At 37.6% G+C, this 72,089-nt stretch overlaps 3 protein-coding genes across 4 annotated transcripts in view; 2 read left to right on the plus strand and 1 right to left on the minus strand.

The window, feature by feature from the left end:
• The window catches only part of LOC111798142 (PPR containing protein), a 2,547-nt gene extending 762 nt beyond the window's left edge, over nt 1-1,785 (minus strand). Inside the window, exons 1-2 of one of the 2 annotated variants that reach the window (XM_023681127.2) lie at nt 1,533-1,776; nt 1,343-1,446 (exon numbers count right to left, since the gene is read on the minus strand). In XM_023681127.2, the coding sequence (XP_023536895.2) occupies nt 1,343-1,446; nt 1,533-1,690 (262 nt within the window). In that variant the 5' untranslated portion in view covers nt 1,691-1,776. Of the gene's footprint in view, nt 1-1,342; nt 1,447-1,532 lie in introns of both variants that reach the window. The other variant, XM_087125258.1, reaches the window with a different exon arrangement.
• Nucleotides 1,786-24,550: 22,765 nt separating this feature from the next.
• Nucleotides 24,551-33,053, plus strand: NAT12 (nucleobase-ascorbate transporter 12). Its single transcript, XM_087125652.1, has 10 exons — nt 24,551-25,187; nt 25,276-25,373; nt 25,469-25,639; nt 26,892-26,992; nt 27,067-27,202; nt 27,315-27,365; nt 27,451-27,738; nt 30,038-30,272; nt 31,521-31,807; nt 32,433-33,053. Exons 1-10 carry the CDS (start codon nt 24,710-24,712, stop codon nt 32,652-32,654), a joined length of 2,067 nt encoding a protein of 688 aa, XP_086981778.1. The 5' UTR covers nt 24,551-24,709; the 3' UTR covers nt 32,655-33,053.
• A 34,141-nt stretch (nt 33,054-67,194) lies between these two features.
• LOC111798003 (arogenate dehydratase/prephenate dehydratase 6, chloroplastic-like) lies at nt 67,195-68,944 on the plus strand. The gene has a single exon (XM_023680935.2). It carries the CDS (start codon nt 67,674-67,676, stop codon nt 68,832-68,834), a length of 1,161 nt encoding a protein of 386 aa, XP_023536703.2. The 5' UTR covers nt 67,195-67,673; the 3' UTR covers nt 68,835-68,944.
• Nucleotides 68,945-72,089: the final 3,145 nt, after the last annotated feature.

The raw sequence follows: 72,089 nt of genomic DNA on the forward strand, positions 1-72,089 counted from the left end.
TCACTAGCTTCCTGAATCTAATATTTAAGCATATAAAAGTATCATTGTAACAAATTAGTTTTTAAGCAAGCTTGTGTTTTTGCACCCGACTCCAGTGATCAATAACTTTTTTTTAATAAGTGATCGAAACTTCAATCCTAATGAAATTGGCTCATTTCCTTGGTCGGCTAATTACAAAGATGAACACGAACAAGCATACTCAACGAAGCTGCTTCTTCGTTTCCAACCTTAATGGTTGGTTCTTAACAAGGAAGGGGACAGAAGGGAATGATTTCTCTGGAATTGCATTTTCACTTGTTTCCAGTTATATAACTTCACCCAAAACTTGCAGCCTTTATCAGGCATCTCATCCAAATTCTGAGGTTGTTTGGAAGGAGACTTCTTTCAAGTTCAGTTCAAATGAAAGAAGGAACAGCAAGTAATTTTTGTGAAATTTGATTTGGAGTCAAATTTGCTAGAAATGAGTTAATATGAACATTGACTGACGGAAGAAACTATTTTATTGCATCAATTATCTAAAGGATTTACTCCCAAGAGAGCCATCAGAAAAAGTCTGAGTTCAGAACTCAACATAATCGTGCAGCCAGGACGCTTCAAGTGGTCAAAGAGATGAAGAACACGAAGAACATGGAAGTCATTAATTTTCATCATTTTAGAAAAGCCACACATAAGTAATCTATTTGGACCAACTTGCAGAGTTATTTTACAAGTCATAAAACAGGGAAACATTAAGATCTCATGAAAATTGACCATTGTACACTCTAAAGAACACCCTCTGATTTTATTCCTGACAATCATTCACCAGGATTGACCACTTTCCTCAGGTTTGGTCCACATTCAGTAGATGATAAACATTACGCAGGGCATAATTTCTATCACATCCAGGATGCTGAACATGATCATGGTTACATTGTAGACAGTACACCCTAATCCAGATAGCTCCTCACTTCCGATCACAAAACTCACAAAATGAACAGCGCATCTTTTGTACTTTCTATAATCGAGATCGTCGACCATTTTGATAGGAAGCAGTAAAATAGAAATTGAAAATACTTTTGTGCGATTGTAGCTTTTCTTATCATTCTGTATCCTAAAATATACTCAATACCAAATAATGAAATTCAGCGTTTCAGCTAACTGAACGGTGGTATGGTAGCATGGAAGTCGATTTTAATTGGCTAGCAATCTAGGCCTAAATTTTTTTGGCTGCATTAACATACATTCCGAGGAACTATTTCTACAACTTAATATAGTTAACTAGTAATAAAATTCAATGCGACTGAAATCAACTGGAAAAATAAAACAGCAATGATTAGGAAGCAAGAAACAGAAGAGGACTAACCTTGTACGGAGGCGCTAGCTTCGGCGGGCAGCTCAGAAACAAGGCAAGCGGAGGCAATTGCGCTATGAATAGGTCGAAGAGAGCTCAATTCTCGTCGCAACAACCTAAAAAATCGCTTCAGAATGAAATTAAGAGAAAACAAAAAGTAACATCGAAACAAGAAGATGAATCTAAAGAAGCAAGCAGCAACCTTAGAGAGTGAGGGGAGATTGAAATTCTTCGAGATACGAAACTTGTGCGCACCGAAGGAAGCACCGATGAAACGGAAACATTTCTAGCGGCGGAACCGGTGGATATTCTAGAAATTGCTCGAAGACACGACGATCTGAGAGCAACTGAAGCTGCCATTTCCGATTGAATTCTGTGAATTACGAACCCTAAAACCTCCCCAAAATCCCCCGTCACTGGGAAAGAAGTTGAAACAAAATTGGGGGTTTCGGGTATTGGATTTTCAGAAGGAAAGCCCATGGATTGAAATTGGGCCTCCACTAGTAGAATGAGATTTAGAATATAATTCTTTTTTTTTTTTTTTTTTTTTTTTTTTCTTTTCCATATATTTTAATTTCATTAAATTTTAACAAAATTCAACAAAAATTAATTTGGAGTTGATCGAACACTAAATAAATCAAAACCAAGCTCGTTTCATTTCATGGAGTTGAGAAAGATCGTTTTCCTGTAGTACTAAGTTGGTTTCCACGTGCTTAAACTCGAGTTAAACACTCAACTATGTTCACTTACAGAAGGATCATGGTTTTAGTTTAGATTTTCTTTCATTAATAGAGGGTTTGACATTCTTAGAGTTTACCTTATATTCTACTACGGGACTAGTTTTTCTTAGGCAAACTATGCTTCTGGATAAGAGGAATGTGGTCGGCCTATCATATTAACATGGTTGTCAAAAGGGAATCCGACCCTTTTTCTAAAAATTGCTTTTTTTTTTTTTTTTTTTTTTTTTGTCGAGTTGGTTGTTGTTAACTGTGTTGCTCGACCATATTCTCTATAAAATCAATCTATCATTTTTAAAACTATATTACTTTCCACCCATAGGGTTGTTCTTGGTTTGCGGCGTGCTAAAAAGGTAGAGATAGTCTTTTTGTTGTTGTATACATATTTAATAAAATGACTCATTCTATTGCATGCAACATAACCTATGATGCAAAACATATTGTTGACCGTAAGGAAATAGTAAGGAGAGTATTGTGAGGTAAATTGGGTACCAAATTGTTGTTTTCAACTGCCCATGACATCCTATAAGATGGGCAAACTGAGGTTGTTAATAGAACATTAACCGCCTTAAAGTTATTATTTTTAAGAATATTAAGCCTTGAGATGAATGTTTGTCATTTGTAGAGTTTGCTGGAACTCATTTCTCAACTCGATGACTGGGTTTGGATACATTTTCGCAAGGAGCGATTCTCATCTCAAAAGAAGACAAAGTTACATCCACGAGACGATGACCCTTACCAAGTTCTTGAAAGAATTAATAACAATGCCTATAAAATTGATCTTATAGAAGATTTTTTGGTACATCTTTTTTTCAATGTTGCTGACATGAGTCCTTTTAATGTAGGTGATGATTTTCCTGATTCGAGTATGAATCCTTTTGAACAGGGGGAAGATGATAAGGATCATGGTGTTCCAAATGTTTCAACATGGCTTATTACACGATCCAAGCATTCATTCTTCACCTATAAAATTGGATAGACTCAGTTCAACCTGCATTTCATGTATTACAAATTGATTCGATTAATGAAGGACCATTTTGAGCTTGGGAAGTAAATATTTGCATGGTTGAAGTGTGGAGGATGATGTGAGATATATTATTTTTAAAATATATCTTAAATATTATATCTTAATATTCTTTCCATTTGATTTATATAGTATATTTTATTTTATTCTTAATATTTAATGGATTTATATTTTCTTGTTGGTAGGTATTAGTTGCTGGCTTGTATCCTATTTAAAGGATATCAATATCAATGAGAATACACAAATTCGATTCCAATTCTATTTCTCTTTCTCATTCTTAACATGGTATCAGAGCACCGATCGTGGTATTCCTAATACCCCTTGGACTCAGAGTCCAAGGAGAGTATTAAACCTAAAGTCAAACCAGTCTTTACAGCCGCAGTTCATCAACTAACTCAATCAGTGAAGCCTTTACCAGCCACCGATCATCCAATATCAAGGATACGTTATAAGCATCTTCAAATTTCTCACCTCAAAGGTGGCATATTCAAGATATTCATATTTTCTTTCACAACCTCTCAAGTGATCTAGAGCACCGATCTTAGTGTTATTATCCAACTTCAAAACTTTAGATGTTTATTTAACACATCCTTATTATGTTCATCATTCTGATCATCTAGGATATTCACTTGTTCCAATCAAATTAAATGGAACAAATTACAAATCTTGGAGTAAATCATTTATGCATGGACCAAGAAGTATGGAGGATTGGTAACTTGTCCCATTTAATTTGATTTGGAACAAGGGAATATCCTCCCTGATCACTTTTTGGTCCATGCATAAATGATTTACTCTAGGATTTCTAATTTGTTCCATTTATTTGATTGGAACAAGTGAATATCCTGGCTCATTAGAGTGATAAATATAATAAGAATGTGTTATATAAACATCTAAAGCTTTGAAGTTGGATAATAACACCAAGATCGGTTCTCTAGATCACTTGAGAGGTTGTGAAAGAAAATACGAACATCTTGAATATGTCACCTTTGAGCTTGGCGAGAAATTTGAAGATGCTTATAACGTATTCTTGATATTGGATGATCAGCAACTATAAAGGCTTCACTGATTGAGTTTGTTGATGAATTGCGGCTGTAAAGACTTACTTCCTTAATTGAGTTAGGGTTTGGCTTTGGCTCGGATACCAAGCCCTAACTCAAAAGGAAATTTTGCTATTTAAGAATACCAAGATTAGTGCTCTAATATTAGGAATACCAAGATCGGTGCTCTCATACCATGTTAAGAATGTGAAATAGAAATAGAAATAGAATTGGGAAGGTATGTATTCTCATTAATATTGATATCTTTTAGATCAGATACAAGATAGCAACTAATACCTACAAACAAGTAAAATATAAACTAATTAAATATTGAGAATAAAATAAAATATACTATAAATCAAATTATAAATAAAAGAATATTAAGATATAATATCTAAGATATATTCCATAAATAATATATCTCAACATTATGTCCTATAAATAGGCCTTATTAAAATCTTAAGTCATTTGGAGGATGTTTGCCTTTTGAAATATTTTCAAATAACTTTCATCGGGTCATTTTACCCCTAATTTTTGGTTTAGAATCTAAACGTGTTTCAATTACTTTGAAACTTTACCTAATTCTTGATCATCATGAAATAATGTCGGTCATAATATTTCATGGCATTTGGAGGTCATTTGAATCTTAAATTTAAAATTTTATGGCAACGGTGTTTAACAGGTTATATTAACGTTACTTAAATTTCAAGTAATTTGCTCGGTTCAAAGCCTTAACTCATGGTTAAGAGCCTTCTCATGGTCTATAACCTAAGTTATAAGTTGTTGACTGTCGTCGAAAAACATAACGGTCGCCAGAGTTGAAAAAAAAATATTGGTTGGGATGTTCTCGGCATATTCAACTCCTGATTTCTTCATAGAACTTCTTTATCTTCATAGAACTTCCTTATCTCTATGTTGAGTTTGCATGAATGTTTAGATTATCTTTTGTGCTTTAAATAATCAATAAGAATATCTCTCTAATAAAGCATACATTGACCTAGGTTAGTACATTTCCACTGAATACCCTAGGATCGTAAGTGGATATCAAAGGACTAGACCTAAGTGCACCTAGAGATTAGATTAGCCTCGAGAAACTGCATAGACGGGGAGATAACATCAATCAATCACCCAGAGCATAGATCACAATAGTCCATTCTCCTTTTTAACGCAACATAAAACATTAAAAATAGAATTCATCTCAAAATTTAGCCCAAGGTGTATTTTGGTAATTTCATACATCTTATATAGCTTACTAAGTATTTTTATACTTGCCCCTTTTCCCACTTTTTCTTTCAAATGTTCGCTAATTGCTGGTCGAGGTGGGAAAGCGTATGATAATTACATAGTCACAGAGGGGGTCGTCCCGAGGGTCAATATGTCTATGTATTTTAGATCTTTTATTTTTAACTGTGATGTTGTTGACTTTAAACTGCGCAAAGTTTTACCATACTTTTATTTTATTTATTTTTGTATTTGACTTTTTAGTCACGGTTCGAGATTCGAACCCTTGAAAATCATGTCACGACACTCGTATTGTCATAAGGTTTTATGTAGGATATTGTGAACTTCGATTCGATGATGCCTAAAACTTATGCCCAAAGGTCTCGTAACATAGAAGGATCATATTCAAGAAATAACCTTAAGAGTTTATAGAATATGTATAAGGTTGGATGACTCGTACTTGCAACATTATTGATTGACCTACTGTATAGTTATTACAAATGGTTTAATCCAAATTGTTCGAGTGGATATCTCATTCATATGACCTACTGTATAGTTATTACAAATGGTTTAATCCAAATTGTTCGAGTGGAACCCATTGAATGGGATATCTAGTTTGTATAAGATTGATTCACAAAATATTTAATCTCTCAAATTTATTTATATCTTAGATATATTAAATATAAAAGGAGAAATTTTTATTTAATTAGTATTAAATTAATAGATTATATATTGTATATAAGAATGAGACGTAGATTAATGGACTATATATTAGAATATTTTATAATATTTAAATATGATTTAAATAATAATAAAAAATGATATATTAGGTATTAAAATATATTGTTTCGAATTTTAAAAAGATTATCTCAAAATTTTTATTAAAAACGGTAAAAATTAAGAGATAAAATATAAATCAAATCAAGTTAAATAGATAATAAAATAAAAACAAAAATAACGTTCGTAGATTAGTATGATTTGTATGTCTTGTGTGACAATCGTACTCTATTAGAACTCGTTACATGATTGTGTGGCACTTACTTTCGTCTTCGAGTAAATCAACCAATTAGAATTTAGGTTGTCATTGACATAGGTGACGTATAATCAAACCTCCAGTCCTATTCTTAGGAAAAAGTTATAGAAAACGAGAAGAGAGAGTTTTAAAAAAACATTGGAAATCGATTTTAAGAAAGTAACGTTACAAGCTAGCAAAAAGAATAAGTATCATCTACGACCCTAAATTTTTCCTATTTAACCTAAGGTCATTAATATACATTTAACATATTATTTAATGCGGAAATACCCTAATGGACTCTTCTTATAAATGCAAAACTAACCTCGTGCCTCATTTACTACTTCGAAAAAAACAATAACAACCAAAGAAATGTCTTCTACTAACCTTTATTTTATTAAATATAATTACAACTAACCTATACTAATATATACTATTAAATGCGAATACAATTTAATCTATACTAACCTATATTATTAATGCAAATACAATTCAACCTATACTAACCTACACTATTTATACAAATACAATTCAACATATACTATTAAATTTGAAATGCAAATCTATCCTATGCATATGTCACAGTCACGGAATTTTCAATGCTTTCGTCGACTTCACAGGGGCGCCTTGTCTTTATCTAAAAATGTAGTAGTATGAGGCTTGAATATTTTAAGAATATTTAGTAAGCGACCCCTATCAAGATTATGCAACAAAAACATGTGAATGCAATGACAAGACCTACCATATCAAAATTGCATTCGGATCTTTAGGAAATAGGAGAAAATCATAATTGATGGATGCATAGACAGTTTTATAAAGGAAAATTAGAATAGATTGAAAATGACTTCTTTGATTGGATAGTCATTTGGGGAAGAGAAGAAAACATAATAGATTGAAAATGGCTTCTCTGTAAATGGTGAGAAGAAAACATAATAGATTGAAAATGGCTTCTAGTTCGTTTTTAGGAAAGAGAAGAAAACATAATAGATTGAAAATGATGAATTGGATAGTAAAATAGAAGAACAGAATTGATTTAAAGTTGTTTTATAATTGCATAGTCATTTGTAGGAAAAAAAAAAAAAAACAGAGAGAAGGAAAATGGAAGATGTGAGAAATTATTATTATTTGTACCCAAAGAATATAATATTGTAACAAATCATCTTGGATTGAATGATTCAAGCCAAGGAAAATGGAAGATGTGAGAAATTATTATTATTTGTGCCCAAAAATATAATATTGTAACAAACCATAGTTGGATTGAATGATTCAACCCTCATGAAATGATATTGACATATTTTCAATTTAAGTTTTACTACCCAACAAAAATTTAGAAACAATAAAAACGTGGAATTCGATTTTTACTGAGATTGTTTTAGAGATGTATTTCACCTTGTTAGTTGGATTATTAATTAAAATGTGAACTAACGAAATGTGACGAACGGTGGGATATGAAGCGAACTTCAGCAACCTTTGGAGTAGCTCTCGAGTAACGGGAGGTTACGTTAATTAAATTAGGGAATACTTGGGCTAAGGCCAACCAGGTAAGTGGCCTTACTGTAGGATAGGCTAAAGATTGTTTGAATTATGATGATGTATGAGTATGACGTTGTGTTGTGATGTCTGTTAAATGTACGCTATTTATGTTTCGATGCATGACGTACATGTTATATTTGATGCAACTTAATGGCTTCTATGATGAGTATGATGTATGCATGACGATGTTATTAACATGATGATATTTTCCATGTTGAACATGCCTTATGATGTTGTTTGTCATATTGCATCATATTGTTAGATCGACATAGGACACAACCCTAAGAGTATGAAAACAATATTAATGTAAATATCCACGAGCACGTGCTACATAGTGTAACCAAGAGATGAGACTAGAGGGTTGTGTCAGAAGAGATGTATAATTGGACTTAGAGGGACCTCATGCATGTTGTATGTTCATAAGCATAGGGCTACTTCCCCTAGAGATGATAAGTGCGGAATGATGAGCGCGTATGCGCACAGGTGCGAATGCACACAGATGAGGGTGTTCATGAGGTGTAACGACCCTAAATTTCCACATATCTAGAGTCGCCACTAACGTCTCATGCTCATCTATAAAGCGAAAATATAACTCTTACATGAACATCATTTATAACGTAAACTTCAAAAACGTTTAAAACAACTTATTCTCTGGAAAACACAGTCATGGTCTTACGTGTTTAAATACAAAATACTAAAGTTTAGAGAAAATAAAAACAAATACAAAATAATTTAAAACAATGGACTGCAACACAACCTATTCTAACTTAAAACTAAGAATTTAAATATGAATCTATCCTATGCACGTGCCACAATCTCTGCTCGCGATGCCGTCGTCCTCCGTACAAGTGCGCCTTGCCCTTTTCCTGAAAAACGATGTGGCACACGGCCTGAGTATTTCAAAGAATACTCAGTAAGTGGCCCCACTATAGGGGCCATGCAAATGCAAACACATGCAATCATGATTTAGGGACCTATCTCTAATCATCTTAGGGGTGGCCTCCAGTCTCGGACAAATTGGATGTGTAGTACTTCCCTACACACGACTCACACATGCGAGTGTGAATCCCCAGGGCACTCGCACACCCCCTGGACCCTCTGGTCAAGCTAATTTGTAGCGACGTCCGGAGGTCAGCGGAACCCCATAGTGTCATGCACCTCATGAACACCCTCATCTGTGTGCTTTCGCACCTGTGCGCATTCGCGCTCATCGTACGGTGCGCGTCCGCACTCATCATCTCTAGGGGAAGTAGCTCTATGCTTATGAACATACAATATGCATGTGGTCCCTCTAAATCCATCATAATGTCTCTTCTGACACAACCCTCTAGTCTCATCTCTTTATTACTCTAGGTAACACATACTCGTGGATATTTATATTAATATCATTTTCACGCTCTTAGGGTTGTGTCCTATGTCGATCTAACGACATGATGCAATATGACACTCATCATCATATAGCATGCTCAATATGGAAAACGTCATCATATTAAGGTAAACATCACACAATCATCATACTCATCATATTGCCATAAAGTGCATCAAACATATCAAGTACGACATTCATCAAAATATATATATACTGAGCACATCATGAAGTATCATAACCCACACATCATCATAACTCATACATCATCAAAGTCATACATCATACATCATCATAACTCATATACCGCATCGTACGACATATCATACATCATCGTAACTCATACAATTTTTTAGCCTATCTTATAGTAAGGCCACTTACCTGGTTGGCCTTAGCCGAAGTATTCCCTAATTTATTTAACGTAAGCTCCCGTTCCTCGAGAACTACACCAAATGTTGCCAAAGTTTGATTCCTATCGCATCGTTCGTCACCTTTTGTTAGTATTTCACATTTTAATTAATAATCCAACTAACAGTGTGAAATACGGCTCTAAACGGCCTCAATAAAAATCGAGTTCCATGTTTTCATTGTTTCTAAATTATATAGAATAATAAAACTTAAAACTTAAATTAAAGATATGTCAATATTATTAATATTTCAAGCGGCTCGGATAGTTCAACATTTAATGTTATATCCTATAGATACAAATATAATAATTTCTCATATCTTCCATTTTCATTTTCTCACTCTATGTTATATTTCAATTCTGTTTACAGTACACCGTTTTGAACAGTACTTGTCATTTTCAAACAATTCTAATTTTTTTTTTTCTTTCTTAAAATTTCTCTTTTGTTTTTTTTTTCTTTTTTTTTCTTTTCTTTCTTTTTAACTCTAATTCTTTTAATCAATTCAATTCTACCTCCCTATCTCATTATTTTAAGCAATTTAAATCTAACTCTTTTAATCAGTTTCTTAAATGAGTTTAATTCTAGAATTGTTTAGGAGTTTAATTCTACTTCCATATCTAAATCTAACTCTTTTAATCCGTTTTTTTGATGAGTTTAATTCTATAATTCTTTTAATAGTTTCTTACAAAGAGTTTAATTCTACTCCCATATCTAAATCTAAATCGTTTAATTCTCTTTAATTATGCTTACCAGTTTATTTTATTCCCATATTTTTTTTGGCTTTTATATTTCCAAATCTAATATTCTCCTCTTTACATGTATTGTTTTTATCTTCTTCTCTACATGTATTGTTTTTATTATTATTATTATTATTATTATTTGATCTGTTTTCCCAATCTTCCCCTCTCTCTCTTTCTTATCTGTTTTCCAAATTTTTTTTATGTTTGAATATGTTTTCCAGATCTTCCTTTTCCCTATCTTCCTCTCTTTCTTATCTATCTATTCTTTTTTTTCTGACCAGACTCTTGATAGGATAGATAATTTCTAATTCAGAAACTGATAGTTTATAAAGTTTTAACTCAGATCTAAATAATATTATGTTAATATCCTTCATAAAAGGAAAAGGTAAATCTACTCACCTTTCCAAATGAATCTTTCTTCCTTTATCTGCCTATCATCTCTCCATTATCTGCCTTCATCTCTCCATTATTGTCTAACAATCTCTCGGTCGTTATTGTCTAACCATCTCTCCATCATAAGCATTTTTTTCCTCCCGAAAATATTTTCTTTCCGTTTCTATTTTGTTGGATGAATTATTGATACTGGATGAGAGAGGTATTGTAGGGGAGGGGATGAGAGATTGAAGGAGAGGTGGTCAATTTCTTTTTTTATTTTTTTTTATTTTTTCTTCCTTATTTTGTTATTTTTATTTTAATATATATATTAAACCATCTTCTTTATTTTGTTATTTTTATTCTAATACATATATATATATTAAATCTAACGGGGCATTACATTATCTACCCCTAAAAAGAACTTTCTCCAACTCTTATACTAGTTCGGAGAGTTTTCCACTTATTTCGACCTCACTCTCCCACGTGGCCTCTTTGGTGTGGTGATTTCGCCACAACACCTTAATGAACGCAATGTTTCTGTTGCGTAATGCTTTTACTTCTCTTGTTAAGATTCTTATTGGTTTTTTTCCTCGTAACTCAGATCTTCATTAAGTTGGAGTGGTTCATAGTCTATTACGTGGATAGGGTCCGTAATGTACTTCCTCAGCATCGACACGTGAAATACATCATGAACTCCTGAGAGGGCGGGAGGTAGGGCTAACTTATATGCTACTAGACCGACCTGCTCGAGAATCTCGAATGGTCCAATGAATTTAGGACTTAACTTGCCCGTACGTCCGAACCTTAAGACACCTTTCATAGGTGCCACCTTGAGGAATACTAGGTCCCCTGTCTCAAACTCTAAGCTTCTACGCCTTACATCGACGTAGCTTTTCTGTCGAATTTTAGCGGCACGCATCCTCGCTCGAATTTTTCTGAATAGCCTCATTGGTGAATCGAGCCAGCTCGGGTCCTACTAACTCTATTTCGGCTACTTCGTCCCAACATAGTGGGGACCTACACTGTTTCCCATACAGGGCCTCAAACGATGTCATACCAATAGTAGCTTGAAAGTTGTTATTATACGAGAATTCCATGAGGTAGAGTTTGGAATCCCAACTTCCCTTAAAATCTATTATGCAAGCGCGTAACATGTCCTCTAGAATTTGGTTTAAATGCTCAGTTTGTCCACTTGTTTGGGGGTGGAAAGCAGTACTAAAGTTGAGGCGGGTACCCAGCGCTTTTTGAAGTCTGAGCTAGAACGCTGATGTAAAGTGTGGGTCCCAATCTGACACTATAGATACTGGGACTCCATGTAGTCTTACTATTTCTTTCACATACAGCTTTGCCCAATTGTCAACTGTATATGTAGCTTTCCCAGGTAGGAAGTGTGCCGACTTGGTCAACCTATCGACAACTACCCGATCATTGTATAGCCTTTAAGCGTTTTGGGTAATCCTACTATGAAGTCCATTGCTATGCTTTCCCACTTCCACTCTAATATGCTTAGGGGCTGCAACAACCCCGCCGTCTTTTATCTAGGAGCTTTCACTTGTTGACAAACTAAGCACTTGCTCACAAACTCGGCCACGTCCCTCTTCATGCTCTTCCACCAAAAGTGTTGTTTTAAATTCATCTTTGTATCTCCTGGGTGCATGGCAAATGGCGAGTTGTGAGCTTCGTTAGTATTTCTTTCCTTAGCTCCTCTATTGTCGAGACATATAGGCGTCCCTGATACAATATCCCTTCATCTGAGGTCTTTGAGAATCCATTACTAGACTCTCAGCTAGCTGGCTTAAGACTTTCTGTAGGTTTGGATCCTCTCGTTGGGAGGTAACATTTCTTTGCCTAAGTATAGGTTGCACTGTAAGTCGGACCAGTTGTGCCATGACTGTCTCGGTCGCTACAACTATGTTGGCTCCCTCGAATTTTCTTTGTACCCTTACTCCCTCGTAATGAGGGCCGAAGAGTGGGCCGCCTTTCTACTCAAAGCGTGTGCGACCACATTTGCTTTTCCAGGGTGGTACTGGATATCTACATCGTAGTCCTTCACCAATTCTAACCACCTTCTCTGTCTCATATTTAACTCTTTCTGGGTGAAGAAATATTTAAAATCTTGTGGTCGGTTAAACTTTAAATTTTCTCTCCATACAGGTAGTGTCACAAATTTTCAGCGCGAACACTACAGCAGCCAACTCCAGGTCATGGGTAGGGTAATTATCTTCGTATTCTTTTAATTGACGGGACGCGTATGCAACAACTTTAACGTGTTGCATTAACACACATCCTAGTCCATTCTTTGAAGGCATCACTATAGATTACGTACTCTTCTAAGATCTTGGGAACCGTGAATACTGGGACAGTTACCAATCTCTCTTTTAGGTTTTGGAAGCTTGCCTCACAAGCATCATTTCATATAAATGATACCCCTTTTCTCGTTAGCTGTGTCAAAGGCGAGGCTATTCTAGCGAAGTCCTACACGAATCTTTGATAGTATCTCGCTAGTCCCAAGAAACTCTGTACTGATGTTACCGAAGTTGGGCGTTCCTACTTCGTGACCGCTTTGACCTTAGTAGGATCTACGGATACTCCACCCTTTGTCGCCACGTATCCTAGGAAAGAGACTTATCGTAACCAAAATTCACACTTTGAGAACTTGACATACAACTTGTTCTCTCTTAGGGTGGCTAGGACTTTTCAGAGGTGTTCCTGGTGTTCCAAGTCTGTTTTCGAGTACACTGGGATGTCATCAGTGAGCACGATCACAAAAGTGTCTAGACAGTCCTTGAACACTCGGTTCATTAACTCCATTAACATAGCTGGAGCATTAGTGAGGCCAAATAACATCACCACGAACTTGTAGCAATCATACCTTGTCCTAAATGTTGTCTTTGGTATGTCTTTTCTTTACTCGTTATTTAATGGTAACCTGACCGCAGATCTATCTTAGAAAATATTGTTGCCTCTCTGAGTTGATCGAATAAGTCTTCTATTCTAGGCAGAGGGTATTTGTTCTTTATGGTTCTCTTATTTAACTCTCTGTAATCGATGCACAAACGCATCGATCCGTCTTTCTTCTGAACAAACAACATTGGCGCAGTCCAGGGGAATATGCTAGGTCGAATGAACCATTTATCCCCTAAGTCTTGTAATTGCGCCTTGAGTTCCTTCAACTCTGCTAGCGCCATGCGATAGGGTGCTTTAGAAATAGGCCCAGTTCCTAGCTCGAGTTCGATGACGAAGTCAACCGCTCGGGAAGGGGGTATTCCAGGTAGGTTGTCCAAAAACACATCTGAAAATTCGTTTACGATTGACACGTTTTCTAGGGTCTTTTCTTTTCCTCTTACCTCTACGGCACATGCTAATGTAGTCCAACCGCCTTGTTGGACTAATCTCTTTTCTTTAATCATCGAGATTACCTTTAGGGGTAGCCCCGGTATTTGTGCCTTTAAATTTAAAGCTAGGTCCCACCGATGGTGAGAATATCACTTTTTTTTTTTTTTTATGACATTCTATAATAGCATGGTTTGCAACTAGTCAATCCATGCCTAGTACTACGTCGAAGTCAGTCATCTTTACTACTATTAGGACTACGCTTAGAGTTTGGTCGGCTACTATTGCTTGATCATTCTTTACTCTATCCTTAGTTACTACGTCTACCCTCTCAGGGCTGCTTGCTGACCATACATACAGTAAGGGTTCTAATTCAAACCCTGTCTCTGATCCCTCTCGAGGTGGACTCTCTTCAGCCTCACCTTGTCCTCTATCTCTAATAGGAGGCCGTCCCCTTCCTCGTCTTACTCTTTCGCATGGTCTAGGCATCATGGTTCAAGAAACCAAGATAGAATCTCTTAAGTCTAAGGCTAATTACCTATGAAATTATGCTATGCATCACATCTACTAAGTTCACATCATATTGCAAACAGAATCACTCAGCATGCAACACATCACATCATGCTCTTAAATAAATACGTGAAATATAACAACAATTTCAGTAACATTAACATAAAAATGCATGCGAGTTTGAAAACGTTTCTCTTTTCTTATCTTGTGTAAGGCGTACCTGACGGTGACGGGGCATCGACATTGGGACCATGGAACGTGCCAAGCCTACATTGTAGGCTAGTCTACAGAATCTAAGACCTAGAGCTCTGATACCAACTGTAACGACCCTAAATTTCCACATATCTAGAGTCGCCACTAACGTCTCATGCTCATCTATAAAGCGGAAATATAACTCTTACATAAACATCATTTATAACGTAAACTTCAAAAACGTTTAAAACAACTTATTCTCTGGAAAACAAGCCATGGTCTTACGTGTTTAAATACAAAATACTAAAGTTTAGAGAAAATTAAAACAAATACAAAATAATTTAAAACAATGGACTGCAACACAACCTATTCTAACTTAAAACTAAGAATTTAAATATGAATCTATCCTATGCACGTGCCACAGTCTCTACTCGCGATGCCGCCATCCTCCGTACAAGTGCGCCTTACCCTTTTCCTGAAAAACGATGTGGCACACAGCCTGAGTATTTCAAAGAATACTCAGTAAGTGGCCCCACTATAGGGGGCCATGCAAATGCAAACACATGCAATCATGATTTAGGGACCTATCTCTAATCATCTTAGGGGTGGCCTCCAGTCTCGGACAAATTGGATGTGTAGTACTTCCCTACACACGACTCACACGTGCGAGTGTGAATCCCCAGGGCGCTCGCACACACCCTGGACCCTCTGGTCAAGCTAATCTGTAGCGACGTCCGGAGGTCAGCGGAACCCCATAGTGTCATGCACCTCATGAACACCCTCATCTGTGTGCTTTCGCACCTGTGCGCATTCGCGCTCATCGTACGGTGCGCGTCCGCACTCATCATCTCTAGGGGAAGTAGCCCTATGCTTATGAACATACAATATGCATGAGGTCCCTCTAAATCCATCATAATGTCTCTTCTGACACAATCCTCTAGTCTCATCTCTTTGGTACTCTAGGTAACACATACTCGTGGATATTTATATTAATATCATTTTCACGCTCTTAGGGTTGTGTCCTATGTCGATCTAACGACATGATGCAATATGGCACTCATCATCATATAACATGCTCAATATGGAAAACGTCATCATATTAAGGTAAACATCACACAATCATCATACTCATCATATTGCCACAAAGTTCATCAAACATATCAAGTACGACATTCATCAAAATATATATATACTGAGCACATCATCAAGTATCATAACCCACACATCATCATAACTCATACATCATCAAAGTCATACATCATACATCATCATAACTCATATACCGCATCGTACGACATAGTTCATACATCATCGTAACTCATACAATTTTTTAGCCTATCTTATAGTAAGGCCACTTACCTGGTTGGCCTTAGCCGAAGTATTCCCTAATTTATTTAACGTAAGCTCCCGTTCCTCGAGAACTACACCAAATGTTGCCAAAGTTTGATTCCTATCGCATCGTTCGTCACCTTTTGTTAGTATTTCACATTTTAATTAATAATCCAACTAACAGTGTGAAATACGGCTCTAAGCGGCCTCAATAAAAATCGAGTTCCATGTTTTCATTGTTTCTAAATTATATAGAATAATAAAACTTAAAACTTAAATTAAAGATATGTCAATATTATTAATATTTCAAGCGGCTCGGATAGTTCAACATTTAATGTTATATCCTATAGATACAAATATAATAATTTCTCATATCTTCCATTCTCATTCTCTCACTCTATGTTATATTTCAATTTTGTTTATAGTACACCATCTGAACAGTACTTGCCATTTTCAAACGGTTCTAATTTTTTTTTTCTTTCTTAAAATTTCTCTTTTGTTTTTTTTTTCTTTTTTTCTTTTTAACTCTAATTCTTTTAATCAGTTAAATTCTACATCCCTATCTCATTATTTTAAGCAATTTAAATCTAACTCTTTTAATCAGTTTCTTGAATGAGTTTAATTCTAGTTTCTTGAGTTTAATTCTAGTTTCTTGAATGAGTTTAATTCTAGAATTCTTTAGGAGTTTAATTCTACTCCCATATCTAATATCTCATTATTTTAAGCAATTTAAATCTAACTCTTTTAATCAGTTTCTTGAATCAGTTTAATTCTACTCCCATATCTAAATCTAACTCTTTTAATCCGTTTCTTTGATGAGTTTAATTCTATAATTCTTTTAATAGTTTCTTACAAAGAGTTTAATTCTACTCCCATATCTAAATCTAAATCGTTTAATTCTCTTTAATTCTGCTGGTATTTTATTCCCATATATTTTTTTGTTGGCTTTTATATTTCCAAATCTAATCTTCTCCTCTTTCCATGTATTGTTTTTATCTTCTTCTTTCCATGTATTGTTTTTTTTTTTTATTTTTTATTATTATTATTTGATGTGTTTTCCCAATCTTCCCCTCTCTCTTTCTTTCTTTTTTTATCCTATTTTCCAAATCTTCTTTTTTTGTTTTGTTTGAATATGTTTTCGATCTTCCTTTTCCCATCTTCCTCTCTTTCTTGTCTATCTTTTTTTTTTTTTTTTTTCTCACGAGACTCTTCATAGGATAGATAATTTCTAATTCAGAAACTGATAATTTCTAAAGTTCTAACTCAGATCTAAATAATTGCTAATATCCTTCATAAAAGGAAAAGGTAAATCTGACTATTAACATTTCCAAATGAATCTTTTCCTTTGTCTACCTACCATCTCTCCATTATCTGCCTTCTTCTGATCTCTCCATTATTGTCTAACCATCTCTCCGTCGTTATTGTCTAACCATCTCTCCGTCGTTATTGTCTAACCATCTCTCCATCGTTATTGTCTAACCATCTCTCCATCATAAGCATTTTTTTCCTCCCGAAAATATTTTCTTTCCGTTTCTATTTTGTTTGATGAATTATTGATACTGGATGAGAGAGGTATTGTAGGGGAGGGGATGAGAGATTGAAGGAGAGGTGGTCAGTTTCTTTTTTATTTTTTTATTTTTTTTTATTTTTTCTTCCTTATTTTGTTATTTTTATTCTAATACATATATATATTAAACCTAACGGAGCATTACATGAGGTGCATGACACTATGGGGTTCCGCTAACCTCCGGACGTCACTACAAATTAGCTTGACCAGAGGGTCCAGGGGGTGGGCGAGCGCCATGGGGATTCACACTCGCACGTGTGAGTCGTGTGTAGGGAAGTACTACACATCCAATTTGTCCGAGACTGGAGGCCACCCTTAAGATGATTAGAGATAGGTCCCTAATTCATGATTGCACGTGTTTGCATTAGCATGGTCCTGATGGTGTTAATATAACACATGAGGAAGCAATTTGGATCTTAGACACTTTTAGATCATCAATTATAATAAATAACTAGCATGTTCATAAGTATTAAAATTTAATGAGTTTGAATACTAACCTTTTGTAGTTCAAATTTCTTTTTCCTTACGAACCGGTTTCGAACCACCACTAGTGTCTTCTCCACTATCCTCCGGCCTTAGAACGGGATTGTGGAATCCGGTGAGTGACTAAACTTTGGAGGGATTTTGTATATATGAAGAGAGTATTTGTGAGAGGTTTTTCTCAATGTTTTTCACCAAGAAGACCTTTCATGTACCATGATCACTCTCTATTTATAGGGTCATGTTTGCATGTTCATTCAAATTTGAGATCATCAAATTTTGACACTCAAAATTCCACTCAAGTGTTTGGGATTATGTGGCAAGCATGCATGTTTGAGTTAACCAAATTTTGACGCTCAAAATTCCACTCAAACTTGTGGGGTTTATTTGGCAAGCATACAAGTTTGGTTAAACCAAATTTTAACACCTCAAAATTCCACTAACATGGATTTTTCACTTAAATGAAGTCAACATTTTGACTTTCTTCATTTTAATTCAACAATTAATTTGAATAATTAATTTCAAATTAAAGTAGTATTAAATGATTAATTAAACTATTTAATTAATATTTAATATTAACTTAAAAGTCAATCCCAATCAATTCCGACACATATTTGATTAAAATATTTAAAACTTATTTAAATATCTCAAATTCTCTCTTTTTGTTTATTTCGTAAATAAAATAAAAATGTGGTTAAATATATCGTATATATGTAGCGCATATTTCCTAATTTGAATTCGAACACTTCGAATTCACTCGTCACACTGTTCTATTGTTTAGTCCGATATGAGCTAGCAGAGGAACCTAATGGACCTATAGATCATGGGCTCCAACGATCCAAGATTAACCGGTTAAACTCATTAACCTTGTTAATCAACAACACTCGTTAACTACTAGGACATTCCACTATAGCCTAGTAGTTGCACTCCCCTCACTATAGATATATTTCTGTCCATTTGATATAACCATGATTAGTAAGTCGATCCTTCACAGGTTGTTCGTAACTAAAGCTAGGTCAATTAGCCGTTTTACCCCTGAAGTTACTTCTTGTTCCTTATGTTCCACTGATCCTCTTATGAATAATTGGTTTGTGGTCCAACCAGTAAACCGAATCCCTCTCAGGCCAATGAGTGGGTGGGGCCCCTTGTTCAAGACCTGGAGTCAGTATTTAAGGGAATTACCTCTCTTCTATCCCTAAAAGTGGGTAGTAGCGAATTCCATCTTGCACCCCACGTCCCCAGCTATTCACCCAGTCTTACCCCTGAAATGGGAGGCCTATTGAGTCGGCAAACTCGAGCCACTCTTACCCATGCAAATCTAAGGATAATTCCGAATAAACAGGAGTTCATGGTTAGCTCAGGATTAAGATCGAGTTACCTAGGTCATCGAATGAAAAGAAAATCAGTCTCAATAGTAAACGACATTATAAAGTGAGAGTGGTTTTCTTCATGGTCCGATCTTATGCAATACTCATTGCATAGGACGCCCCCACTCACATGTCTCCACATGTACAATTTAGTGATCACATTGTTTATATCATATACAAAAGTGGGCCGCATCCATAGTGTCCCCAGAATAAGGTACTCAGCCTTATCATTATACTATAGATCATTTTGACTATATACTTGAACTTGATCCACTCTTATGTCTCTACATATAGTTCAAGTAATCATACTATATAGTTCAAGTAATCATACTATAGCCAGAGTGTTCTTAGTTTATTGGATTTAGATTAATGATCGTAAAGTTCACTTTATTCAATAATAACCTTTACTGAATAAACAACAATAATAACTTTATTGAAAATAGAATATATTTTTGTTTACAAACTACGAGTTTTAGGACATAAAATCCAACAAACTCCTACTTGGACTAAAACTCTAGTGGGGTTTTATAACATTGAGTAGAGAGAAAGACATAAATACAATAAACTAGGGCATCACATACTCATGCCTTTTTTCCCACTTGCCCTAGATTACATAACTCGTAGTCCTAGACTCACTAGGTACCCTTCAAACACTTTAGCCGTGAGGGGCTTTGTAAATGGATCAGCAATGTTGTGCTCTGAAGCTATCTGTATGACGATCACATCTCCTCGTTGCACAATCTCCCTTATGAGATGATATTTGCGCTCAATATGTTTTTCTCGCTTATGGCTTCCTGGTTCTTTTGAATTTGCAACTGCTCCACTGTTATCACAATAAAGAGTGACGGGAAGATGCATATTTGGAACGACTTCCAAGTCACTTACTGAGTATTTCTTCGAAATACTCAGGTCGTGTGCCATATTGCTTTTCAGGTAAAGACAAGACTCTCATGTACGGTTGACGGCGAGATCGTGATTAGAGACTGTGGCGTGTGCATAGAATAGTTGCATATTTAAAATTCTAGTATTGGTTAGGATAGGGTGTTTTGCATTTCATTTATTTAAATTATTTAATTTGTAATTGTTTTTATCTTATTTTGAACTCCAGCATGATATTTGAAACACGCAAGTCCGACACTGTTTTCTAATGTTTTAACGTATTCTTAAGTTTTTAAATTTTTTCGCTAATAAAGATGAGCATTCTTAGAGTTATATTCTGCATTAGAGATGAGCATGAGACGTTAGTGGCAACTCTAGATATGTGAAAATTTAGGGTTGTTACAATCTTTCATTCATATCATAGAATAATGCATGATATAACGGGGGGTTTATACTTCATGCCATTTATCGTGATTTCATGTCACTCATATCATGCTGTATACATACAATTTATGAGACATAACATAACGTATCATATTTTAACATAACATTTCATGACGTGCGATACATACAATAGTTATCTCAATGGTCACATAAACAATCTAAACATAACATATCACTTCACATTATATCACACACCAATTCATTCCAAAACAATATAGGTTCACATTGCATACATTTACATATTAAATCATAACAGTCTAAACATACAATTTATGACACATGCGAAACTACGGGTACGTGCCAACATACAACATACAATTTACATAACCTAGGACGGTAGGGCCACTTACTTGGTAGGCCTTAGCCGACGTACTCCCTAATAATTTATACGTAAGCTCCTAGCTCCTTGTAGGCGTCCTACGCTATCATCGTGGTTGGTTCCTATTGGATCATTCAACACCTTTTTGTTAGTATTCACAAACATAAACATATTCCAACTTGAAATTGTGAAATACGGCCTTAAAACGACCTATTTTTACCTTAAACGAGGTCGAAATCAGGTTGGGGAGGGTCAGAATGGTGCCGAGTTGAAAATGGGTTCCTGAGCCGAGAAGGCGCCGCCAAAGCCGAGGGATCCTTTTGATAAGGCAACCCTAATCCTCAACCCAATGATTTAAGGTTTTGTTGAAGCAAGAACCATTTGAATCAAAGAAATTAACACCTCCCTATACAAAATTCTGATCAACCAAGAAATAAGACTAAAATTAGATTACCTCTTATAGTCAAAGATCTAGAAGTAAGATTTGGAACCATGTTCTAAATTGAGTCAATTCACAATCGAACTTGATCAAGACTTGATTGAATGGCTCGGATGCAATCTACCACATGAATTGCTTGAAACTTAGAAATAACAAAAATGATGGTCGAATTTTGAAGGGAAAGTCTTAACTCGAGAAATCAATTACATTATTCACTAATATGACTTTTCCATTATAATTTGTGGGTATTTATAGTCTCCCCAGAAAAGAAGTTAGCCATCATTTAATTCTTATCCTCTTAAATCTCCACAGTGGTTTAATCCTGATTCTCCTTAAATCTCCACGTCTCCCCAAGAGACGAAATCAATTTGGCCATTACAAACTTTATGAAATTAAAAATAATAAATAAATTATTCTAACACCTCATAAAATGATGCTGGCAACTTCATCAGCTACTTCAACCGTGCAAATATTCACTTATGAAGCTCCAAATGATCCTTTCTCAATCGAATCAGCTTGTAACACATGAAATGATGGTTGAACTGAGCCTATCCAATTTTGAAGATAAAGAATGAATGCTTGTTGAATCTTCTTGGTCTTCGATCGTGTAATATGTAAGTTGAAACATTTGGAACACTGTGATCCTATCACCTTTGCGTCAAATGCTGACACGTGGCGCAGCCAGGAGAGGCTGCATGTGCATGTTGAAGTCTGGTCGAGGTGCGGGTCGTCAGGCGGGTCAGGATTCGGTCACAGGTTCTAGGCCGCGATGGGCTGCAGGTGGGCTAGGTTGTCAATGTGAGCTGCAGTATTGAACTGTAGGAGTTAGACTGAGTCGGGGGATTTTCAGACTTCGGTTGATGGGTCGGACATGAATTCTCGAGTTTTGGGTTCACAGGTTGGTTTTGGATTGCGGCCGCGGGTCGTGGGCGTTTGCTGCAAGAATTGTATATGGGTCTCTGGGATGTTTTCGTGACGTAAATCGGGGATATCGGCGTCGGTTTCATATAGTTTTTATCTCGCCGGAGCTTCGTCAATCTTTTCTCTCTCTTGCTTTTCTCACCGTCTTTCTTTTCTCGCACAAATTACTTCGAGGTGTGGCTGAAGATGATGGCAGGCTTAGGAGATCCAAAGGAAACACCAAGGTCGTGGGTCGTTGGGAACGAAACGCTAGAGTTTTCGAGCCTCGCGGAGACCACGAAGAACGCTTCTGCAATTTTTTTTACCTGATTCATTACATCAACCAACACTTTGGTAGCCTAAAACTTAGTAGGAAGAATTGACAACTAGACAGTTTTCTCTATAATATATTTTGAGACATTTTAATCTTGTACGACATAGACATGATTTTGGCAATTGATATAACATAAATGGTAAAAACATCACTAACATAAAAACAAGTAAAGGAGATTTGGAACGAATATGTAGCCACATGCAACACATTTTAGACAAGCATGACTAAAAAATCTAGCACGTAGCTACAGACAACAACACAGTTTGAACAAACATTACCGTACTACCCTACTCTTAATAAATTTATAGAGGTGAAGTGAAGTTAGGGGGTGAAATGTAAATAAATTAATTTTAGGGGCATTTGCATTAATAAATGTGTGCGAAATTGACCACGGACTTCATTTATTTAATATTTTTGTACAATTTGTTTCCCTATTTAATGTGCAAAATGAATTTAAAAAAAAGAAAACATCAAAACTTACCCTAAAATTTTACTTCATTAAATGAAGTTATAATTAAAATGGAGTTCTAAATTTGACCCTATAATTAATAAATTAAATGCAAATAAAAATATTTGTTTTATTTTTGTCAGATGTAAAAATAAAAATTACAATATTTATTGGCTTGAGTTTAATTTGTAGAAATTCAAGTCTAAACCCACCTTACTAAGAAGATAAAAATTGAATTTATTATTTAATTTCTTTTTAAAATTTAAAATTTATAGACTAAATTAAAAGTATTTAAAAATTCAAAAGGAAAGAAAAGGACAGTTTTAGAGAGAGAAAGAAAAATAAATAAATAAATAAATAAATCGAAACGTTATCCATAGAAAAAAAGTCCTGTCTCTGTCCATGAGAATCTGGCGCATATATATATATATATATATATATATATTTTTTTTTTTTTAATTAATAAAAAAACTAAGTAAAATAAAATAAATTTTAATTGATTTTTTATATTTGGTTTAATTTTTAATTAAATAAATTATCATACCATAAATATGCTCTTGCTTATCTCCAGTAGTCGATCGAGTTTCTTCGTCACTCTCCCATTTAATGATTAGGGTAAGTTGCTGCAACCCCTTAACACTCGTTCATCTTTTCTTCTACGAAAATCCCGAGGTTTCCTCCTCTCTTCCTCATTCCATACCTTCCTCTTTCTTTCACCTCTAGTATAAAAACGATTGCAATAAGAATATCTAATATTAGGACTGCACAACAACACACACTCGATCTAGATGAAGAACACGACAAAAATGAATGAAAAAATCCAACGAAAAATATTGGCTAGAGGTTGATATTGATGACTTACGATATGCATAGTTATAAAAATTATCGAGAATACATAAAATACATTCTCAAAGAACTACCTACTGTCCTAAGGATATTTAGTACTGAATTATAGTGTGATTTTAGCAAATATTCTCGTACTAGAATATATGTGAGATCCCACGTTTGTGAGGAAAACGAAAGGAATAGCTAAAAGAGGAGAATATGTAATACTGTGGGCGTGGACGGTTACGATATACATAGAGTTCAGTTTACTATAGATAACTTTACCGTACCATTCTAAATTAAACGGGAAAAGGACAGAGCACACAAAATAAGATTTGAAAGAAAATAAATAAATAAATAAATAAAATAAAAAAACAAAAACAAACGCGGTTTTTGTGAGTTGTCTCTGCTTGGCGTTTCCTTGAGTGAGTGGTAGAAGAGTTGCTAAGCTGAAGAACACGAAGTTACAGAGGCAGAGCTCCATTTCCAGTATTCTTCTCTGCTCGATCTTCTTCCATTTCAAGCTATATGCCACTCTAGTTCTCCACTTCCTTCCCTCAAATGTCTACTTCCGACCCCAAATCCCGCCCCCGTCCCGCACCGGACCCATCCTCAATGCCTCCTTCTTCTTGGGCCAAACGCACCGGCTTTCGTCCCAACTTCTCCGGCGAGACCAATCCCTCTGATTCCGCCCACATCGCTCTTCCGCCCAGGCCCAAGGACCCCGACGCCCATCCGGATCTCGAAGCTGGACGCCCTCGGGGCACTTCTGCGGTTAATGGAGACCCCACCGGTGCCAAGGCGCCTCCTCCACACCCTCAGCCACCGTTGGAAAAAGATCAGCCGGTTAAGAGGAGGAAGGATTCTGATGGGTTACCCAAGGGTTCTGGACCTGCTCAGAATGGTCATGCTCTGCCTCCGCCTCCTCCTTCCGAACCGCCGAACCAACCTCGGCGGCTGCCACAGACCGGCGATGATGATGGATTTGTGGCTAGACATTCGCACATGAAGTACGAGCTCAGAGATACGCCTGGTCTTGGTGAGTTTTTCACTAAAGAACACTCTATTAGTTATACTGTAGGCTTTGCAAGTGACACGATATGTCTTTGTTGGTGCTCAAATTTCAGTCCCGATTGGTGTATATGGATTGCAGCATTATATTTCTATGTTGGGTTCATTGGTTCTTATCCCGCTTGTTATAGTTCCTGCTATGGGTGGCACTCACGTAAGTAGCTTCATGTTACTTGTATGCAACTTTTTCACTATTTTTAGTTTGGAATTTGCAAAGTTCTTGAACTGATTGAAGTTAGTGGCTTATAGGAGGACACTTCAAATGTGGTATCCACGGTGTTCTTTGTGTCGGGCATTACTACCCTTTTGCATACGTCTTTTGGCTCAAGATTACCGTTGATACAAGGTCCATCACTTGTTTTCCTTGCTCCAGCATTAGCAATTATCAATTCCACAGAGTTTCAAGGACTTAATGGGAACGTATGCTTCTCCTTTCCTCTGTTTTCTTTTTCTTTTTTTATTGCATTATGGGAATTAGCAACTCTCTGTTCTTCACTCAGATGTATTGTTATCTGTCATTGCTGTTAGAAGAGATTATGTAACAGCCCATGCTCTCCGCTAGTAGATATTGTCCGTTTTGACTCGTTACGTATGGCCGTCAGCCTCACGGTTTTAAAACGTGTTTACTAGGGAGAGGTTTCCACACCCTTGTAAGGAATGCTTCGTTCTCCTCTCCATCCGATGTGGGATCTCACAATCCGCCTCCTCTGGGGGTTCAGCGTACTCGCTGGCACACTACCCAGTGTCTGGCTTTGATACCATTTGTAATAGCCCAAGCCCATTGCTAGCAGATATTTTCTCCTTTGACCCATTACGTATCACTGTCAGCCTCACGGTTTAAAACGCATCTACTAGGGAGAGGTTTCCACACCCTTGTAAGGAATGCTTCGTTCTCCTCTCCAACCGATGTGGGATCTTACAATCCACCTCCTCTCGGGGTCTAGCATCCTCGCTGACACACTGCCTGGTGCCTGACTTTGATACCATTTGTAACAGTCCAAACCCACCGCTAGTAGGTATTGTCCGCTTTGACCCATTACGTATCGTCGTCAGCCTCACGGTTTTAAAATGCGTCTACTAAGGAGTGGTTTCCACACCCTTGCAAGGAATACTTTGATCTCCTTTCCAACTGATGTGGGATCTCACAATCCACCTCCCTTGTGGGTCCAACGTACTCTTGCTGGCACACTGCCCAGTGCCTGGCTCCGATTCCATTTGTAACAGCCCAAGCCCACTGCTAGTAGATATTGTCCGTTTTAACCCGTTATGTATCGTTATCAGCCTCACGTTTCCACACGCTTGTAAGGAATGCATTGTGAGATCCCACATTGGTTGGAGACCTTACAAGGGTGTGGAAACCTCTCCCTTGTAGACGCATTTCAAAATCGTGAGGCTGACGGCAATACGTAACGGGATAAACCGGACAATATCTGATAGCGGTGGGCTTGGGCCGTTACAGATTAGTTGTTCGAAGGACAAAAAAAAATTGGATCAGTACCTTATTATAGTCAAAGTAATTAAAAGTCCTAGCCTCCTACTAGACTTATTTTTCTTAGCCATGAATGTGACATCTATTTCATTGAGTAAACTAAATAATGTAATAAATTCATTCTAAGTCTCTCCCAATGCGTTTAATCTTTTTACTCGTCCTAAATCCAAAAAATCCTTGCAGAATTTTAAGCATATAATGAAGGAGTTACAAGGAGCAATTATCATAGCTTCAGCTTTTCAAGCACTACTTGGATATAGTGGATTAATGTCACTACTTTTGAGGTATAATGTTCTTAACTCTTAAAAACTTTCTGTTCCCACATTACACTACCAAGTAATTGATTTATATATTTCAGGTTGATCCATCCTGTAGTCGTGGCCCCGACCATTGCTGCTGTTGGACTGTCATTTTATAGTTATGGTTTTCCAGTAGTAGGCGCTTGTCTCGAGATTGGTGTCGTGCAGATACTTTTGGCTATCATATTTTCTCTAGTACGTTCATCTACAAAAAATAGTGACAAAAATTATGCTATATTACTTGTCCTGTCACTGTTTTCAGTCTAATTCCGAACAAATTACTAACACACGTTCATGGATTCCGCAGTATCTCCGAAAGATATCGATTCTTGGCCATCGTATTTTTCTAATATATGCGGTAAGCTGCTAGTTTCCTTATATTCTTCTTAAGGTTGTCTTTGAACATGCATGTTATTGGTTATGATCTTATATTTCATTGCCAGGTTCCTCTTGGGATTGTTATCACATGGGCGTTGGCTTTTTTGCTCACAGAAGCTGGAGTTTATAGTTACAAAGGTTGTGATACAAATGTTCCTGCCTCAAATATAATATCTGATCACTGCAGAAAACATGTTTCAAGGATGAAGCATTGTAGAGTTGATACTTCTTATGCGCTAAAATCTTCACCATGGTTTAGATTTCCTTATCCGTTACAGTGGGGCACTCCTGTATTCCACTGGAAAACAGCAATTGTTATGTGTGTTGTGTCTGTCATCTCGTCTGTGGATTCGGTGAGTAGTCTCGTGTTTCTAGTTTTCTTCTTTAGATCTTCGTTGTTCAGATAATCTTTCTAGCATCACATTTCTTTTTGGTTAGATATGATTATGCAAATATATATGTATACATGTTCATAGTATGTGAGATCCCACATCGGTTGGAGAGGAGAACGAAACATTTTTTTATTAGGGTGTGGAAACCTATTCCTAGCATACTCGTTTTAAAAACCTTGAGGGGAAGCTTGAAAGAGAAAGCCCAAACAAGTCAATATCTGGGTTTGAGCTGTTACAATGGTAGCAGAGCTAGACATCGGGCAATGTGCCAACAAGGAGGCTGAGCCCCGAAGGGGGTGAACATACGGTGGTCTGCCAGCAAGGACGTTTCTGCTAGCGGTGGGCTTGGGCTGCTACAAATGGTATTAGAGCTAGACGTTGAGCGATGTGCTAGCAAGGAGGCTGAGCCCTGAAGGTGGTTGGACACAAGGTAGTGTGCCACTAAGGACGTTGGGCCTAAGGGTGGATTGGGGGGTCCCACATCGATTGGAGAAGGGAACGAGTGTCAACGAGGAAGCTGGGCCCCGAAGGGGGGGTGAATTGTGAGATCCCACATCGGTTGGGGATGAAAACGAAGCATTGTTTATAAGGATGTGGAAACCTCTCCCTAGTAGACGCGTTTTAAAAACCTTGAGGGGAAACTTGAAAGGGAAAGCCTAAAGAGTACATTATTTGCCAAACGCATTACATATTATGTATTAAAGATGAGTTTGGAAATGCCGGAAGCTTGTATAAGGAGGAATAAGAATGTCCATTTCTCCATATTAGGGAGGAATTGACTAAAGTATAAAGGGGTACAAAGAGATAAGTGCTTCATGGTGCTCTTTACCATGCTAATTGTAGTGGCATTATTCCAATAACTTTGCAGTAAAGCCCCAAAGAAAGTGTTAAAGTGAGCTGCACTCCATACTTGTTGCCTCGTTCTACACCGTTCAAAGTTCTCCAATTTCTTTTAAACTCGATGTTCCAAATGGTCGAACAGAGTGTTACTAGCTAGATAAGGCTTCAATTACCAAAGAGGGATGAACAAACTATCCTCCATCATGTCCCAACAACATTTTCTTCCAAACCTTCATAGCAGAAGGATCCCAGCTTCATAAGGTCATAGGCACCGTTTCTTTTCGTCTTTTTGTAGTGAATTTTGGCAGCCTATGCTGGGAATGCAACTAACATCTCACCTTAACTTGGTTAGGAAAGAGGAAGATCATGAATATATAATTGAGAGACATCTCCATTGGTACAAGGCTTTTCGGATGAAACCAAAAGGAAAAACCCAGATGGTTTGTGTCTACAGTGGAGATTATCATACCATTGTGGACATATGTGGAGGATTCGTTGTCCTTAACCATTTGTATCAAACCGATGCTTAATAGTTAGCTGTATTGATAAAATCTTTTGGTGCCAAACAAAGGTATGGTGAGCCTAAACAACATAGGCATAGTGGAGATCCGTGTTGAGCTCTATCATATCTCACCAACACCAAAGCATCTTTTTTAGTTGAAACCACACATAAGTCGGGAAAAGAACTAGGCAAAAGTTCTGCAGATGGCACTTGATAGACCAGCAAGACTCCGCTTTGGCTTACTCCACTAACATTCTATAGACCCCTTGGATTCTATTTTGATTCCTTACCACCGAGGATTCCCCTATCCTCACTGTAGAAACATACTAAGGCTAAAGTAGTTACGGTATTCGTCTTTAAGTAAGTTGCTATTGAGCTCAGCCCCTGGTAACATATTACAGAATCATAAGAATCATATCCTGAGGACTAAAGAAAAGCTGCCTTGGAAGGGAAGTGTCCGGGTTCCCTTGACAAGGCAGATGAAGTGCGGGTGTGCATCCGATGATCCGGTTCAACTTACTAGTCATATATATATATATTATATAGTCTGCTTCTATTAAAATAATATAGTTAATTCTCAGATACCTTAGATTAGCTATACTATGTTTTTAATGAGTCTGATAAAAAGTGTTTAATAAGTCTAGAATGGTCATAGTTTGTGCGTTTTTTTTTCCCTTCTCGGGTCCGTAGATCATCAAATCATTTTGAACAATGCCACGCTACTTGGGATCGTGAAACTTATTTATAGAACACCATCATTGCCCTTATTTCATTACTTCTGTTACTTAGATTATATGCTTGTACAGATATACATAACATGTATATTCATTACTGATGTTTATATGTATAATTGTTTATCAATGTTATAGTTCATCTAGTTTCTTAATCACAACTCTAATTTATTATTGAACCACTCAGGTTGGTTCGTACCATGCTGCATCATTGTTGGTGGCATCCCGACCCCCATCACCGGGTATTCTTAGTCGAGGAATTGGACTGGAAGGTCTTTCTAGCATTTTGGCTGGTCTATGGGGTACAGGAACCGGTTCTACGACGCTTACCGAGAATGTTCATACTATAGCTGTTACGAAAATGGGAAGCCGCAGAGCAGTTGAATTGGGTGCATGCATTTTGATAGTATTATCTCTTGTAGGTGAGTAACTTCAAATCGTGTGCATGCGTTTGTCTTTTTTTTTTTATTAGGAATAAATTTGAATTAGGATCCAGTTCTCTCAGGATGTTTGAAATGCTCCTTACCTCGAGACCTTGAGTGTGAGCAAAGTTGAAGAAACCATGGTGGAAATGTTCTCGAAGCTTCGAAAAGTTCCTCTCTTTTAGTTTTCGTAAAGGAATTCGCCGTACCTCTAGTCCTCCGGCTGTTTCTGTAATAGCCCAAGCTCACCGCTAACAGATATTGTCCTCTTTGAGCTTTCCCTTTCGGGCTTCCCCTCAAGGTTTTTAAAACGCGTTTGCTAGGAAGAGGTTTCCACACCTTTATAAAGAATGTTTCGTTCTCCTTTCCAACCAATGTGTTGTGAGATCCCATATTGATTGGCAAGGAGAACGAAACATTCTTTATAAGGGTGTGGAAACCTCTTCCTAGCAGACGCGTTTAAAATCTTGAGGGGATGTTCGGAAGGGAAAGCCCAAAGAGGACAACATCTGCTAGCGGTGGACTTGGGTTATTACAAATGATATAGAGCCAGACACGGCCGATGTGCCAACGAGGCAGCTGAGCCCCAAAGGAAGGTGGACATGAAGCCGTGTGCTAGCAAGGACGCTGGGCCCCGAATGGGGGTGGGATTGGGGGGTCCCACAAAGGTAGGAGAAGGAAACGAGTGTAAGTGAGGACGCTAGGTCCTGAAGGGGGATGAATTGTGAGATCCCCCACATGGTTGGAGAGGAGAACAAAACATTCTTTATCAGGGTGTGGAAACCTCTCCCCAGGAGACGCGTTTTAAAAATCCTTGAGGGGAAGCCCGAAAGGGAAAGCTCAAAGATGACAATATCTGCTAGCGGTGGGCTTGAGCCGTTACAGTTTCAATGCCATTTTTAATAGAATCATTCTTGGTTTCATTAAAACAATATAGACACTCACTCTTTGGTTCGGACGGGTTGAGTCACCATGGTCTCTACAAGGAGCTTTAGCAGATTGGTTCCACATCAAGAGGATTTGGTTAGTTTATGGGTCAGTTTAGGATACTCATTTTTTATAATATAGTATCTCAACTTAAGGTAGGCATCTAGCTCCCTTCAAAAACCTGGGCTGCTGCCTTATCACTCATACTTCATTCTTTAAGCATTTCATCACATTATGACATCCTGAAGTCAATTTCTATGAATCTGTGATATCTTTGAGCTCTGTTTTTGTTCCATTTTGAGTAGCATTTTGGCTCTGCAGGTAAAGTTGGGGGCCTTATTGCTTCCATTCCCGACGTCATGGTTGCTGCTCTACTTTGCTTCATGTGGGCAATGCTTACGGCGCTAGGCTTGTCAAATCTTCGGTATAGCGAAGCAGGAAGCTCCCGGAATATTATCATTGTTGGATTATCATTATTCTTGTCGCTTTCGATACCGGCCTACTTTCAACAGTACGGTATCTCCCCAGGCTCCAACTTGTCTGTTCCAAGTTATTTCCAGCCATATATTGTGGCTTCTCATGGACCTTTCAACAGTAAATCCGGAGGGGTATGTCTCTCTCAATACCTCAATCCTCTTATGTTAATGTGATATCCCACATTGGTTGGGAAGGAGAACGAAACACCTTTATAAGGGTGTGGAAACCTATCCCTAGCAGACACGTGTTAAAGCCTTGAGGGAAAGTCTGAAAGGGAAAGCCTAAAGAGGACAATATCGGCTAGCGGTGGGCTTGGGCCGTTACAATGGTATCATATTTGGTGGGAATCCCACATCGATTAGAGAAAGGAACGAGTGCCAGCGTCCTCGCTGGGCCCTTAAGGGGGGTGGATTGAGAATCCCACATTGGTCGGGGAGGAGAACAAAACACCCTTGTGTGGAAACCTTTCCCTAGCAGGCGGCTTTTAAAGCCTTGAGTGGAAGCCCGAAAGGGAAAGCGCCCAAAAGGGAAAACCCAGAGAGGACAATATCTGCTAGCGGTGGGCTTGGACTGTTACCGTTAATGAAAATAGCCTACACATTTTTACCTTTTTGGTGCCATTATTGAGATACACTGTTTCGTTTTCTCGTTCGTCCTTGCACTCTTCGTGTTTTGGTTGCGAATGGATTGTGCTCGATCATTAACAAACATCTTAGCTTTATTTATCGTGTTTGATCCTCTATTCCTGTTGTGCAGCTGAATTTCGTTCTCAACACATTATTCTCGTTACACATGGTGATCGCATTCTTAGTTGCCATCATCCTCGATAACACTGTGCCCGGCAGTCGACAGGAACGTGGTGTATATGTGTGGTCTGATCCTGAGACTGCAAGGAGGGAGCCTGCTGTTACCAAAGACTACGAGCTTCCATTCCGAGTTGGTCGAGTTTTCAAATGGGTGAAATGGGTTGGATTCTAAATGACCAATATTTGTTACATATCGCTTGTCATTCAGATAGCAGCACCAATGGTGGTGTGTTGTGCATTCTGATCCCAAATGTAAGTCCCTACAACCCTCCACAAGGGAATAGGTCCTCTTCGTTGTGTTCGGGGGGCTCGGCGGGTGCGTTTTCTTACACGAAACGCGTTAGCGGAATAGATTTGTACATTTTTTTGAGAATCCAGAATGATCTGGCTGTGTTGTAATTTAGTTTTGGGAGTTCATCCAGGTGAGGTGAGGTGAGGTCAGGTCTTGTATATTTTTTCTTCCCATTTATTTAAATAGCTTTGTTCTTTTTATTGGGATTTTGAGTTTCAATTCTTATTATTTGTCAGAACTGAATATTATGGTTTATAAGGAACTTCGACCTTAGCTTTATCTCATATTATTTCATCAATAATGACTCGACGTTTTATAATCCTTAGCGGACTTGGGTTCGATATCATATGCTAAAGACGAGCATAAAAATAAGAACATGTCAATTGAAAACTCATACATTTTTAAAAAAACTACTAAGATTTGTACGGAAACAATGCATCCAAATGAACCTATAAACGGTTCAAAACTAGTCAATTTTCACAATTGTCTCGAGTAAATATTGCAACACAGTGGTATACGACTCCTAGGCATATAGATAGGTGATTGCTATGAGACTATATCTCAAAGAGGTTACACAATTTCGGTCCATACATATAGGTAAATCTCCAAGGCCATGTCGTGCAGTCCAATGTAATTCTACAACTTTCATATATATAGATAGATTATTTTCTTACGTTCTAATGTACCTCTCAGACACGTAAATAGATATGCACAGAGATAAATAATTGCCTTAAGTTTCCATAATTGAAAGGTCTTATAATATTTAAAATATCATTTACAAGTATGCACAAACATCACAACAAATCACAGAACAACATGCAGACATATCTAACGGTTTGAAGACGTTAAAACGATAGTCATCCATTGTGAAAAGTGTCTTACATCGAATCAAAGAAAAACAATGGCCACATGTTCCAAACATCCTTAAACTAGCAATTAATTGGAAATTTGTATCCAAACATCATAAATTAGCTATATCTAATCTAATTTTAGCATAAAATAAGGGAAATCAAGGTAAACTAATCTTAAAAATTGATATAGGAGGAAAATTGTGTAATGCCCACTCACGAGGAAGCTCAATTTAATATTAGCTTAAAATCCATGACATACACATATATTGTCTTCTCCACCTGCCTTTTTGAAACTGCAGCCCTATCTCCCTCTCTTTCTTTGATCTGCACTCGACGACCTCACGTTCGATTCTGACCACCATTCTTTTGTTAAAATAAAATTCACTATTCTGTGAAGTAAATCTCACACACACTAACGATAGAACACTCCGATACCACTTTGTGAAAATACTACTCGCGTATTTGTGAAGGAGATGTCGAGAGAGGAGAGACAAGGTGACAAAGAACACTGAGTGTATCAAAAAAGCCTTTTCTATTGCTTTGTATTTCTTTTCTTGCTTGTTCTCTTCTGCTCTGACTTTACAATAAAAAGATTAGGTATTTATAAGTTTTCGAACAATAATAATAGGTATGAGAGAGACACACATAAGCCTACCACTATTCGTACAAAGGCTCTAGGCCTTTTCTTTCACTCGACTTCTCAAATTAACTTTCCTAACAAATTAACTAAAGGTAACATTTAACATTTTTAAGTTTATTTTAACAAAACTCCCCCGTAAACTTAAATGTTCCTACCATCTGTCATGCCAATCATCTTCTTGTATTTGTTGAAAAGTACTTTCGGTAGCGGTTTTGTAAAGATGTTTGCAACTTGATCCTGACTTGCCACATGCAGCAATTCCACGCTTCCTTCCTTCACATGATCTCGAATAAAGTGAAATCGAACGTCAATGTGTTTACTTCTTTATGTTGGGTTTTATGTCCTAAAACTCATCGTTTGTAAACAAAAACATATTCTATTTTCAATAAAGTTATTATTGTTGTTTATTCAGTAAAGATTGTTACTGAATAAAGTGAAATTTAGGATCATTAATCTAAATCCAATAAACTAAGAACACTCTGGCTATAGTATGATTACTTGAACTATATGTAGAGACATAAGAGTGGATCAAGTTCAAGTATATAGTCAAAATGATCTATAGTATAAGGACAAGGCTGAGTACCTTATTCTAAGGACACTGGATGCGACCCACTTTTGTATATGATATAAACAATGTGATCACTAAATTGTACATGTGGAGACATGTGAGTGGGGGCGTCCTATGCAATGAGTATTGCATAAGATCGGACCATGAAGAAAACTACTCTCACTTTATAATGTCGTTTACTGTTGAGACTGATTTTCTTTTCATTCGATAACCTAGGTAACTCGGTTTTAATCCTGAGCTAACCATGAACTCCTGTTTATTCGAAATTATTCTTAGATTTGCACGGGTGATAGTGGCTCTAGTTCGCCGACTCAATAGGTCTCCCATTTCAGGGGTAAGACTGGGTGAATGACTGGGGACGTGGGGTGCAAGATGGAATTCACTCCTACCCACTTTTAGGGATAGAAGAGAGGTAGTTCCCTTAAGCACTGACTCTAGGTCTTGAACAATAGGCCACACCCTCTCATTGGCCTGAGAGGGATTCTGTTTACTGGTTGGACCACAAACTAATTGTTCATTAAAGGATCAGTGAGACATAAGGAACCAGAAGTAACTTTAGGGGTAAAACGGTAAATTGACCCAGCTCTAGTTACGAACAACCTGTGAAGGATCGACTTACTAATCATGGTTATATCAAATGGACAGAAATATATCTATAGTGAGGGGAGTGCAACTACTAGGCTATAGTGGAGTGTCCTAGTAGTTAACGAATGTTGGTTAACAAGGTTAATGAGTTTAACCGGTTAAACATGGATCGTTGGAGCCCATGATCTATAGGTCCATTAGGTCCCTCTGCTAGCTCATATCGGACTAAACCATAGAACAGTGTGACGAGTGAGTTCGAAGTGTTCGAATTCAAATTAGGGAATATGCGCTACATATATACGATATATTTAACCGCATTTTTGTTTTATTTACGAATTAAACAAAAAGAGAGAATCTAAGATATTTAAATAATCAATTATGTGTCGGAATTGATTGGGATTGGCATTTGAATTAATATTAAATATTAATTAAATAGTTTAATTAATCATTTAATGTTACTTTAATTTGAAATTCATTATTCAAATTAATTGTTGAATTAAAATGAAGAAAGTCAAAATGTTGACTTCATTTAATGGAAAAATCCATGTTTGTGGAATTTTGAGGTGTCAAAATTTGGTTTAACCAAACTTGCATGCTTGCCAAATAAACCCACAAGTTTGAGTGGAATTTTGAGTGTCAAAATTTTGTTAACTCAAACATGCATGCTTGCCACATAATCCCAAACATTTGAGTGGAATTTTAAGTGTCAAAATTTGGTGATCTCAAATTTGCATGAACATGCAAACATGACTCTTTAAATAGAGTGATCATGGTACATGGAAGGTCTTCTTCTTCTTGGTGAAAAACCTTGAGAAAAACCTTTCAAAAACACTCTCTTCACATGTACAAAATCCCTCCCAAGTTTAGTCACTCACCGGATTCTACAATTCCGTTCTAAAGCCGGAGGATAGTGGAGAAGACACTAGTGGTGGTTCGAAACCGGTTCGTGAGGAAAAAGAAGTTTGAACTACAAAAGGTTAGTATCTAAACTCATTAAGTTTTAATACTTATGAACATGCTAGTTATTTACTATAATTGATGTTCTAAAAGTGCCTAAGATCCAAATTGTTTCCGCATGTGTTATATTAACACCATCAATTGGTATCAGAGCAAGTTTTAGGCACTTTATTTACATCAATTTGATCATGGTGGGTACCATTTCATGAATGAAATTTGTGGTTGCTAAAGTGGATGGTTTTGGTTTTGACATTTTTTTTTTATGCTTCCATTTGATACAATTATTGTAATAAGCCTAATGTGTATGGGCTTTAATGAATGAAGAAAGGTCTGTAATTTTTATGGAGTCATTAGAGTCCATTTAGGTTGTAATTGATCGAAAATGGAAGAGATAGCAAGCTGAACCGAAGAAGATGGAAGAGGCGGTTCGGGTGTTTTTTTTGCCGTTGGGGTCCGATTCAACGTTTTTAAGGGTTGGTTCGCCCAGTTCGTGATCCTCGGGAGCCGCTCAAGTTATTTTTAATTATTAATGTAATAATTTTAGTTAATTGCTTGCTTTAAAATGCCAAAACCAACTCACTTTAGTGTGTTTAATTAATTATGCATTATGAATGTATGTTTTAATTAAATAGAAAATTTATATGCATAAAGTATGTCATATAGATTTAAAATCCCACCATAGGCTAAGCATGTTTCATGCATTCCAAGTATGTTATAAGTGTTATAATGTATAGTATGCATGTTTAGGTTCCATGAGTGATAGATATAAATTGTTATATTATTGCATGGAATGGATGATTATATAATTGTTATATAAAGCATGTTAGATGCATGTTATAGGTTATTTTCAACGTCATAAAACGAGATAGACGTTAAAATCTATAATAAAGATAAGTGCATGCTCACTTAGGGTTAAGAACCGAGCACGATCAATTTTAATAGTTAAAATAGGTCGATGTCTTACAAAATTGCGGTTATGAGAAAGCTCACCTGGCACGATCTTGTCTAAAGCTGGAGGTACTTAAGTTGACGGTTTATGAAACACCTACTACCTGGAGATCGGACCAGTACTTGAGCTTAGTTAGCCCAGTTTTATGAGCATGCTTAAGTGGTGTAAGATTTAGAAAAATCACCTAGACTTAAGTTATATTTAATTAGCCGGAATATACTTAAATAATGAGTATACCCAACCATCTAAAATACTTAGTGGGAGGAAAAAGGTGTATAAGATACATCATTTTCTTTTCACGCTCTTTGTAAAATTCACACAGTGAGATTCTTGCTCGGCCTCGTGTCGCCCTGGGAGCGTCCTCCATTCGGAAGGTATTTGCATGAGTCAATAACGAGGTGAATAGAGAAAGTATTTATAGTAAGTGGGAGAAGGAAGTATATCAAATATGTCCTATGGTCTCCACCACTAGGTTGTACCGTGAGATTCCCATGTTCCACCTGCATGTTGCCTTAGAGAAACTACCCATTCGGAGGGTCGATGGGAGTCGAAACAACGCAAACTCCAGAAATGGATAGGATTTCTTAGGTCCGTTCCCAACTTTGGCTTTTTCATTCGATAGCATTGTTGGGACCGATCTATGAGGTCTGAAAATGGCGGGTCACACTTACGAAGAAATACTAAGAGTTGGTATATTCTTGACCAAAACAGCGATAACTAAGAACACTATAGGAACAAGAGTTATTCTGGGATTAGTGTTTAAGTCAAGAATGTCTTGGTTTAGTGAATGAGTGATTGACTGCCCCTCGGTAGCAGTTGCTCTAACTCACTAAAGTATCGTTGCAAATTAATAATGATTTGGGTACATTATTACATTTGCTAAAACTGATTGGATTAACCAGGATTAAGTCAAATCACTAATAGAATTTTCTTTATATCACAGCATGACAAACTCAATAGTACAATTACTCGCTTCTGAGAAATTAAACGCGATAATTACACAACTTGGAAATCAAACCTAAACACAATACTGGTCATTGATGATTTAAAGTTTGTTTTAACTGAGGAGTGTCCTCCAAACCCCAGCTCAAATGCAAACCGAACAGTTTGGGATGCGTATGACAGATGGATAAAGGCAAATGACAAAGCCCGAGTGTACATTCTAGCCAGCATATATGATGTTTTGGCTAAGAAACACGATGTTATGGGTACTGCTAAAGAGATTATGGAATCTCTAAAAGGGATGTTTGGACAACCGTCCTTCTCCCTTAGACATGAAGCCATAAAATACATTTACAACTGCCGTATGAAAGAAGGGACCTCAGGTAGAGAACATGTCCTGGACATGATGGTCCATTTCAATGTGACAGAAGAAAATGAAGCTGCATTGATGAGAAGAGTCAAGTCAGTTTTATCATGATGTCTCTTCTGAAGAGCTTCTTCCCGTTCCGCACCAATGTGGTAATGAACAAAATAGAATATAACTTGAGTGCTCTTCTCAATGAGCTACAGACTTATCAGTCCCTCTTAACGAACAAGGGACAAACAGGTGAAGCAAATGTTGATATCTCCAAGAAATTACTACGAGGATCGTCCTCCAAAAATAAATCTGGACCTTCAACTTCTAAAAGTGTTTTGATGAAGAAGAAGGGTAAGGGGAAAAATAAGATTCCTACTGACCGCAAACACAAGGTTCAAAAAGCAGATTTCCCTTAAGCACTGACTCTAGGTCTTGAACAAGGGGCCCCACCCTCTCATTGGCCTGAGAGGGATTCTGTTTACTGGTTGGACCACAAACTAATTGTTCATTAAAGGATCAGTGAGACATAAGGAACCAGAAGTAACTTTAGGGGTAAAACGGTAAATTGACCCAGCTCTAGTTACGAACAACCTGTGAAGGATCGACTTACTAATCATGGTTATATCAAATGGACAGAAATATATCTATAGTGAGGGGAGTGCAACTACTAGGCTATAGTGGAGTGTCCTAGTAGTTAACGAATGTTGGTTAACAAGGTTAATGAGTTTAACCGGTTAAACATGGATCGTTGGAGCCCATGATCTATAGGTCCATTAGGTCCCTCTGCTAGCTCATATCGGACTAAACCATAGAACAGTGTGACGAGTGAGTTCGAAGTGTTCGAATTCAAATTAGGGAATATGCGCTACATATATACGATATATTTAACCGCATTTTTGTTTTATTTACGAATTAAACAAAAAGAGAGAATCTAAGATATTTAAATAATCAATTATGTGTCGGAATTGATTGGGATTGACATTTGAATTAATATTAAATATTAATTAAATAGTTTAATTAATCATTTAATGTTACTTTAATTTGAAATTCATTATTCAAATTAATTGTTGAATTAAAATGAAGAAAGTCAAAATGTTGACTTCATTTAATGGAAAAATCCATGTTAGTGGAATTTTGAGGTGTCAAAATTTGGTTTAACCAAACTTGCATGCTTGCCAAATAAACCCACGAGTTTGAGTGGAATTTTGAGTGTCAAAATTTTGTTAACTCAAACATGCATGCTTGCCACATAATCCCAAACATTTGAGTGGAATTTGAAGTGTCAAAATTTGGTGATCTCAAATTTGCATGAACATGCAAACATGACTCTTTAAATAGAGTGATCATGGTACATGGAAGGTCTTCTTCTTCTTGGTGAAAAACCTTGAGAAAAACCTTGAGAAAAACCTCTAAAAAACACTCTCTTCACATATACAAAATCCCTCCCAAATTTAGTCACTCACCGGATTCCACAATTCCGTTCTAAGGCCGGAGGATAGTGGAGAAGACACTAGTGGTGGTTCGAAAAAGGAGTTTGAACTACACAAGGTTAGTATCTAAAATCATTAAGTTTTAATACTTATGAACATGCTAGTTATTTACTATAATTGATGTTCTAAAAGTGCCTAGATCCAAATTATTTCCGCATGTGTTATATTAACACCATCACTTTCATGGTTCACTAGGTTCTTTGCCAACTCAATTGCTTATTTTTTGTCAATTTGAATCATGGTTGTACCTAGTTGCTTTTGCTCCATCTTGCTCAACAAGATTCTAAGCCATATCGCGTGACACACACACCAAGATGCTGCCACATACTCAGCTTCACACGTCGAGAGTGTCACAATCGGTTGTTTTTTTGAAAGCCAAGTAAATGCTGTGTTGCCTATTAAGAATACATAACCCGATGTACTTTTCCAATCGTCTATGTCTCCGCACCAATCACTGTCAGAGTAACCAACTAATTTATAATCTTCTGTCTTTTAGTAGAATAACCCAAGTGACACCGTTCCTTGGATGTACCGTAGGACTCGCTTCAACGCCTTCCAATATGAATAAATCTGCCCCTCCATGAACTGGCTTATAATGCCGACACTTAATGAAAGATCTGGCCTTGTGCATGTAAGTTAGCGAAGGTTTCCTACTAGGCTATGGTACCTATTTGCATCTACTCGTTCTCCTTCATCGTACTTTGAGAGTTTTACACGTGGTTCCATTGGTGTTGATACTCGGTTGCAATTTTCCATCTTGTACTTCTTCAAAATCTCCTTTGCATATTTCTCCTGTGATATAAAGATACCCGTTTCTCCATGCTTAACCTCCAAACCAAGGAAAAACTTTAACAAGCCTAAGTCTGTCATCTCAAATTCTCGTATCATTATGCTTTTGAACTCTTCTATCATTTCATCATTGTTGCCTGAAAAGATGAGGTTATTGACATAAAGAGCAACAAGTATCACATTACCTCCACTTTTCTTTGTGTAAAGTGCATGCTCGTGGTGACATTTCTTGTACCCGTTCTCTTTGTAGTATGTATCGATACGAGTATTCCATGCTCGCGGTGCTTGCTTCAACCCGTAAAGCGCTTTCTTCCATTTTAGTACCTTCTTCTCTTCTCCAATTTTCATGCACCCGGATGGTTGTTCGAGGTAGACTTCTTCTTCAAGCACACCATCCAAGAATGCCGACTTGACATCCATTTGAAAAATCGGCCATTTGAATTGAGCTGCTTGGGAAATGAGTAATCGGATTGTCTCCATTCTTGCGACAAGAGCAAACACTTCGTCATAGTCGATTCTCGCCTTTTGCTTGTATCCCTTCGCAACAAGTCACGCCTTGTACCACTCTATCTTGCCTTGAGCATTCATTTTTTTCTTTAATACCCACTTTACACCTATGGGCTTCCTTTCTTCCGGTAATTCTGACACCTCCCATGTATTGTTGCGATAAATGACTTTAATCTCCTCATCCATGGCAGTTTGCCACTTCTTGTCTCGCACCCCCTCTTCAAAGCTGATATTTTCAACATCTGTTAGAAGACATATAAGGTGTACCTCATTTGTTGAGTCATACAAGTCTCGCAAACTTTGCATTTTGGGTTGTCGTGGTTCATCTTCATCATAAAAAATTTATGAGTTTGTTGGTGCACTTGTTGGTGCAACGACTAATGATTCTTCAACTTCGATATTGACTTCCGTCGAATTGTTCCAGTCTCATTTGCTTGCTTCATTTACTCGCACATCACGACTCACTATCACCTGTTAGTTTATTTAATCTTGTATTAATCGTAATTCATTTGTATTTACTGTTTGTATTTCAAATTATGTCAATTAAGAGAAGTTTAGCAGTTAAGGGAAGTTATTAGTGGTTAAGGGAAGTTATTAGTGGTTAGGGGAAGTTATTAGCAGTTATTAATGTGTGGCTATTCTGTCTATATATGTACTGTGTAACAAGTTGAATAATATGAGTAAGTTGGTTTTGTTTATTTTAAAATTATTGTCTCTCTTAGTTGTATGAGTGTTTCTGACATTTGGTATCAGAGCGTGGTTACATGCCAAAGATCATGCCGAGAAATGATAACAACACTGGAGAGAGAGGAGAGTCGTCGAAGTCTGCAACAAAGGAAGGTCTGGTATCACTCCAATACCCAACGTTATCGAGAACGAACTACTCAGCATGGGCTATGAAGATGAAGGTCTATTTGCGTGCTCAAGGGGTGTGGGACGCAATTGAATCAACTGAGTCTCTGGATAGTCTTGATGAAAGGAAGGATCAAATGGCCTTAGCAGCTATCTATCAAGCAATCCCTGAGGAGATGTTGTTTTTTGTTAGCAGAGAAAGAGACAGCAAAAGAAGCATGGCAGACGTTAAAAACTATTCATGTCGGTGCTGAACGTGTAAAGGAGGCAAAGATCCAAACTCTAAAGATTGAGTTTGAAATTATGAATATGAAGGAGTCCGAGACTATTGATGATTATGCAGCAAGGTTGACAGAAGTTGTTAATAAATACGTACTTTTGGAGACAAGTTTGAAGAGGCATACTTGGTGAAAAAATTTCTCCGCTCAGTATCTCCTAAGTTTCTTCATATCGCATCGGCAATAGAGCAATTTGCCGATTTAAAGGTGATGACCATGGAGGAAGTCATCGGCCGTCTTAAAGCATACGAGGAACGGATCGGTGGCAACAAAGAGAATGCTGAGCATGTCTTATTGACTCAAGGAGAATGGAAAGCAAAAGAACGTAGCAACAATGGAGGCCATAGCCGAGGGCGAGGTCGCAGTGGTCGCTGGAGAGGGAGAGGTCATGGACATGGAAACGACTCGTTTCATCAAGAGAAGAAGGCTGACAAGAGCAAGGTAAGATGCTACAATTGTCAAGGCCTAGGCCATTATGCCTCAGAATGTCGGAAGGTGAGGTGTTATAATTGTCAAAAGATTGGCCATTATGCATCCGACTGTAGATCGAAGAAATGGGAGGATCAGGCGCACTTGGATGAGACGCAAAGTGAGGATGAGCCAGCCTTACTTATAGCACAAGTTTGTGAAGTCCAAACTCTCGTTCACCAGAGTTGACGGAGATAGCTCTTTTGAAGAGAAGGTTGTCCCGGAAGAAATTGAGAAGAAAAGCAACACTTGGTTCCTAGATACGGGAGCCAGCAATCATATGACTGGTTGTCGAAGTTGGTTCTCGGAATTGAACGAGTCAGTGACCGGCACGGTGAAGTTCGGAGATGGATCACTTGTAGAGATAAAAGGACGTGGAGACGTGAAGATTGAATCGGAGAAAAAAACAGAGAAGCGAGAAGAAAAGAAGAGCGATGGCGAGAAAATCGTTGGCGCTGTGAAGTTTGAATCTGAGGAGAGGAGCGATGGCGTTGTGGCAGAGGTCTAGAATTTGGCAACGGAGGTAGCGAAATCAAAGGGGATAAAAGAGAAGGAGGTCACCTGTGACGGCGAGAAGAAGGAGAAGGAAAACGGAAACAATGGCGGTGCTATTGAAAAACAGGTCGGCGGAGAAACGAAAGCGGAGAAGGAGAAGGAGGCCATTGTTTTTGGTACTGCAATTGAAGTAGCACAGGTAATTAAACCTGTTGAGGAAAAGCGCTTGGCCGGACAAGTAGAACAGGTAATTAAAACTGTCGATGAAAAGCAGTTGCCCATTGAAACGAAGACAGAGAAGAAGGAAGGCGGTGATAATGGCGGTAGCGGCAGCGTTGAACATGTAATCAAACTGGTGAAAGGAACTATTGATATTGGATGTCATTATGTGAAGGCAAAGCAAGTAGAAAGAAACAATTGCATGGGAATCCAATTACATGGACTTCAACGAAACAAAAGATGGTGGCATTTTCATCCTGTGAAGCGGAGTATATTGCGGCGACGTCAGCTGCTTGTCAAGGAATATGGTTAGGACGTTTACTGAAAGAATTGGTTTGAATAATGTAAGAATGTGAAGATCGAAATACAAGATTAAGGGGTTGATTTGTTAGTTTATTTAATCTTGTATTAACCGTAATTCATTTGTATTTACTGTTTGTATTTCAAATTATGTCAGTTAAGGGAAGTTATTAGCGGTTAAGGGAATTATTAGCAGTTAAGGAAAGTTATTAGCAGTTATTAATTTGTGGCTATTCTGTCTATATATGTACTGTGTAACAAGTTGAATAATATGAGTAAGTTGTTTTGTTTATTTTAAAATTATTGCCTCTCTTAGTTGTATGAGTGTTTCTGACATCACCATCTTGCTTATCGGGTCCAGTAGCTTGTATCCTTTTGTCTTCTCATCATATCCAATAAAAATATACTTTTTGCTTTTGTCTTCGAGCTTCATTCTTCATTGATCCGGTAATGAGCATAAGCCACACTATCGAACACTTTGAGATGAGAGATCGTAGGATTTTGTCTGCTCCGAGCTTCTTATGGTGTTTGATCATCTAACTTTGCATGTGAACATCGATTTTGTACATAGATGGTGCATTGCACGGCTTCTGCCAACAATTCCTTCGACATCCTTTTACTCTTGAGCATTGATCGAACCATGTCAAGAATGATCCGGTTCTTTCTCTCGGCCACACCATTTTGTTGAGGGGTGTACGGTGCGGTTAGAAACCACTTTATGCTTTGCTCCTCGCAATACTCCATGAACGCCGTCGAAGTATACTCGCCACCTCTATCGGATTGTATAGCTTTAATGTGTCTACCAGTTGCCTTCTCTACCATCACTTTGAACTTTTTGAACACCTCGAATGCCTCGGATTTTTCTTTCAGAAAGTAAGCCCAAGTTTTTCGTGAGTAATCATCGATAAAGGAAATGAGATACCTCTCCACTGAAGGACTCGGGGGTAATTGGTCCACATATATCTGCATGGATCAACTCGAGAGGTTGTTTAGCCCAAAATTCAGTTTTCTTTTGAATTGAGGTTCTAGCATACTTGCTGAGCACGCATTCTTCACAAAATTTTCCTTCAAAGTCCATGTTGGGTAGCCCATGTACCATATTCTTCTTTGCTAACTCCTTTAGGCCGCCATGATGTAGGTGACCAAAGCGGAGATGCCACAGTGATGCCTTGTCTTCTACGTTGACTCACACACACTTTTCTCGTATGCTTCTTAAATTCAGTTTGTACATCCGATTTCTTCCTATCTCGACTCGAGCAACCAAATGCCCTTGCTTATCCTTCAGGTGTAGCAGGTGGTCCTTAAGAATATCGAGTAACCTTTCTTTGTGAGTTGCTCCATACTCAGTATGTTGGTCTTAAGGTTTGGTATGTAATAAACATCTTGGATTGACCCCATTACACCATCCTTTTGCAAGAAATGTATCGTACCTCCACCTTTGACACAACTTCAACTGACACATGACTTTCTTCAACCTTTTGTATCTCTTTGAATAGGTACTCGTGACCGCACATATGGTTGCTTGCCCCTGAGTCGAGGTACCACAGAGTGTCGTTGTTTATGTTGTCTTCACTTTGAGCCATCAAGAGAAGACCTTCATTTGTAACGTCTTCAAGGCTAGGTTGGTGGTTTCTTCCACCTTTTTCTAGGCTCGACAATCTCTTGCAAAATGTCCCATTTTACCACAATTGTAATAGTTGTCGGAGTTATAATCATTCGCATAGTGACCATATTTTTGACATTTATAGCACTGAATGTTGGAATAGGTTGATCGACCGCCTCTTCCTCGACTGCATCCTCTTCCATGCCAATTTGCTTGACTCGACTGTCTCTTCTCCTTATAATGTCTTTCATTACTGCTGCCTTGACCACCTCGACCATTTTCGCGACTTCCATGACCACAACCTATACTTTAAACGTTTTGAGAGTAGAGTACCTTTTCTTCTTTTATTGATGCCTTGGTTTGAAGTGCTTGATCGAGTGTTTCCTCCTTCTTCTTCTTACATTGCTCGGTGCCTCGAGAGAACCAGCGAGCTCATCGACCGTGAACGTCGCTAGGTCCTTTGACTCTTCTATCGCACATACAACATTCTCGAAGTTTTTCGTTAATGACCTCAAGATCTTCTCCACAACCCGCGTCTCGGGTAATATTTCTCCGTTTCGATTTAGTTGGTTTACCACAGTCTGTACGTGCGTAATGTAGTCAGTTACATTTTTTGACTTCTTCATATTCATGCTCTCCAACTCGCCACGAAGAGTTTGGAGACGCACTTGCTTGACTCGGTTGATTCCTTTGAACACCTTTTCTAAAGTGTCCCACGCTCTTTTGAAATAGTTGCCCTGACAATCTTCTCAAAGCCCGACTCGTCAACGACTTGGAACAGCATGTATAATGCCGCCTTTTCCTTTGATCGCAATTCTTTTAATGCCTTGTTTTGTGCCACCTTATAACCTGTTGTATTCTTTGGTTCTTCGAAACCTTCTTCGACCACCTCCTATGCATCTTGAGAACCGAGAAGAGCTTTCATTTGGATGCTCCAATCCTTGTAGTTCGTCTTCGTTAGTCGTGGTAGCAGCATTTGACCCATCACATTCGCCATCGGCTTTGATACCAATTTGTTAAATATATATTGAGATATATTATGACATTCAAATATAATTTAAATAAGATATTATATCATAATATATACTCAAATATATTATTTGGCAAAGGTTCTCCAAAAAAAAAAACTTGTAAATAGGACCTTTGGGTTGAGCTAATCTCTCACACTTTCTTCTCTCGTGAATTTTCTTGAAACATTCATCCTCCAATCCCTTAGGATTTTCTTTCAAGAGGCTCCCACAAGTCTTGATCTTGTGTTCGAGTCATAACAATTAAGATTTGTGAAAGAACTTTCACGTTGTTGGACTACATCGAAGAGACTTCAAGCTACGATTTCTACATAGGTAGAGTTCTTGCTCTCATATTTATTGATATGTTTTAATTCTGAATAAAATAAAACTGGTTACCAATGCTTTCGCTATATGAATGAAGAGTTCATTTCCTTCACCTTCATGCGCTCACCACGCGCCCTATGCCCCTCAGCTACTCTCGTACACGCGTGTGAACCCCATGTGCCTGTCATCTTCATCCCGCGTTTCTTCTGCATTTTCCATATCTTTTTCATTAATACCCAACATATCCTTCATATGAAAACTCAAGTTATGATTGCCATTTCAACTAGGTTTATTTTTCAATGTTTTAGATCTTCCTTCCATGAATCTAATGAACTAAATTTTAACTTTTTCATGCATGGTAGTTCATGAAATTTAGGTTGAAAGCATGTTTAACACATAAAATTACATTGGGTTTTCAAGCTCCCATTCTTGTTTTATCATCTTTTTCTTTGATTCAATCCCACAAAAATGATGCCTAAACTCTTCTGAATATTACTCACTCTTCAAATCATACAATCTGTGTTTGAATCCTTTCGAATCTCCCACGTTTTCGTTACACAAAGATAGATTTGTGTTTTGCGTTTCCAATAAGTTTTTCTTCTAAATCCATGCTTAACTTGTCCCTAACTCACCTACCATCTGAGCCTCCTAATCCCCCATAGCAGCAGCCGCTACAGTGAGACTTTTTTTTTAATCATCAAAGATTACAAATTGAGACAAACTTGTTCAACTGAATCAGACTAGATCTGTTGGAAATGGCCCACAAGTCGAAATATGTCAAAACAAATAAAAGAAGAAAAAAGAACAATTTGAGGGGAGGGATCTTTTGGAAAAAGGAATTTATAGCGGAGAAAGCACTAACTTGCTTCCTAAACTTTCTCCTCAAGTTAAGAATCACTAATAGTCTTCCTAATTAAGCTTGGTCCACAACCACAAAATTTGGTCCATAATTTGACAACTACTACCCATTCTCCTATAGTTGCTCCTTATTCAACTAATTCTACTAACAATTCTCCTAAAGTTACTCCATAAGTTAGTGACTTATTCTACTAAGTCAAGTTTATAAGCTCACAATCTCCTCCGTAAATTTGACTTTGTTCGAGATTCTTCACTCCTACCAATTCCTGCATCTCTGCAAACTTAACCCTTGTTAGAGCCTTGATTAGAATATCCGCATGTTGCTCTCTAGCGCATACGAACTCCACAGTGATTTGTCTCTTCTCAACACACTCACGGATGAAGTGGAAGCGAGTGTTAATGTGTTTGCTGCGTCCATAAAATACCAGATTCTTCATCAGTGCAATCACGAATTTGTTGTCGACGTAGAGAGTTACCGACTTTAGTTCACTTCTAGTCACTTCCCTCAACAAATTTCTCAGACACAATCTTGGCACAACGCCGCAGTTGCTACCATGAACTCGGCCTCACAAGAAGATAGTGTCACAGTTCGCTGCTTCTGAGATCGCCAAGAGATCAAATTTTCGTTGAGATAAAACGTCATTCCTGCGGCACTTTTTCTATCGTCAATGTCTCCAGCTAAATCACTATTGATAAAACCGACTAGTTTTTTAGGACCTCGTCCTCTTTGATACTTCAACCCATAGTTTGTTGTTCCCTTCACATAGTGGAGAATGTGCTAACCGCTTGATGATGCATCATAGTGGGATTTTCCATATACCTACTCACTATTCCAAAAACATATGAAAGGTCCGGACGAGTATGAGTCAAGTACCTTACACTTCCGATGACATGCCTATACTTAGTGGAATTCACCAAGCTTCAGTATCTTTCTCAAGTTGTTACTTTGGTTCCATGGGACACTTGGTCGGGTTGCACTTTGCCATCTTAAATTGCTGCAACAATTTCTTAGCATAGGTCGATTGCTTTAGCATGATGCAATCTTTCCTTTGGTCCACTTTAATACCGAGGTAGTACGTGAGTAACCCAAGATCAGTCACCTCAAATTCTTTCATCATTTGCTGCTTCAACTCTTTGATGCCTTCCACACTTGTACAAGTGACGGTCAGGTAATCAACGTACACGCCAATGATGAATGTTTCGACCTCTTCCGTTTCTTGTATACACTGCTTGTTCTTGTGAGCACTTTATGAAGTTTAGATTCTTTAATCTCTTGTCCAGACATATGTTCCATGCCCTCAGTGCTTTTCGTAAATCGTAGAGGGCCTTTGACAACTTGTATACTTTGTGCTTTTCGACTTTGATGACGAACCCTTTAGGTTGGGCAACATGTACTTCTTCTTGAAGGTCACCATTTAGAAATGCTGATTTGACATCCAAGTGATGGACCTCCCACCCTTGTTGAGCTGCGAGGGCAATAATCAACCTTACAGTGTCCAATCTAGCCACAAGCTCGAAAACCTCCTCATAATCAACTCATTGTCGTTGCATGTATCCCTTCGCCACGAGTCTTACTTTATGCTTGATGAAATTTCCTTCACTAATCTTTTTCAACTTAAATGTTAAAATAACACTCACGAATTTGTGAAGTAACTCTCACACACATTAGAAATCGAACGCTTCGATACCGCTTTTTGAAAGTACTACTTGCGTACTTGTGAAGAAGATGTCGAGAAGGGAGAGACAAGGAGACGAAGAAAATAAAAAACTGGTTTTCTATTGCTCTGTACCTTTTTTGCTATCTACTCTCTTTGCTCTGACTTTGTAGAAAAGGGATTAGGTATTTATATCTTTTCTATTTCTAATAATATGGTGAGAGAAACTCTCATAAACTCCTACCATCACTCCCTAAAAGAACTCTAGGCCTTTTTCTTTCAACGGGCTTTTTCAAATTTAACTTTCCTAACATACCAAATTTACTAAAGTTTATTTTAAACGAAAACTAACCTTCCGCATTTAAGTTTATTCCAACATTAAACACCCACTTCAAACTGATGGGCTTGTGTCCGGATGGTAACTTCAAACTGATGGGCTTGTGTCCGGACGGTAAGTTAATTAGTGCTCACGTCTTGTTCTTCTCACTGGCTTCAAGCTCATTTTGGATGGCCTTATGCCACATTGTCTCAGTTGCTGCCTCACGGCAGGTTATCAACTCCTCGACTGTGATCACCACTAACTCATCGGGATCCAATTCTTCTTCAAGTGTATCTGCATAAATTTCAGCAAGAGAATGAAACTTCTTTGGTCCATCCTCTGTTGTTGAACCTCCTATGCTCTTGCCTGAGCTCTCTTGTTCTAGAGAGTTCATCAAGCCTTTTGGTGTCACCGATGATGACATGTGTGGACTTGTTAGTGGTGCTATAGGGGCACTTTTTAGGTCTATTGTGTCTCCCTCTTCTTCCAGAGTAGTGAACTCTGTAACAGTCTGCTTGTTATCGCCAATGCTTTACCAATCTCACTTCTTCTCTTCTTCAAATACAACATTTCTACTTAATTGAATTTTCTCATGTTGCGGATCATACAACCTATGTGCCTTGGTTTTATCCTCTATGCCAAAGTACACCATCTTTTGGCTTTTGTCATCAAAGTTTTTGATATATGGTTTTGCAGTCTTAACATGTGTTGTACAACTGAAGATTCTTAGGTACTCGAAGTGAGGTGTCTTGCCGAACCATGCTTCGTAGAGGCTACAAGTGTCTAGCGTCTTTATCGGTAAATGATTTAGAAGATAAACTGCATGTCGTATTTCCTCGCCCAAGAAAATTGCCAAGACTTGCATGCTCTTGAGTAGGCTTCTTGCATTGTTCATTATGGTGCGATTTCTTCGTTCGATCACACCGTTTTGTTGTGAAGTGTACGATGCTGTGAGTTGACGCTTGATACCTTTCTCTTCGCAAAACTTTGAGAAGTTCTGGGATAAGAACTCGCCACCTCGGTCGGTGCACAAGGTTTTCAGCTTGTGATCAGACCTGTTTTCAATGAGTCTTTTTAATTTCTTGAATGCACTGCCTCTCCTTTTTCTTTGAGCATGTAAACCCACATCCAACAATGTAGTCGTCAACAAGTAATATAAAATACTTATTACCATCAATTGATGATGAGGGTGATCGAGCCACACAAATCTGCATGAACTAGTTGCAGTATTTGCTCAGCACGGAAACTAGTTTGAGCAGAAACGACAGTCTTGCTTATTTGGAGATTAGCCAACTTTCACATAGCTGGTTCAGGTGTATGATTTTGGGTAACCCTGTAGCCATCTTCTTCTCTCCCATCATTCTGAGCGTCTGAAAGTTTACGTGCCCAAGTCTTGCATGCCATAGCCAAGCTAGGTCTGCAAGTTTCGTTAATAGAGAGGTAGGCTAACTGGTCTCCAATAGTATCCTGTACAGGCGGTTATGCGATCGTTTTACCTTCATCAACAAGGTTCCATTTCTGTCGAACATTTTGAGGAACGAGCTAGCTAAATCCACTCTACTTCCTTCTCATCGTCTGACCAAGACTGATAATGTTACTCTTCAAGTTTAGGATATAGTATAATTTTGTCAGTAAACGTTGGTCACCGTTCTTGCACTAGAACAAGATGGATCCTTTACCTTGGATCGGTACAATTGATCCATCGCCAGCATTTATGTTTTCAAAGAGCTTCTCATCAAGCTCCTTGAACTTTGTTCAATCTCTGGTCATGTGGTTGCTTGCTCCGTTGTCAAGATACCACATGTTCGCCATAACCTTTTCTTCGTTGAGCATTAATAGGTTGAGCATCTTCTTTGCCAACATTAGTGTGGGCTCTTATTCTTGCGTGAGTGTGAGGTTTGTCTCCTCATCTCGCTTCTTGTTGCTGCACTCTATTGCATAATGTCCATATTTTCCACAAGAGTAACACTTGATCATACTCTTGTTCTTCCGAGGGTTGATATTTTCATGGGTTTGTGACGTATTATCACGAACTCCTCTGCCACCATGTCCGCGGCCATGTCCACGACCTCTGTTCTCCTTGTATTGTTGAAATAAAATTCGCTCTCATACCAATTTGTAAAAAATAACAATCCGCTTTGATACCAATTTGTAGAGATAGATGCTCACTCTGAAACTAACTTGTTAAAATAACACTCACGAGGCTGTGAAGGAGACGTCGAGAGGGGAGAGACAATGAGAAAAAAGAAATTATGAAAAACCATTTTCTATTACACTGTACTTAACTCTTAAACTCTTGCTCTCTCTTTCTACAATGGAAAGCCTGTTAATTTATAGGTTTTCTAAAATCGCTATCCCATAACCCACTCTCTCCTACCTAGAATGATTATTGGCCCTTCATGTTTTTTCTTTTACATTTTACTTATTGACTCAATTTCAAAAACCTTACTAAAATTAACAAAATTAGAAACTACCTTTTTTTTATTTAAGTTTATTTCCAACAAAACTCCCCCATAAACTTAAATGCTCCTGCCGTCTGTCATGCCAATCATCTTCTTGTATTTGTTGAAAAGTACTTTCGGTAGCGATTTTGTAAAGATGTCAGCAACTTGATCCTGACTTGCCACATGTAGCAATTCCACGTTTCCTTCCTTCACATGATCTCGGATAAAATCAAATCGAACGTCAATGTGTTTGTTTCTTTCATGGTTCACTAGGTTCTTGGCCAACTTAATTGTTGAATTGTTGTCAACTTGTATTACGATTACACATCGTTCCTTTAGCACCATCTTACTAACAACTTTCTAAGCCATATTGCTGACACACACACCAAGATGCTGCTACACACTCAACTTCACACGTCGAGAGTGTCACGATCGGTTGTTTCTTTAAAAGTCAAGTAAATGCTGTGTTGCCCATGAAGAACACATAACCCGATGTACTTTTTCGATCATCTATGTCTCTGCACCAATCACTGTCAGAGTAACTGACTAACTTGTAATCTCCTTTTTTTTAGTAGAATAACCCAAGTGACATCGTTCTTTGGACGTATCGTAGGACTCGCTTCAACGCCTTTCAACGTGAATAAATTGGCTCCTCCATGAACCGACTTATTATGTCGACACTTAATGAAAGATCTGACCTTGTGTATGTAAGATAGCGAAGGCTTCCCATTAGGCTCCGGTACCTATTTGCATCTACTCGTTCTCCTTCATCGTATTTTGAGAGCTTTGCACCTGGTTCCATTGGTGTTGATACTCGGTTGCAATTTTCCATCTTATACTTATTCAGAATCTCCTTTACATATTTCTCCTGTGATATAAAAATACCTGTTTCTCCTTGTTTAACCTCCAAACCAAGGAAAAACTTCAACAAGCCCAAGTCTGTCATCTCAAATTCTCAATGCCCTCTTGGCAAGATAAGCCATCAGTCAGCTGTCCAATGGTTGGGGGGTGACTAGAACAAAAAAGAAATCGTGGTCGGGAAGGTTATAGTAGCAAAAGCCATTGGAATTTTTATTTTATACATTGGAAAAATCATTGTGCTTTTGAACTCTTCTATCATTTCATCATTGTTGCTTGAGAAGATGAGGTCATTAACAAAGAGAGCGATAAGTATCACACTACCTCCACTCTTCTTTGTATAAAGTGAATGTTTGTTGACTCTGGCAATTCAGAGGAAAATGTCGACGAAAAAACTGGCCGAAGGTTTCTTCGAAAGAAAAAATAGCGGAAGTAAAAGGAGAGAGGGAGAGGGATTTGTTGAAGACTCGATGTTTTTATTTCTCTTCAGTTGAATTCTTTAAATAACAAATCTAATTACAAAAATAGAAAAACTAATTACAAAAAATAGAAAAGTGGGCGAAGACTTCGCCCAAGTTGGCCAAAAATGGCAGTTAGAATTACGCTCTTCCATTGGCGTGAATTCAGAAGTTTTGAGACGTCAAAACAACCTAACTGAATAAAGAACATAGCTTTTATTTAACAATGTTCGTGGGGACATTGCTTGTACCCGTTCTCCTTGAAGTATATGTCGATACGAGTATTCCATGCTCGCGGTGCTTGTTTCAACCCGTAAAGTGTCTTCTTCAATTTTAGTACCTTCTTCTCTTCTCCAATTTTCATGTACCTGGGAGATTGTTCAAGATATACTTCTTCTTCAAGCACATCATTCAAGAATGCTGACTTGACATCCATTTGAAAAATCAGCCATTTGAATTGGGTTGCTTGAAAAATGATCAATTGGATTTTCTCAATTCTAGCGATGGGAGGAAACACTTTGTTATAGTCGATTCCTGCCTTTTGCTTGTATCCCTTCGCAACAAGTCGCGCCTTGTACCACTCAATATCGCCTTGAGCATTCATCTTTTTCTTGAATACCCACTTCACACCTATGGGCTGACTTCCTTCCGGTAATTCGGTCACTTCCCATGTGTTGTTGTGATGAATCACTTTAATCTCCTCATCCATGGCAGTTTGTCAGTTCGTGTCTCGCACCGCCTCTTCAAAACTGATATTTTCAGCATCTGCCAGAAGACATACAAGGTGTACCTCATCTGTTGAGTCATACAAATCTTGCAAACTTCGCATTTTGGGTTGTCGTGGTTTATCTTCATCATCGAAAATTTTTTAGTCTGTTGGTGCACTTGTTGGTGCAGCGACTGATGATTCTCCTACTTCGATATTGGCTTCCGTCGAACTGTTCCAGTCCCATTCGCTTGCTTCATTTACTCGCACATCGAGACTCACTATCACTATCTTGCTAATCGGGTCAAGTAGTTTGTATCATTTTGTCTTCTCATCATATTCAATAAAGATATACATTTTGCTTTTGTCTTCAAGCTTCGTTCTTCGTTGGTCCAGTACGTGAGCATAAGCCACACTACCAAACACTTTGAGATGAGAGATTGTAGGCTTTTGTCCACTCCAAGCCTCTTGTAGTGTTTGATCATCTAACTTCGCATGTGGACATCGATTCTGTATGTAGATGGCGCATTGCACGGCTTCTGCCCAAAATTCCTTCGGCATCCTTTTGCTCTTGAGCATTGAGCGAACCATGTCGAGAATGGTCTGGTTCTTTATCTTGGCCACACCATTTTGTTGATGGGTGTACAGTGCGGTTAGAAATTGCCTTATGCCTTGCTCCTCGCAGTACTCAATGAAAGCTGTCAAAGTATACTCGCCACCTCTATCATATCGTACAACTTTGATGTATCGACCAGTTTCCTTCTCCACCATTACTTTGAACTTTTTGAACACCTCGAATGCCTCAGATTTTCCTTTCAGAAAGTAAGCCCAAGTTTTTTGTGAGTAATCATCGATAAAGGAAAAGAAATACCTCTTTCCGCTGAAGGACTCGGGGTTGATTGGTCCACATATATCTGTATGGATCAACTCAAGAGGTTGTTTAGCCCAAAATTCAGCCTTCTTTTGAATTGAGGTTCTCGCATGCTTGCTGAGCACGCATTCTTCACAAAATTTTCCTTCAAAGTCCATGTTTTGTAGCCCATGTACCATATTCTTCTTCGCTAACTCCTTTAGGCCGTCATGATGTAGGTGATCAAAGCGAAGATGCCACAGTGATGCCTTGTCTTCTACGTCGACTCGCAAACACTTTTCAGCCTTTTTCGGCTTGACAAGCTTTTGCAACGTGCCCCATTCTGCCACAATTGTAACATTTTTGGGAGTTACAATCATTCGCATAATGATCATATTTTTTACATTTATAACACTGAATGTTTGATCTGGCTGCCTCTTCCTCGACTGCATCCTCTTCCACGCCAATTTGCTTGGCTTGATAGTCTCTTCTCATTATAATTTTCTTCATAACTGTTGCCTTGACCACCTCGACCATTCCCGGGACTTCCACGACCTCTACCTTGAACATTTTGAGAGTAGAGTACATTTTCATCCTTTATTGATGCCTTGGTCTGAAGCGATTGATCGAGTGTCTCCTCCTTCTTTTTCTTATGTTGCTCGTGTGCCTAGAGAGAACCGGCAAGGACTGTGAGCTTTGCTAGGTCCTTTGACTCTTCTATGACACATACAACATTCTCGAAGTTGTCTGTTAACAACCTCATGATCTTCTCCACAACTCGCGTCTCAGGTAACATTTCTCCGTTTCGATTTAGTTGATTTCTCACGGTCTATACGCGCGTAATGTAGTCAGATACATTTTCTGACTCCTTCATCTTCATGCTCTCCAACTCAACACGTAGAGTCTGGAGACGCACCTGCTTGACTCGATCGGTTCCTTTGAACACTTTTTCTAAAGTGTCCCACGCTTCTTTTGAAGTAATTGCCTTGCAATCTTCTCAAAGCCCGACTCGTCAACAGCCCAGAACAGCATGTATAATGCTGCCTTATCCTTTGATCGTAATTCTTTTAGCGCCTTGTTTTGCGCCGCCGTATAACCTGTGGTATCCTTCGATTCTTCGAAACCTTCTTCGACCACCTCCCATGCGTCTTGAGAACTGAGAAGAGCTATCATTTGGATGCTCCAATTATCGTAGTTCGTCTTCATCAATCGTGGTAGTGGCATTTGTTCCAATCATGTTCGCCATCAGCTCTGATACCAATTTGTTGAAATAAAATTCGCTATGATACCAATTTGTAGAAAATAACAATCCGCTCTGATACCAATTTGTAGAGATAAATGCTCGCTTTGAAACTAACTTGTTAAAATAACACTCACAAGGCTGTGAAGGAGATGTCGAGAGGGGAGAGACAAGGAGACCAAAGAAATTCTGAAAAGTCTTTCTATTACATTATACTTAACTCTTTAACTCTTGCTCTACTCTTGCTCTACTCTTGCTCTCTCCTCTTAGAGTGGAAAACCTATTAATTTATAGGTTTTCTAAAATCTAAAATTGGCTATCCCATAACCCACTCTCTCCAACATTATTGGTCCTTCATTTTTTTATTTCGCCTTTTACTTCTTACGACTCAATTTCAAAAACCTTACTAAAATTAACGAAATTAAAAACTACTTTTTTTTTTTATTTAAGTTTATTCCCAACGGTTATGGTTGCCACGTTCCTTCATACTTGAAAAAGAAGAGTCATTTGCATCTTTCTTTTTCGTCCGTGTGAGCCACTAGGTATTTCTCCTCCTCTTTGTCTTTGTAGCCACGAAGTCTCTCCTCATGAACCTTAAGACGACCAACAACCTCCTCAACCGACATGTTCTTGATGTTGTCGAACTGCTCGATGGAGGTAACAATCTGCATGAATCTTGGGGGAACAGCTCGAAGGAACTTCTTGACGACGGAGATCTCCTCCACCACGTCGCCTAATGCTGCTGGCGATCGTCATCAACTTCATGGAAAAGTCATCTATTGACTCATCGTCCTTCATGCGGATAGCCTCAAACTCACTCTTCAAGGTCTGCACCTTTGCTTCCTTGACACATTCCACACCCACATGCATTGTTTGCAGCGTCTCCTATGCTGCCTTTACCGAGTCCTTCTTTGCTAACATGAGAAGGACGTCCTTCGAGACTGCTTAGTAGATGGCGGCAAAAGGCATCCTGACCTTATGCTCCCCTTAACTTTATCACCATGCTCAATGGCGTCCCACACACCTTGTGCCTGTAAGTTAACATGTATCTTTGTCAACCATGCTGCGTAGTTACTTTTCATGAGTAACGGGTACTGAAGCGTTACACTTTCCTCTTTTTCGCTCTTTATCGTTGTCACTTCTCCTTCGGCACCTGCCACATCGTCTTAGTTTTCTCAATGGTTTCAAGCTCTTTTTGCATGGCCTTCTACCACATTGTCTCAGTTGTTGCCTCATGGTACGTTGTCAGCTCCTCGACCACAAGCAACATAACTTGTAAGGTTCCATAATTTTAAAGCTATGGTGGAGAACCAAAGTGAGGGCCACATTAAAGTTCTTCGCACAAATAGAGGTGATGAACTCATATCTTAAGAGTTCAATCTCTTTTGTGAAGAAAAGGGCATCCAAAGGGAGTAAACAACTCCTTACACTCCATAATAAAATGGAATCGTTGAACGAAAAAATTGAACTATTGTGAAAATGGCAAGAAATATGTTACAAGCAAGGAGACTTTCAAATCGATTTTGGGTAAAAGCTATAGTAACATCTGTCTATCAATTAAATCTCTCACCAACAAAGGCTGTTATGAATCAAACTCTTATGAAACATGACATGGAAGGAAACCATCTGTAAGTCATTTACGAGTTTTTGGTTGTGTTACGTATTCTTTGAAAAATCCTCAAATTCTTCAAAAGCTTGATGAAAACTCTAAAAAATGCATTTTCATTGGCTATTGTACTTAATCAAAGGCATATAAATTACACAATCCTCTTAATGAAAAAAATTTAGTTAAAAGGGATTAATATTTGATGAAAATATGAGTTGGAATCGGAGTCAAGAACAGGAGCATCAAGAGATTACAATTGAAATTTCTCCAGATAAATAAACAAGAGTCAACTATAGTGCATCTTCTAGTGCCTCTACTGCAACACAAAATTTGTCAAATTTATCATCTTTAGTATCACTAAACAACAACTTTTCTCTTGAAGAATTTTCAAATAACACACCTCCAAGAAATTATAAATCTTTAGTTGACAGATATGCATCATGTAAATTTGCTCTTACTTTTTCAGACCTTATGAGTTAAGAATAAGAAGCTGAAAAAGAAATGTGACAAAAAACCATGGTAGAAGAGATGCAATCAATTGAGAAAAATGGAACATGGGAGATGATTGACTTACCAAACGAAAAAAAGCAATCAACTTGAAATGGGTGTTCAAAACAAAATTTGCACCAGATGGAAGCATACAAAAGCATAAGGCTCATCTTGTAGCTAAATTTTATGCGCAACAACAAGGTATAGATTTTGAAGAAACTTTCTCTCTAGTAGCTCGCTTTGAAACTATAAGAACTATTCTAGCATTAACAGTAGAATTGTAGTGGCCTGTTTATCAGTTTGATGTCAATTCAACATTGCTTAATGGAGATTTACAAGAAGAGATCTATGTAGCACAACCAGAGGGATTCATAAAGAAAGACAAAGAAACAAATGTATATAAGCTGAGAAAAACATTATACGGGATAAAGCAGGCCCCTTAAGCTTGGGATAACAAGATTGATGGAAATTTTCAACAAAAAGAATACATGAGAAGTTTGAATGAGTCTACTTTGTATGTGAAGAGGGAAGGTAAAAATGATTTCATCATTATTTGCCCTCTACGTTAATGATATCATTTATACTAACTCTTCTAACTCTCGTTTAGATAAATTTAAGTATAAAATGATGAGAGAATTTGAGATGTCAGATATGGGTTAACTACACTATTTTTTTAGCTGATACAAAGCAACTATCACTATGACAAAGAACCCGACATTTCACAGTAGAATAAAGCACATTGAACTTTGACATCATTATATTAGTGATCTTGTTGCAAAGGAAGAAATTGTCTTGCAGTATTGTAACACCTAGCATTGTAACACCTAGCAGACATACTTACTAAGACTTTATCGAAAGAAAAGTTCTGCTACTTCAGAGGATTACCTTGCATCTGCAACTTTGAATCAAGGGGAAGTATTGAGATATGATTCAAAGTTATGACCAAGTTTTGAATTTTGTGTATCCCTCTTCTTCCATGTCAGTGAACTCTGTAATAGTTTGCTTGTTATCGTCCATGCTGCCCCAATCCACTTCTTCTCTTCTTCGAATATAACATTTCTACTTACATAAATTTTCTCATGTTGTGGATCATACAACTTGTGTGCCTTAGTACCATCCTTTGTGCCAAAGTACACCATCTTTTGGCTTCTATCATTAAGGTTTTTGATATATGGCTTTGCAGTCTTAACATGTGTTGTACAATCGAAGACTCTTAGGTACTCGAAGTGAGGTGTCTTGCTGAACCATGCTTCGTAAGGGCTGTGAGTGTCCAACACCTTTTTCGGTAAATGGGTTAGAAGATAAACTGCATGTCGTATTGCCTCACCCTAGAAAATCGTCGAGACTTGCATGCTCTTGAGTAAGCTTCTTGTTATGTTCATTATGGTGTGATTTCTTTGTTCGACCACACCATTTTGTTTAGAGTGTATGGTGTAGTGAGTTGATGCTTGATATCTTCCTCTTCTCAAAACTTTGAGAAGTTCTGGGATAAGAACTCGCCACCCCCAGTCGGTGCACAAGGTTTTCAACTTGTGATTAGACCCGTTTTCAACTAGTCTTTTGAACTTCTTGAACACGCATAATGCCTCTCCTTTTTCTTTGAGCATGTACAACTACATCCAATGACTATAATCGTCAACAAGTAAGAGAAAATACTTGTTACCAGCAATCGATGATGGGGTGATGATATAGTCTTGCTTGTTTGGAGACTTGGCAACTTTCACATAGCTGGCTTGGGTGTATGATTTTGGGTAGCCCTGTAGCCATCTTCTTCTCTCCCATCATTTTGAGCGTCTGAAAGTTCACATGCTTAAGTCTTGCATGCCATAGCCAAGCTGGGTCTGCAAGTGTCATCAATAGAGAGGTGTGTTGGCTCGTCTCCAATAGTATCTTGTATAGGCGATTATATGATCGTTTTACCTTCATCAACAAGGTTCCATTTATGTCGAATATCTTGAGGAACGAGCTAGCTAACTTCACTCTGCTTTCTTCTTCCATCATTTGACCAAGACTGATAATGTTACTATTCAAGTTTGGGACATAGTATACTTTGGTCAGTAAACGTTGGTCGTCATTCTTGCACTAGAACAAGCTGGATCCTTTGTCTTGTATTGATACAATTGATCCATCCCCAAAGTTCACATTTTCAATGAGCTTCTCATCAACCTCCTTTAACTTTGTTCGATCTCTAGTCATGTGGTTGCTTACTTCGTTGTCAAGGTAACACATGTTGGCCTCCACTCGGTCTTCTTCTTTTGTGAGAAGGTTCACCATAACCTTCTCTTCATTGAGCATCAAGAGGTTGGACATCTTCTTGGCCAACATCAATGCATACTCTTGATCCTGCGTGAGTGTGAGGTTTGCCTCCTCATCACACTTCTTCTTCCTGCACTCCCTCTATCCTACAAATATTAACCTAACTTTTTTTTTTTATTGTCATCATGTCATACAATTGAAAGAAAAAGAAAAGTGGTCAACTTTTCTATTTTTGTTGCATAAAAAAGATGGCCTTCTTTATTCACTTGTTCATATTCATGCCCACACTGTGTGTTTTTTTTTCTTCTTTTTTTCTTTTTTTTTTTCCTTCTAAACCTAAAATGTAAACTTTTTTTTATTTTTTATTTTTTATTAACAATATTATTAGTGGCTTTTGGAAGATCTTACCATTGAATTATGCTCTTGAAGAATATAATAATTCTTCATTTTCTAAAATAATTTTATGGGACCTACCTCCTTATTAAATTAGAGAAATATTTTTAAAAATTTTAAAAAACAATGTGATAGGTCATGAAAATATAAAATTTTAAATTTGCATCACCGCTTATTAACCATTAAACATATATTTCTTTTTTTTTTTTTTTTTTTTTTTTTTTTTTTTTTGTTAAAAATAAAAAGGAGGGTTTTTTATTAAAATTTTAAAAAGCGAATATGACAAGATAAAAAGCAAAATTTGTTTTTTTTTTAATTTATTTTTAAACTTTTTGGGATGAATTTATTTAAGTTAATTTAAAAATATTTATATATAATAAGCATTTAAAACAACACACAATTTTCAAAAAGCGTGCCAAATCCTTATTAAATGTGGTCCCTATAAACACTTATTTTAGCAAATAAATGAACAAGAAAATGTGTAGTTTTGAGCTTTTAAGTCATTTGGTAAAAAAAATAATCAAAGAGGACTAAATATCTTTTTTATTTTTATTTTATTTTAAGAAAATTAAATGTTTGAAATCATAAGAATATAATAAACATGAAAGCGACCGAGTTTGATAATCATTTTGTAACATCTCATTGCCAAGATTAATATCAGGATTTGGAAATTATATTCGACACCTGATGGTTCCGACATTCCCTTGTGACATAGTTACATTACTAACTCCTTGTTTTTAAAAGTGAACATTATCCCCACAAACTAACACGAGTTTTTCCAGCATACTAGAACACATACATCTTAGAAAAATTCTCAAGAAATCACCCCGCATAAAATTACTTTAAGTAAAGCATGCTTAACTATGAAATTTCTAGGATTGAGCTACCAAAAAACAAGGTGCACAAGTCCTTCCAGCTACCGAAAAGAAAGGTACACGAAAAACAATTATATGTAGGGTGGTCTCCTAAGAATTTTTCTAGAATGCATGTAAGTGATGACTGCTCGAAGAACTCGTGTTGATATGTGGTGGATAGTTTTTATCTTAGAAGCGAGAAGGAACTAAGGTGTCCATGTTGTAGGGGATGCACGAGAATACCGAGGTCATCTGATGGCAAATCTAGATTTCAAATCTTGATATGAATATATTATTTTTGGTTTTATCAAAATTAAGATTATAAATACTATTTATACCATGAGTTTATTTATTTTATTATACCAAGGTTTAAACAAATTTCAACGTTTATCTATAAATGAAATTCAACTGATTCTTAGAACTATTTCAAAAAATTGTAAAAAATATAATTGGTACATATGTAGGATTTAGTTGATTTATAAATTAAATTTTTAAATTTTTATAGTTCAAACTATTTAATTAAAAAAATTGAGAATGTCTAAATAGAACATTGAAAGAAAAATTGAACGTAATTATGTATTTTTACTTTAAAAAGATCGATTGGATCTAAAACAAAACATGCAAATGACGAAAATGATGGAGAACACAACGAAAATGTGTTTTTAAAGAAATCTTAGTGAACGTAATTTTCATTCATGAAAATCGAATGTAAAATTGAATATGTTTACCTTATCATAATGCATCATGACATTTAGTACATGCACATCATCTTAATATGAAATATTATCATATTAAATTATATCATCATCATACATCTTATATAATCATGTTATCATACATCATCGTCATCATATAATTGTATCATCATCCTCATCTTCATGTCATCATATCATCATATTATAAATCATCATAATATTCATATTATCATATTATCATCATAATATAATATCATCATATTACATAAGCATAAATGACGCATGCAAGGGTCACTGGATACGTATCTGTTGAACACAACTCTTTGTGGGAAACACTCACAATCTTTATTAAGACCAATCGAGAAGAGAATACAGGAGACTTTGTAGAATACTACTCCTTTGTATTGGTTGGCATTTCTTGGGATGATGAACTAATTAGGGTGGAGGGGTATTTGTAGGCAATCTATTCCTAAAATTTTAAGTTTTTTTTTTCTAAAATACCTAAATCATTTTCCTCAATTTATTCCTAAAATCCTAAATCATTTTCCTAAATTTATTCTTAAAATTTCTAAATCATTTTCCTAACATACAAGGTTGGGTTTAACTTTATTGGGCTAGTGATGATATTTTAATACTCCCCTCAGCACTAGTTTCATTTGTTGCACAATGTTGAGCTGACAATGAAAAGCTCTCATGTTAGCTCTTTTGTAAATACATTTGCTACTTGGTCATCCGCATTCTTCGTTCATCGGTTTCTGTCAAGCTTCTTCATATGTCTCTGACATATTATCTTCGTCTTCTACAATAGCTGCGTTGGCATACTTAGGATTTGACCTTTGGATTCTGTTTGATCATCTAAGTTGTTGATGTGTCGTTCATTTTTATCAGATTCTCTTGATTGAATCACTTTTTGTTCGTCAACATCAATGTCACTTGGATCTTCAAGCACATCAACATTTAACTAATGTGCGTAGTTTGCTCCCTCATCTTCTGTTGTAAAATTTCTTCGATTTTGTTTGAATCTGATAAGTCTTTATTCTCTAAAGACCGCCATGAAGATGCTTCATCGAAAACTACATCTCTTGATGTATAGTATTTTCCACTTGTTGGATCTAACACTTCCACCCTTTCCTTTGATTGTCATATCCAACAAATATGCACTTGTCTGATTTCTTGTCAAACTTACTACGTAGATGGTCAAACACAAATACATAGCAAACACAACCAAATACTCTAAGTAGCTAACTATAGGTTTCATGTTTCATAGTATCTCAAATGGTGAGACAAACCCTAGCCTTGGCTGGGGAAGCTTGTTGATCACATGGGCAGCTGTTCGCATAACTTCAGCTCAAAATCTTCCTGGAACATTCTTTGCATGTAACATGCTTCGACAGATTTCTGCAAGATGTCGATTCTTTCTATCTGTTACACCATTTTGTTGTGGCGTGTTGGCACATGTAAACTGACGTCGTATCCCACGCTCATGTAAATATTGATCGAACTCATTTGACATGTATTCTCCACCATTTTCTGAACGTAGACAACAGATCTTCACTCCTACTTCTCCTTCGATCATCATCTTGAATTCTTGAAATTTTGAGAATGTGTAAGACTTTTCTTTCATAAAGAAAATCCACACATATCTTGAGTAATCGTCAATGAATGTCACCATATACCGCATTCCGCTGATCGATGCTTGTTTGATTGGACCAAACAAATCAGAGTGAATTAACTCTAATGGTTTCTTTGTTTTAAACTTGACTCTTTGTATGGTAATTGATGAGCTTTACCATATTGACATCCAGCATAAACAACGCCTGTTTTGACTTCAAGTTGAGGTAGACCTTTGACCATGGATTTTTCCATAGTCAACTTCAACTTGTAGTAGCCAACATGTCCCAATCTTGCATGCCATAGATCTGTTGTCTCATTCTTTCAAGTCTTGGCAACATAAACAAACTCTGTAGATAGAACATAAATGGAATCCACTCTTCGTCTTTCTATTGTCGGCTTTCCTGTTATCTTAATATCTTCATAGACTTTCACATCTTCTAGCCCAAACAAGACATAGTTTTCTGATGTTGTTAGTTGTGACACTGACAACAAATTCTTCTTTATTCCTGGTACATAATAGACATTATGTAGTGACACTACATCAGATTTATTGTCATGCATGATTGTCGTATTGCCGATCTGAGCAATTGACAACTGTGTGTTATTTGTTGTGTACCATACAACTTTCTTTGTACTCTTTCTTGTCTTGCAATTTCCTCTGTTCGCCAATCATGTGGTTTGAGAATCCTAAACATGAGTGCTAGTTCATCTTCTTCTATGGCATACAGTACCTCTGCATCCCATTCTTCCTCCATTTCTATGTTGGAGGATGCCACATAGCTTTCAACAGATTTTTTCTTGGACCAACAATCTCTATACATGTGGTCTTTCTTCCCACAATTGTAGCAAATGCATTCAAATCTCTTCCCTCAAGAGTTATTGTTATCATTTTTCCGAGCTCTCCCTGGTTGTGCAGTTCCTTGGTGCCTTCTTCTTTTGTCACCATTGTATCCACGTTTAGTAGCGGCCTATTATTGCTTCAATTTTTATTTGTGTAGAGTGCTTCTTCTTCACCCTTCAATGTGATGCCTCCCGTTTGTTTAGCCCTGACTTCTTGGCTAGCTAACAAATTTTTGAACTCTACAAGTGATGGTTGAGTGGGCCATCCTTGTACAACAATAATAAAGTTTCTATATTCTGGTCGCAATCCATGGATTATAATTCTCTTCATTCGAGATTCTACAATGGCAGACTTCAAGTCTAGTTGAGTAATCTCCCGACACATCGACTTGACCTTGTGGAAGTACTGAGCAATCGTCATGTCACGTTTTGAAATTGACAACAACTCATTCTCTAGAAGTTGTAGCCTCGTATTGTTCTTCTTTGAGAACAGCATCACAAATGTGTCCCATGCTTCTTTCGGTGTCTTGTCATCCTAAATGTGTTCTAACATCTCTTCTCCAATTGTGGTCTTCAAGGCAAACATTGTTTTGCCTGCTTTGATTCTCCATTTGGGCAAGGCGCCGTTAGAATCATCCTCTGGCAGCATAGTTTTACTCTTGCCAACGATCTCCCAAAGATCATGTCCTTGTAAATAGGACATCATGCATGTTGCCCACGTGTTGTAGTTGTTGTTGTTGAGTTTCTTGATTCCTCAAACGGTTTGGAAATCATCCATCGTGTTGGCTATACCTTAGTAATACCAAACAAGCTCTTTCAACACAACTTGCAGAGTCACAGACTACTCATAACACAAAAGAAACTCATTACTAATCTCAAGAAATCATTTCTGATGTGAAAGATCAGACAGAGCTACCACCACAGAGCATACTAAGAATTCCAAGAGATCCGATAACCTAAACTAACCTCACTCTGATACCATATTGTTGAACACAATTCTCTATGGGAAACACTTGCACTCTTTATTAAGACCAATCAAGAAGATAATATAAGACACGTTGTAGAATACTACTACTTCGTATTGCTTGGGATTTCATGGGAGGATGAACTAAGTAGGGTGGAGGGTATTATACTAGTAGTATTGCTTGGGATTTCATGGGAGGATGAACTAAGTAGGGTGGAGGGTATTATACCATATGGTAGACAATCTAACGTTTCTTCTAAAATACCTAAATCATTTTCCTAAATTTAGTCCTAAAATCCCTAAAATACCTAAATCATCTCCCTAAATTTATTTCTAAAATCCCTAAATAATTTATCCTAAATTTATTCCTAAAATCCCTAAATCATTTTCCTAAATTTATTCCTAAAATACTTTATCCTAAAATCCCTAAATCATTTTCCTAAATTTATTCCTAAAATACTTTATCTAGTGATATATTTTATCAGTGTTGTCATACATAAGGCAAATCTTCCGACCCAAGAGTAAGATCACTTGGTTGACCTTAGCCGATGTTCTCCCTAAATTTAAATGTCTGAGTTCGCCCTTTGAAGTTGTTCCAAGTATTGTTGAGGTGTTTCCTATTAGAACATCCATCTAATTTCTTTACTAATTCACCCTTTCTTAACTTAACTTAAATCCCTTAACTTTACTCCCTCTTAAATTTCTCTTTATATTTAAATTTTTATCATGGAAAAATTTATCTCTTTCTCTCCAACTTCTTTTTTTTCTTTTTCTTTTTTTTTTTCACTTACTAATATTCTCCCTAACTATACACTTTTCTTTCTAAGAAGAACATATAAAATTTTTGTTATTAAAAACACAAAAACTAAAAGCTAAAAAAATGAAATAGTTTAAGGCCTATATAAAGTTTCTTTGTTTAATCCACCACTTCGTCTTGTTTGTCTCTACCCATGGTGTAGATGTTGTAGTCAAACTTTGTGTAAACCAACCATTTTGTTTTCTTTCATTTTCCTTTTGAATCATTTTATATTCTTATATATAAAAATTCCTATGTTTCTTTTGTGAATCTGTAGGTATCTATTGGAACAGATCGTTCAGTCTTGACTTGTTTATAGTGAAATCAATTTTAAAAAAAGGAAGAACACAAGGAGTGCCGCACAATGATTGGTTTCCAACCACACAGGTGGTTGGTAGATAGAAAAGACCAGATTCGAACTTGACGTTCTAAGGAGTCTCTGTTTATCTTCGTTCAAGAGAGGATACATTTGACCCCAATGTCTAGCTAAGACCAGATTCGAACTTGACATTCTAAGGAGTCTCTGTTCATCTTCGTTCAAGAAAGGATACATTTGACCCCAATGTCTAGCTAAGACTAGATTCGAACTTGACGTTCTAAGGAGTCTCTGTTCATGTTCATCTTCATTCAAGAGAGGATACATTTGACCCCAATGTCTAGCTAAGGCTACTAGAAGGGACAGGTAGGCCGAAAATTAGATCAATCCAACTCAAACCATTCAAATTTCCATATCAAAAAATAGTTTCCTCTTCCAATATTTAAACCCAATCCAAGCACTCCCAACAACAACGAAGGCAGCGCACCATTTCTGTCTTCATCATGCAATCCTTCACTCATTCCCTCATCAAACCCACTCCCCCTCCCTCCACCTACCCCAACGCCACCACCTCCTCCTCCACCCGCCGCCACCACTGCCAGATCTCCTCCACTAGCCGCCACAGCAACACCACCCTTGTCGTCTCCCAACAACAGCCCCCCGCCGATCATATTGGAGACCTCAACCTTGTCCCCATTGGAGACTCATTCAGGCCACGTCCCAAGCCCCTCTCCATCACCGACCTCTCTCCCGCCCCTATGCACGGCTCCAACCTCCGCGTCGCGTACCAAGGCGTCCCTGGCGCCTACTCCGAAGCTGCCGCTGGAAAAGCCTATCCTAATTGCGACGCCATCCCCTGCGACCAATTCGAGGTCGCCTTTCAATCTGTTGAGCTCTGGATCGCCGATCGAGCCGTTCTCCCTGTTGAGAACTCCCTCGGCGGTTCAATTCATAGGAACTACGATCTCCTCCTCCGCCACAAACTCCACATCGTCGGCGAGGTTCAATTGCCCGTCCATCACTGCCTCCTCGCTCTCCCTGGAATCCGAAAAGAGTACCTAACTCGCGTCATTTCTCATCCCCAAGCCCTAGCGCAGTGCGAACACACTCTCACTAAACTCGGCCTCAACGTCACACGCGAGGCCGTCGATGATACAGCCGGCGCCGCCGAGTTCGTCGCCATCAACAACCTTCGCGACACCGCCGCAATCGCAAGCGCCAGAGCGGCAGAGCTTTACGGCCTCGAGATCTTGGCGAACGGAATCCAAGACGATTCCGGCAACATAACCAGATTCGTGATGCTGGCGAGAGAACCGATCGTTCCTCGTGTAGATCGGCCGTTCAAAACCAGCATCGTCTTCGCACACGAGAAAGGAACATCGGTGCTGTTCAAGGTGCTCTCAGCCTTTGCCTTCAGGAACATCAGCCTTACGAAGATCGAATCGCGGCCGCACCGGAGTCACCCGATCAGAGTGGTCGACGACGCGGACGGCGGGACGGCGAAACACTTCGAGTATCTGTTCTATGTGGATTTCGAGGCGTCGATGGCGGAGCCTAGGGCTCAGAACGCCCTGGCGGAGGTTCAGGAATTCACTTCCTTCCTGAGGGTATTGGGTAGTTATCCAATGGATATGACCCCATGGAGTCCTTCTCGTGAGGATTAGCTTATTATTATTATTATTATTATTATTCACTTCGTCATTACTCTTTGTTGGAATAGCTTATTAAAATTAAAATTAAAAATAACAATAATTTTTTTTTTTTTTTTTTTAAATTATTGTCATTATTATTTTATTCCAAGTTTTGTATATTTTTTTATTTTGTTGGTTGTCTTTGTCATTCACATGGTGGTAGTAGGTTTAGGTGAGAAAATTACTTGGCAGTAAAAAGTATCCTTACTTTTTGTTTCTCCATTTTTACTGCCAAGTAATTTTCATGTAGCAAGTTTTTAGGTTTAGAGGGTAAAAAGATTCCTATGCTAAAAATTTCCCTCAAGCCTAATGGATTGATTTTTTTTGGACTTTCCTATGCTAGAAACAGTAGTTTATGGTTAGTATAATGACACGCTTTTTGATATCTCGAAATAGGGATCGCCACATAGACTCCATAGACTCAAGTGTAAAAAGAGAGATATTAATTAATTAAAATGCTAATAATATGGGTGGAGTCAAATCAAAACCACTTACAAAAGTACCTATAAATGACATGTGAGAAGACGATTTGATTTAAAAGTTTGTGATTTACACAATGATTTACCTAATACTCAATAATCAACCTGTTTGTAGAGTCTTGTGGAACAGAATCCTTACGATGGTCTCTAAAGCTCTGTGCTCATATTCTAACTCTAACGTTAACCAATTCCATTTCGTTTGTACTTGCTCTATTAGAATTATGCATACTTAAACCCTATACAATGGTAGGGTGTACTTCGAGCCATAATGTAGGGTTAGATTGTACTTAGCTTTTTGTTTATGTTTCCCAAGATCTATCTTTAACCCTATGCTATTGGCACGTGAGTCAACTTCTAGTGCATTGGATGTTTGCACCCCATATGAACGGTTTACAAGGTGCACTTGGATAGCATACCTTCTACGATTCTTGACATCCCTTGTGAGTGACAACTAACCACTGTGTATGCATTAAGAAAGTTCACGATTAAGGGTTGCCAACTTAATTGCCTGTTCATCCGAAAATATCTGTGGGATACAGTGTGGGCTCTAAGACTAAGGAAATGTACAATAACGGCTCATACTCATTCATATTGTCATGTAGGCTCTCTAGGGCACATAACGTATCTCCAATATAGTATATGGGCATACAAGGGTATTTAATCACTATAACACATTCCCATGCATAATGCATACATACAATGTCCAACATGCTCCATTAACATATTTACAAATATACGAGACATGTTGGAGTCTTCATAGAATTAGGAGTTCACAACATAAAAACGTAAGCTTTAATCATGATATCACGCTAAATCGGAAAACAAACAAGTTTTTAGGTTAACTATATACAACTTAATCAATTAGGTTTGTCATCATGTTTTCTAATAAATATACCACTGGATCAATTAGGTTTATCATCATGCTTCCAAATAAATATCCAACTTGATTAACTGGGTTTATCTGGGTTTATCGTTATGCTTCCAGATGAGTTCCATCCATTGTCCTAATCAACTCTTATAAGTATTACTAAAAAATAATTCATGTGGCTACTTACTCGTTGAAGACTTTCCTTGATAGGTTTGAGTCTTCAAGAATTTATGATATTAGTTTTTGTCAGGTTTAAAATGTCATGTTAACATGTAAAAGACCCCACAACGTTTCAAAAAGATCCATTTCAAGTATGCATAACATTTAGGAAATTCACACAAACAACCACATGCCCACATACCTAATAGTTGGAAAACATTTGAAACAAGAATTAGTGTTTTACCGAATTCAAGCTAAACAAAACGGGCTAGGGAAATATTGGAGATGGTCAAGAGGGAGCTTGGGGATCGATTTTGGAGAAAAGGTATACAAACATAAGGGATTGGAGGCATTTAAGGTACGAATTCTTGAGTTTTTCAGAGATTTGAATCGATGATATCTCGCTCAATTCTTGATGAAACTTAACGAAACATGTCCCCTTTGATTTCTCTTGCAAAGATCTACGACTTTGGTGAAAACTCCAAATGCCCTCGAGATTTATAGGAGAAGAACTTAACGAATGAAGCTGGCTGCTAGAAGCAAGATGAATCTAGTGATATGGTCACAATTATGATGTTGCAGACTTAGTGATACCTATGAGAAAAAGTGGCGATATGGTCATGACTTAGCAATACCAATAGCATAAGGTTATGAAAGGAAGGTCCCAACATATAGTATAATTGTATGTGTTTTATTAGGAATGAACGTTTCTTTCATGCAATGGAAACATTGAAATCAACTTAATTTTTGTACAATTAAAAAATTAAAGGTTAAACAAATTTACTATAACGACCCGATTTACACCCGATTTTCAAGGGAGTGAAACCACGGTCCTTAACTTACCGATGTAGAATAATAAAAAAAAAATGTGTAAAATTTAAAACATTTAAACACATGCAAGCACATTTAAAATTCAATTGAAATAATAATGAAATTTTTTATTTAACAAATGACACACGAAGACCACCAAAATACAATACTATAAATCGAGACTATTTAAAATACACGAATTACTGGATTTAAAAGACAATTACAAACGAAAAATCTAGACTCGAATATGACGTGACTCCATATAGTCGACAACCCACGTGTGCCTCCGTCTCGACAACTACATCAGGCTCCACCTGAAAAGGAAATTGAAGAACAAGGGTTGAGTATATAAACTGTTCTCAGTAAGCAGCTGGTTGGTAATTCATAGTTCATTCTTAAGTCTTATGAAATAAATTTTGTTTGTCTAGTGTCTTATTTTGTCTTAGAAATTTATTCCTAAGAGTAAGTTTTTTCCTAGGCTACACCCTAGGTTCATTTGTTCCACCTAAGCTCAACATAGGATAATTTAGAGGAAGTTAGTGTTCAAGTTCTTAGTTCTTGGTCCTATTTGGACCTCCTATCTTTAAAATTTCTTTCTCTTGAGTTCTCTAAGTCTCCCAAATTGTCGTCTCTGTTAATCTCTCTTGTCATCATCATAGTTCTAGACCTCAGTTATAAGCTCATAAGGTTCATGTATACTAAACTTTTGCCAACCCTCAAGGTACTCAAATATGGGAGTTTTAGACTCTTACGAGAAAAGCAAACATGAGAAAGGGGAAGAGTGAGGAGAGGAGACTCGGAAACGGAAGGAAAAGGAGGAAAAAGGACGTCGAAAACGACGTTACCAAAGAGAGAGAAAAGACGCCGAAAATTCTCTGATAATCGAGCAAAGGAGACGAAGTTTGACCCGAG

The sequence above is a fragment of the Cucurbita pepo genome, chromosome 7, assembly GCF_057944985.1.
Source record: "Cucurbita pepo subsp. pepo isolate OVF chromosome 7, ASM5794498v1, whole genome shotgun sequence".
NCBI classification, from domain to species: Eukaryota; Viridiplantae; Streptophyta; class Magnoliopsida; order Cucurbitales; family Cucurbitaceae; genus Cucurbita; species Cucurbita pepo.

Excerpts from the sequence above, each read along its gene's own strand:
- LOC111798003 (XM_023680935.2), top strand. The coding sequence starts at position 67,674 with ATGCAATCCTTCACTCATTCCCTCATCAAACCCACTCCCCCTCCCTCC.
- NAT12 (XM_087125652.1), top strand. The coding sequence starts at position 24,710 with ATGTCTACTTCCGACCCCAAATCCCGCCCCCGTCCCGCACCGGACCCA. Across the intron at positions 27,366-27,450 it reads GTATTTTTCTAATATATGCG|GTTCCTCTTGGGATTGTTAT; the intron begins GTAAGCTGCTAG and ends TTTCATTGCCAG. Across the intron at positions 27,739-30,037 it reads TCATCTCGTCTGTGGATTCG|GTTGGTTCGTACCATGCTGC; the intron begins GTGAGTAGTCTC and ends TGAACCACTCAG.